Source organism: Scylla paramamosain, chromosome 27 (assembly GCF_035594125.1).
Source record: "Scylla paramamosain isolate STU-SP2022 chromosome 27, ASM3559412v1, whole genome shotgun sequence".
Classification (NCBI taxonomy): domain Eukaryota; kingdom Metazoa; phylum Arthropoda; class Malacostraca; order Decapoda; family Portunidae; genus Scylla; species Scylla paramamosain.
The window spans coordinates 17,767,171-17,839,259 of record NC_087177.1 but is presented as its reverse complement, the minus strand read 5'-3'; positions in this window follow the sequence as shown (position 1 = coordinate 17,839,259).

The window sequence follows — 72,089 nt, the reverse complement described above, 5'->3', positions numbered from 1 at the left end:
TCGTTTTGGTGCCTAACATGCTGAAAACACTCAAAAAAGAGATTTCTGGTAAGGTCGTTTAATTTCCTCATATAGGAGTCTCTGGATGCACTTTAGGGTTTGGTACATAACAGTCCGAAAAAAAAGCTAAAATTAACTTTTTTGATAATTTTCTTTTATCATATAATAGCTCTGAATTTTCCCAGAATTTTGGCATCTCGGTACCTATGAAGATGAATAACAAAAAAACAAATCCTATTTTTTTTTTTCTTACTTTTTTTCTAAATAAAGAGTGTTATTTGTGAGTTTTAGGTTTTTGGTACTTAAGGAACTTAAAAAGACCTATAATACACATTTCTCGTAGTGTCCATTCGTTTCGCAAACATAAGGTTCTTTGCATGTATTTAAGCGTTTTTATAGAAAACATGATCAAAAACACTCAAAATATATGTTTTTGGTAATTTTATTCTGTTTCTCCATAAAAGGTGTTTTGCATGCGTTTTAGCGTTTTGGTATGTAATGAGCTCAAAAACACTTAAAGGCAAGTTCTTGGTAAAAGTTGTTTTTATTCCAATGTAATGTGATTGCCCTGCTTTTTAGTGCTTTATTGCCTAACACGCTCAAAAACACTCAAAAGACATTTTTCTGGTAATATCATTTTTTTCCCCACATAGAGCTAGTTTTGCATGGAATTTGGGGTTTTGGTAACTAAGAATGTGAAAAAAAACTCAAAACACAGGCATTTAATAAGGTTGTTCTATTTCTTAATTAAAAGTGTTATTCATGAGTTTCAGCGTTTTCGTATGTAAGAAACTTTTCTAATACACACATTTGGTAAGGTATTTCTTTTTCAAAATTAAAAGTGTTATTCATGAGTTTCAGCTTTTTGGTATGTAAGAAACTTCTTTATGTGCACGAGTTTTTGAGTTTTTTACCTTGTGGTTCTTGTCAAACTATAAAACACTCATACATGTTTCCTGTAATGTTCTTTTCTTTGCCAATAAAAAGTGCTTTCCATCCATTTTTGCATTTTTTGTAGGTAAGAAGCTCAAAAACACATCAAAGTATATCTTTTTGGTAATGTTATTCTATTTCTTCATATTGGTTGGTTTACATCCGTTTTAGCGTTTTTCTACATAAATCACTGAAAAGACACGTTTTCAGTAATATTGTTGAAATTGCTGAAAAACACTCAAAAGACAGGTTTCTGGTAAAGTCGTGTAATTTCCCCATATAGGTTGATTTGCATGCACTTCAAGGTTTGTACATAACTCCGGAAAAAAGCTAAAATTATTTTTTTATAATGAATTTTTTTTTTTTTTAAATTTCCATGAATTTTGCCAGAATTTTGGCATCTCGGTACCTATGAAGATGAATAAGAAATTTTTTTTTCTCTCTATAAAGAGTGTTATTTGTGGGTTTTAGCTTTCTGGTACTTAAGGAACTTAGAAACACTATTAATACACGATTTTCGTAATGTCCTTTTGTTATACAAATATAGGGTTCTTTACATGTATTTAAGCGTTTTTATAGGTTACATGATTAAAAACACTCAAAATACATGTTTTTGGTAATGTTATTCTGTTTCTCCATAAAGGGTGTTTTGCATGCGTTTTAGCGATTTGGTATGTAAGGAGTTAAAAAACACTTAAAGGCAAGTTCTTCGTAAAAGTTGGTTTTATTCCGATGTAATGTGATTGTTCTGCTTTTTAGTGCTTTGTTGCATATCACGCCCAAAAACACTAAAAAGACACTTTTTTGGTAATGTCATATTTTATCCCACATGATGGTAGTTTCGCATGTAATTTGGCATTTTCGTAACTAAGAATATGAAAAACACTAAAAATACACAATTTGTTAAGGTAGTTCTGTTTATCGATTAAAAGTGTTATTCATGCATTTCATCATTTTGGTATGTAAGAAATTTCTCTATATACACGAGTTTTTGCGTTTATTGCCTTGTTGTTCTTTTAAAACTATAAAACACTCATTATACACGTTTCTCGTAATGTCCTTTTGTTTCCTAGTATCAAGTGCTTTACATCCATTTTTGCATGTTTTTGTAGGTAACAAGCTCAAAAACACTCAAAATATATCTTTTTGGTAATGTTATTCTATTTCTTCATATAAGTTGGTTTGCTTCCGCTTTAGCGTTTTTCTACGTAAAACACTGAAAAGACACGTTTTCAGTAATTTTGTTTTGGATTCACATATTGACAGACTTCCATATTATTTATCGTTTTGGTGCCTAACATGCTAAAAAAACACTGAAAAGACAGATTTCTAGTAAAGTCGTTTAACTTCCATATATAGGTGGCTTTGCATGCACTTTAGGGTTTGGTACATAACAATCCGAAAAAAAAGCTATAATTAACTTTTTTGGTAATATTCTTTTTTCCACATAAATTCCCCGAATTTTGGCAGAATTTTGGCATATCGGTACCTATAAGAATGAATAACAAAAAAAAAATCCCTTTTTTTTTATTTTTTGTTTATTATTTTTTTCTAAATAAAGCGTGTTATTTGTGGGTTTTAGCTTTTAGGTACTGAAGGAACTTAAAAAAAAACACTCATAATACACGTTTCTCGTAATGTCCTTTTGTTTCCCAAACATAAGGTTCTTTGCATGTATTTAAGCGTTTTTTATAGATAACATGATCAAAAACACTCAAAATACATGTATTTGGTAATTTTATTCTGTTTTTCCATTAAATGTATTTTGCATGCGTTTTAGCGTTTTGGTATGTATGGAGCTCAAAAACACTTAAAGGAAAGTTCTTGGTAAAATTTGGTTTTATTCCCATGTAATGCGATTGCCCTTCCTTTTAGTGCGTAACACGCTCAAAATCACTCAAAAGACATGCAAGGCCTCGCATATGATGAAATTAAAGACATTACCAGAAATCTGTCTTCTGAGTGTTTTTCAGCATGTTAGGCACCAAAACGATAAATAATAAGGAACTCACTCTATGTGGGAATCCAAAAGAAAATTACTGAAAACATGTCTTCTCAGTGTTTTACGTAGAAAAACGCTAAACTAATGCAAACCAACCAATATCAAGAAGCAGAAAAACATTACCAAAAATGTATATTTTGAGTGTTTTTGAGCTTGTTACCTACAAAAAAAAAACGCAAAAATTGATACAAAGCACTCTATATTGGGAAACAAAGTGACATTGCGAGAAAAGTGTATAAAGAATGTTTTTTAGTAAAAAAAAAAACACAAGGCAAAAAACGCAAAAACTCGTGTATATGGAGAAGTTCCTAGGTACCAAAATCCTGAAACTCATTAATAACACTCTTAATTGAGAAACAGAACAACCTTACTAAATGCGTGTCAAAAACACTAAAAGGCAAGTTCTTCGTAAAAGTTGGTTTTATTCCCATGTAATGTGATTGCTCTGCTTTTTAGTGCTTTATTGCCTAACACGCTCAAAATTACTCAAAGACACTTTTCTGATAATGTAATTTTTTTTTTCCATATAAAGCTAGTTTCGCATGGAATTTGGAGTTTTGGTAACTAAGAATGTAAAAAACACTCAAAATACATCATTTTGGTATCTTAGAAACTTCTCCACACAGACGAGTTTTTGTGTTTTTTGCCTTCCGATTCTGGTGAAAATATAAAACACTCATTATACATGTTTCTCGTTATGTCTTTTTTTTTTTCCTAATATAGAGTGCTTTGCATCTATTTTTGCGTTTTTTTTTTTATGTAACAAGCTCAAAAACACACAAAAGATACTTTTCTGGTAATGTTATTCTATTTTTTCATATTGGTTGGTTTGCATCCGTTTTAGCATTTTCTACGTAAATCTTTTAAAAAACACGTTTTCAGTAATTTTGTTTTGAATTTCCATATAAAGTGACTTTCATATTATCTATCGTTTTGGTGCCTAACATGGGGAAAAACACTCAAAAGACAGGTTTCTTGTAAAGTCGTTAAATTTTCCCAAATTGGTGGCTTTGTATACACTTTATGGTTTGGTACATAACTCCGAAGAAAAGATTAAATTAACTTTTTTCGATAATGTTGTTTTTTCCACAGAATTTCCCTGAATTTTGGCAGAATTTTGCCATCTTGGTACCTATGAACATCAATAACATAAAAATAAAAATGCTATTTTTTATTTATTTATTTATTTATTTTTTTGTCTATAAAGAGTGTTATTTTTAGGTTTTAACGTTTTGGTACTTAAGGAACTTAAAAACATTCATAATACACATTTCTCGTAATGTCCTTTCGTTTCCCAAATATAGGGATCTTTGCGTGTATTTAAACGTTTTTATAGGTAACATGGTAAAAAACAGTCAAAAACACTTGTTTTTGGTAATGTTATTCTGCTTCTCCATAAAGGAGTGTTTTGCATGCGTTTTAGCGATTTGGTATGTAAGGAGCTGAAAAACACTTCAAGGCAAGTTCTTGGTAAAAACTGGTTTTATTCCAATGTAATGTGATTGCCCTGCTTTTTAGTGTTTTATTGCCTAACATGCTCAAATACACTCAAAAGACACTTCCGGTAATGTCATTTTTTTCCCACATAAAGCTAGTTTCGCATGCTATTTGGGGTTTTGCTAAGAATGTGAAAAAAAACACTCAAAATACACGCATTTGGTAATGTTGTTCTGTTTCTCAATTAAGATTGTTATTCATGAATTTCAGCATTTTGGTAACTAAGAAACTTCTTTATATACACGAGTTTTTGCGTTTTTTGCCTTGTGGTTCTTGTGACCCACAAGTTCTTTTGCCCGAAAATAATAAGACACTCATTATACACGTTTCTCGTAATGTCCTTTTCTTTCCCAATAGGGAGTGCTTTGCATCCATTTTCGCGTTTTTTGTAGGTAACAAGTTCAAAAACACTCAAAAATTTTTGGTAATGTTATTCTATTTCTTCATATTTGTTGGTTTGCTTCCTTTCTAGCGTTTTTTTCTACCTAAAACACCGAAAAGACACGTTTACAGTAATTTTTTTTCGATTCCCAAAGAATATTGCCAGAATTTTGGCATCTTAGTACCTATGAATATGAATAACAAAAAAAAAAATTATTTTATTTTATCTTTTTTCTCTCTCTCTCTCTCTCTCTCTCTCTCTCTCTCTCTCTCTCTCTCTCTCTCTCTCTCTCTCTCTCTCTCTCTCTCTCTCTCTCTCTCTCTCTCTCTCTCTCTCTCTCTCTCTCTCTCTCTCTCTCTCTCTCTCTCTCTATGAAGAGTGTTATTTGTGGGTTTTAGCTTTTTTGGTACTTGAGGAACTTAAAAACACTCATAATACACGTTTCTCGTAATGTCCTTTCCTTTCCCAAACATGAGGTTCTTTGAATGTATTTAAGCGTTTTTATATATAACATGATCAAAAACACTCAAAATATATGTTTTTGGTAATGTTACTCTGTTTCTCCATAAAGGGTGTTTTGCATGCGTTTTAGCGTTATGGTATGTAAGGAGTTAAAAAAAAACACTTAAAGGCAAGTTCTTCGTAAAAGTTGAAATTATTCCCATGTAATGTGATCGTTCTCCTTTTTAGATGCTTTTTGTTGCATATCATGCTCAAAAACAATCAAAAGACACTTATCTGGTAATATTTTTTTTTCCCCACATTAAGCTAGTTTCGCATGTAATTTGGGATTTTCGTAACTAAGAATGTGAAAAAACACTCAAAATACACACATTTGGTAAGGTAGTTCTGTTTCTCAATTAAAAGTGTTATTCATGCTTTTCAGCATTTTGGTATGTAAGAAACTTCTCTATATACACGAGTTTTTGCGTTTTTTGTCTTGTGGTTCTTGTAAAACCATAAAACAATCATTATACACGTTTCTCTAAATGTCATTTCGCTTCCCAATATAGAGTGTTTTTACATCAATTTTTGCGTTTTTTGTAGATAAAAAGCTCAAAACCACTTTTTGGTAATGTTATTCTATTTCTTCATATTCGTTGCTTTGCATCCGTTTTAGCGTTTTTTCTACGTAAAACACAGAAATGACACGTTTTCAGTAATTTTGTTTTGGATTCACATATTGATTGACTTCCATATTATTTATCGGTTTGGTGCCTAACATGCTGAAAAACACTGAAAAGACATGTTTCTGGTAAAGTCGTTTAATTTAATCATATAGGTGGCTTTATGCGTGCGTAATGTAAAACACATAATGTCAACTTCTTGGTCAAAGTTGGTTTTTTTCCCATGTAATGTGATTGCCCTGCTTTTTAGTGCTTTACTGCCTAACACGCTCAAAAAACACTCAAAAGACACTTCTGGTAATGTCATTTTTTTCCCACATAAAGCTAGTTTCGCATGCTATTTGGGATTTTGCTAAGAATGTGAAAAACACTGAAAATACACGCTTTTGGTAAGGTTGTTCTGTTTTTCAATTAAGATTATTATTGATGAGTTTCAGCATTTTGGTATCTAAGAAACTTCTTTATATACACGAGTTTTTGCGTTTTTTGCCTTGTGGTTCTTATGAACCACAAGTTCTTTTGCTCGAAAATAATAAGACACTCATTATACACGTTTGCTCGAAAATAATAAGACACTAATTATACACTCCCAATAGGGAGTGGTTTGCATCCATTTTCACCTTTTTTGTAGGTAACAAGATCAAAAACACTCAAAATATACTTTTTTGGTAATGTTATTCTATTTTTTTTTTTTTTTCATATTGGTTGGTTTGCATCCGTTTTAGCGTTTTTCTAGGTAAAACACCGAAAAGACACGTTTTCAGTATTTTTGTTTTGGATTCCCATATAGAGTGACTTCCATGTTATTTATCATTTTGGTGCCTAACATGCTGAAAAACACTCATAAGACAGTTTTCTGGCAAAGACGTTTGATTTCCCCATATAGGTGGTTTTGCATGCACTTTAGGGTTTGCTACATAACAGTCGAAAAAAAAGCTAAAATTAACTTTTTTGATAATATTCTTATTTCACAAAATTTCATGAATTTTGCCCGAATTTTGGCATCTCGGTACCTGTGAAGATGAATAAGAAAGAAAAAAAATATCGTTTTTTTTTATTTATTTATTTTTTTCTCAATAGAGATTTTTTTGTGGCTTTTAGCTATTTGGTACTTAATGAATTTAAAAACACTCATAATACACGTTTCTCGTAATGTCCTTTTGTTTCCCACAAATAGGGTTCTTAGCATGTATTTAAGCGTTTTATTGGTAACATGATCAAAGACACTCAAAATACATGTTTTTGGTAATGTTATTCTGTTTCTCCATAAACTATGTTTTGCATGCATTTTAGCGTTTTGTTGTATAAGGAGCTCAAAAACACAAAGGCAAGTTCTTGATAAACATTTTTTTTACCACATAAAGCTGGTTTTCCAGTCAATTTGGGTTTTGGGTAACTAAGAATGTGAAAAGCACTCAAAATACACGCATTTAGTAAGGTTGTTCTGTTTCTCAATTAAGAGTGTTATTCATGAGTTTCAGCATTTTGGTATCGAGGAAACTTCTCCACATACACGAGTTTTTTGCGTTTTTGGCCTTGTGGTTCTTTTGAACTATAAAACACTCATTATACACTTTTCTCGCAATGTGCTTTTTTTTCCCCAAATATAGAGTGCTTTGCATCAATTTTCGCGTTTTTTTTTTTTTTTTGAAGGTAACAAGCTCAAGAACACGGAAAATGTACCTTTTTGGTAATGTTTTTCTATTTCTTGATATTGCTTGGTTTGCATCCGTTTTAGCGTTTTTCTGTGTAAAATACTGAGAAGACACGTTTTAAGTAATTTTGTTTTGGATTCCCATATTGAGTGAATTAATTATTATTTATCGTTTTGGTGCCTAACATGCTGAAAAACACTCAAAAGACAGATTTCTGGTAAAGTCATTCAATATCCTCATATAAGAGGCTTTGCATGCTCTTTAGGGACATAACAGTCCGAAAAAAAAGCTAAAATCAACTTTTTTTATAATATTCTTTTATCATATAATTGCCCTAAATTTTCCCAGAATTTTGTCATCTCGGTACCTATGAAGATGAATGACAAAAAAAAAAAAAAAAATTTTTCTATATTTTATTTTTTTATTTATTTATTTATATTTATTTTTTTTATAAATAAAGAGTGTTATTTTTGGGTTTTATCTTTTTGGTACTTAAGGAACTTAAAAACACTCATAATACACGTTTCTCGTAATGTCCCTTCGTTTCCCAAACATAAGGTTCTTTCTATGTATTTAAGCATTTTTACAGATAACATGATCAAAAACACTCAAAAACACATAAAGGCAAGTTCTTGGTAAAAATTGGTTTTATTCGAATTTAATGTGATTCCCCTGCTTTTTAGTGCTTTATATCCTATCACGCTCAAAAAAACACTCAAAAGACACTTTTCTGGTAATGTCTTTTTTTCCCACATAAATCTGGTTTCGTATGCAATTTAGGGTTTTGGTAACTAAGAATGTGAAAAGCTCTCAGAATAAACGCATTTAGTAAGGTTGTTCTGTTTCTCAATTAAGAGTGTTATTATACCTTTTTGGTATATAGTTTCAGCATTTTCCTATCTGAGAAACTTATCCATATATACGAGTTTTTCGTTTTTTGCCTTATGGTTCTTGTGAAACCATAAAACACTCATTATACAAGTTTCTCGTAATGTCCTTTTGTTTCCCAATATAGAGTGCTTTGCATCCATTTTCGCGTTTTTTGTGGTTAACAGCCTCAAAAACACCCTCAAAATATACCTTTTTGGTAATGGTATTCTATCTCTTCATATTGGTTGGTTTGCATCCGTTTTAGCGTTTTTCTACGTAAAATACTGAGAAGACACGTTTTAAGTATTTTTGTTTTGGATTCCAATATTGAGTTCATTATTATTTATCGTTTTGGTGCCTAACATGCTGAAAAACACTCAAAAGACAGATTTCTGGTAAAGTCATTCAATTTCCTCATATAGGAGGCTTTGCATGCTCTTTAGGGTTTGGTATATAACAGTCCGAAATAAATCAAAAAATCAACTTTTTTGATAATATTCTTTTATCATGTAATTGCCCTAAATTTTCACAGAATTTTGTCATCTCGGTACCTATGAAGATGAATTATAAAAAAAATAAATTTTTCTATTTTTTATTTTTTTTATTTTTTTTTTCTAAATAAAGAGTGTTATTTGTGGGTTTTTTTTCTTTTTGGTACTTGAGGAACTTAAAAACACTCATAATACACGTTTCTCATAATGTCCTTTCGTTTCCCAAACATAAGGTTCTTTCTATGTATTTAAGCATTTTTATAGATAACATGATCAAAAACACTCAAAATACATGTTTTTGGTAATGTTATTCTGTTTCTCCATAAAGTGTGTTTTGCAGACGTTTTATCATTTTGGTATATAAGGAGCTCAAAAACACTTAAAGGCAAGTTCTTGGTAAAAATTGGTTTTATTCGAATTTAATGTGATTCCCCTGCTTTTTAGTGCTTTATATCCTATCACGCTCAAAAACACTCAAAAGACACTTTTCTAGTAATGTCATTTTTTCCCACATAAATCTGGTTTCGAATGCAATTTGGGGTTTTGGTAACTAAGAATGTGAAAAGCTCTCAGAATACACGCATTTAGTAAGGTTGTTCTGTTTCTTAATTAAGAGTGTTATTCATGAGTTTCAGTATTTTGGTATCTAAGAAACTTATCTATATATACGAATTTTTGCGTTTTTTGCCTTGTGGTTCTTGTGAAACCATAAAACTCTCATTATACACGTTTCTCGTAATGTTCTTTTGTTTCCCAATATAGAGTGCTTTGCATCCATTTTCGAGTTTTTTGTGGTTAACAGGCTCAAAAACACTCAAAATATACCTTTTTGGTAATGTTATTCTATTTCTTCATATTGGTTGGTTTGCATCCGTTTTAGCGTTTTTCTACGTAAAACACGGAAAAGACACCTTTTCAGTAATTTTTGGTTTGCATTCCCATATTGAGTGACTTCCATATTATTTATCCTTTTGATGCCTAACATGCTAAAAAAGAAAACACTCAAAAGAGAGGTTTGTGGTAAAGTCGTGTAATTTCCCCATATAGGTGGCTTTGGATGCACTTTAGGGTTTGGTACACAACAGTCCGAAAAAAAAGCTAAAATTAACTTTTTTGATAATGTTCTTTTTTCACATAATTTCCCTGAATTTTGCCAGACTTTCGGCATCTCAGTAATTATGAATATAAATAACAAAAAAAAAAATTGCTATTTTTTTATTTATTTTTTTTTCTCTATAAAGAGTGTTATTTGTGGCTTTTACCTTTTTGGTACTGGAGAAACTTAAAAACACTCATAATACACGTTTTTCGTAAAGTTTTTTTTCGTTTCCCAAACATGTATTTAAGTGTTTTTATAGGTAACATGATCAAAAACACTCAAAATATATGTTTTTGGTAATGTTATTCTGTTTCTATATAAAGGGTGGTTTGCATGCGTTTTAGCGTTTTTGTATGTAAGGAGCTCAAAAAAAAATTGTAAAAATTGGTTTTATCCCTATGTAATGTGATTGTACTGCTTTTTAGTGCTTTATTTCCTAACACGCTGAAAAACACTCAAAAAAACTTTTTTATGTTAATGTCATTTTTTTTCCCACATTTTTATCCCACAATATTTCGCATGCAATTTGGGGTTTTGGTAACTAAGAATGTGAAAAACACCGAAAATATACTCATTTGGTAAGCTTTTTCTTTTTTTTTTTTATTCATCGTAAAATTTGGTTTTATTTTAATGTAATGTGATTGTTCTGCTTTTTAGTGCTTTGTTGCATATAACGCTCAAAAACACTCAAAAAAAAACATTTCTGGTAATGTAATTTATTTCCCACATAAAGCTAGTTTCGCATGTAATTTCGGATTTTCGTAACTAAGAATGTGAAGAACACTCAAAATACACACATTTTGTTAGGTAATTCTGTTTCTCAATTAAAAGTGTTATTCATGAGTTTCATCATTTTGTTATCTAAGAAACTTCTTTAGGTACACGAGTTTTTGCGTTTTTTGCCTTTTGGTTCTTGTGGAACTATAAAACACTCATTATACACGTTTCTCAGAATGTCCTTTTGTTTTGCAATACTTTGCATCCATTATTGCATTTTTTTTTTAGGTAACAAGCTCAAAAACATTCAAAATATACATTTTTGGTAGTTATTTTTTTTTTTCATATTGGTTGGTTTGCATCCTTTTTAGCGTTTTCTACGTAAAACACTGAAAAGACACGTTTTCAGTAATTTTGTTTTGCATTCCCATATTGAGTGACTTCTATGTTATTATCGTTTTGGTGGCTAACATACTGAAATATACTCAAAAGTAAGGTTTCTCGTAAAGTCGTTTAATTTCTTCATGTAGGTGACATTGCATTCACTTTAGAGTTTGGTACATAACATTCCGAAAAAAAGCTATTATTAACTTTTGTGATAATATTCTTTTATCACATAATTGCCAAGAATTTTCTCAGAATTTTGGCATCTCGGTACCTATGAAGATGAATAACAAAACAAAAAAAAATTGCTGTTTTTTTTTATATATTAATTTATTTTTTTCTTTATACAGAGTGTTATTTGTGGGTTTTAGTTTTTTGGTTCTTAAGGAACTTAAAAACACTCATAAAACACGTTTCTCGTAATGTCCTTTCCTTTCCCAAACATAGGGTTCTTTGCATGTATTTTCGCGTTTTTATAGGTAGAATGATCGAAAACACTCAAAATACGAGTACATGTTTTTGGTAATATTATTTTAATTCTCCATAAAGTGTGTTTTGCATTCGTTTTAGCGTTTTGGTATGTAAGGAGCTCAAAAAAACTTAAAGGCAAGTTCTTGATAAAAGTTACTTTCATTCCCATGTAATGTTATTGCCCTGCTTTTTAGTGCTTTATTGCCTAACACGCTCAGAAACACCCAAAGTCACTTTTATGGTAATGTCATTTCTTACCAACATAAAGCTAGTTTTGCATGCAATTTGGGGTTTTGGTAACTAAGAAAAACACTCAAAATACACGCATTTCGTAAGGTTGTTATGTTTCTCATTTAAGAGTGTTATTCATGAGTACCAGCGTTTTGGTAACTAAGAAACTTCTCCATATACACGAGTTTTTGCGTTTTTTGCCTTTTGGTTCTTGTGAAACTATAAAACACTCATTATTCACGTTTCTCGTAATGTCCTTTTGTTTCCCAGTATAGAGTGCTTTGCATCATTTTCGCGTTTTTTGTAGGTAACAAGATTAAAAACACTCAAAATTTACCTTTTTGGTAATATTCTATTTCTTCATATTTGTTGGTTTACATCCGTTTTAGCGTTTTTCTACCTAAAACACAGAAAATACACGTTTTTAGTATTTTGTTTTATATACTCGTATCTCATATAGAGTGACTTCCATATTATTGATCGTTTTGATGCCTAACAAGCTGAAAATCACTCAAAAGACAGGTTTCTGGTAAAGTCGTTTAATTTCCTCCTATAGGTGGCTTTGCATGCACTTTAGGGTTTGGTAAATAACAGTCAGAAAAAAAAGGCTAAAATTAACTTTTATCACATAATTGACCTGAATTTGGCAGAATTTTGGCATCTCGGTACCAATGAAGATGAATAAAAAAAATTTAAAAATTCCTATTTTTCTATTTATTTATTTTGTTTTTATTTTTTATTATTTTTTTCTAAATAAAGAGTGTTACTTGTGGGTTTTAGCTTTTTGGTTCTTAAGGAACTTAAAAACACTCATAATACACGTTTCTCGTAATATCCTTTCCTTTCCCAAACATAAGGTTCTTTGCATGTATTTAAGCGTTTTTATAGATAACATGATTAAAAACACTCAAAATACCTGTTATTGGTAATGTTATTTTGTTTCTATATAAAGTTATAAAGTATGTTTTGGATGCGTTTTAGCGCATATAAGGAGCTGAAAAACACTTAAAGGCAAGTTCTTGGTTTTATTCCATGTAATGTGACTGCCCTCCTTTTTAGTGCTTTAACACTCTCAAAAACACTCAAAAGACACTTCTGGTAATGTCATTTTTTTCCCACATATAGCTATATTCGCATGGAATTTCGTTTTTTTTTTTAACTAAGAATGTGAAAAAACACTCAAAATACACGCATTTAGTAAGGTTGTTCTGTTTTTCAATTAAGAGTGTTATTCATGAGTTTCAGCATTTCGTTATCTAAGGAAATTCTCCATATATATGAGTTTTTGTGTTTTTTACCTTGTGGATCTTGTGAAACTATAAAACACTCATTATACACGTTTCCCGTAATGTCCTTTTGTATCCCAATACAGAGTGCTTTGCATGCATTTTCGCGTTTTTTGTAGGTAACAAGTTCAAAAACACTTAAAATATACCTTTTTGGTGATGTTTTTCTATTTCTTCGTATTGGTTGGTTTGCATCCGTTTTAGCGTTTTTCTACGTAAAACACTGAGAAGATATGTTTTCAGTAATTTTGTTTTGGATTCCCATATTGAGTGACTTCAATGGTATTTATCGTTTTGGTGCCTAACATGCTAAAAAACACTCAAAAGACTGGTTTCTTGTAAAGTCGTTTAATTTCCATATATAGGTGGCTTTGCATACACTTTAGGGTTTGGTACATAACAGTCCGAAAAAAAGCTAAAATTAACTTTTTTGATAATGTTCTTTTTTCCACATAATTTCCCTGCATTTTGCCAGAATTTTGGCATCTTGGTACCTATGAAGATGAATAAAAAAAAAAAAAAAAAAATTGGTATTTTTTTATTATTTTTTTTTTCTCTATAAGGAGTGTTATTTGTGGGTTTTAGCTTTTTGGTACTTAAGGAACTTAAAAACACTCATAATACACGTTTCTCATAATGTCCTTTCGTTTCCCAAATATAGGGTTCTTTACATGTATTTAAGCGTTTTTATAGGTAACATGATCAAAAACACTCAAAATACATGTTTTTGGTAATGTTTTTCTGTTTCTCCATAAAGGGTGTTTTGCATGCGTTTTAGCGTTTCAATATGTAAGGAGCTCAAAAACACTTAAAGGCAAGTTCTTGGTAAAATTTGGTTTTATTCCCATTTAATGTGATTGCCCTGTTTTTAGTGCTTTATTGCCTAACACGCTCAAAAACACTCAAAAGACACTCTTCTGTTAATGTCATTTTTTTTTTCCACATAAAGCTAGTTTCGCATGCAATTTGGGGTTTTGGTAACTAAGAATGTGAAAAACACTGAAAATACACGCATTTGGTAAGGTTGTTCTGTATCTCAATTAAGAGTGTTATTCATGAGTTTCAGCGTTTTGGTACCTAAGAATCTCAAAAACACTCATAATGCACGTTTCTCGTAATGTCGCTCTTTTTTTTCATATAGGGTGCTTTGCATGCATTTTGGCATTTTTTTTTTCACGTAATAGCTGAAAAACACTGAAAATACACGCTTTTGGTAATAAGAACATAAGAACATAAGAAATAAGTAAATCTGCAGGAAGGCATCAGGCCTTCTGGTAGTTTTTGTGGTAGAAGTGGTAGTACTTCTATGAAATATGCCTACCTATTTCCACCTATCATCCCCATCCATAAATGTGTAATTTTCTCTTACTGTTCCCAAATGCTTCAGCACTAACAGCTTGATTATTATGTCAGTTCTAATCATCTACTACTCTATTTGAGAACCAATTCCTTCCTGTCTCCTTTTTGAACATCAAGTTTTCAGGCTTAAACCCGTTTTTCTTGTTCTCTCATATTTACAGATTCTAAGAATTTTCCTTATGTTCCTTTTATTATAACCCATATACCACTAAAAGACTTCTATTAGATACACTCTTAACCTACGTCTCTTTAATGAATGTAAATTTAACAGCTTGAATATCGCTTCGTAAGGAATACTCCTCATCCCCTGTATCCTTTTAGTCATTTTCCTTTGTACTGATTCTAATAGACCTTTATCCTTCCTGAGATGTGGTGACCAGAATTGGACACCGTAGTCTAGATGAAGTCTGACCAGCGCCAAATGTAACTTTAATATTACTTCGGGAGTTCTACTATTAGCACTCCTGTAAATGAATCATAATACACTATTTGCTTTGTTTCTGGCCTCTTTCCATTGCTTTCTTAGACGGAGTTCAGATATAACCTTAAATCTCAAATCTTTTACTTACCCTGAACCTACCAGAACTTGGTTGTTCATTGTGTAACTACTGTGTGGGTTTCTTCTACTTACACTAAGTGCTTTGCTCTTGTTGACATTAAACTGCATTTGCCATCTGTCCGTCCATTCGTTCAACCTATTCAAATCTGCCTGCAAGGCGATGGTATGCGATTCTGACCTAATTAATCTACATATTCTCGTGTCATCCGCAAATTTACTAACAACACTACTAATTCCACTATCCAAGCCATTGACATATATTACAAACAACATCGGCCCTAATACTAATAATCCCTTTGTCACCCCACTAATTACTTGACCCCACTCCGATTAAAAGCCGTTTATTACAACACTCTGTCGCCTGACGCTTAGCCATGACCTTATCCAATCTAAACACCTCATCTCTCTCGTGCGCCCTAACATTTCTCAGTAGCCTTTGATGGGGTACCTTGTCAAACGCTTTACTAAAGTCCTGATATAGGATGCCATAACTATCACCATTATCTGCCGCCTTGTAAACCTTACTGTTTAAACTTACCAAGTTTCTCAGGTAAGACTCCCCATTACAGAAGCCGTGCTGTAACTGAGTTATCAAGTTATGTTTGTCTAAATGCTCCTAAATGTTCTTCGCTATAATTGACTCCATTATTTTACATTCAACAGAAGTTAAGCTGACAGGTTTTATCTCCTTTCTTAAAGGTAGGTACTATATTCGCCTGCCTCCAAATTACCGATACCTCACATGACTAAAGTGATTTCCTTAGGACAGAAACTAACAGATTACTTATAACCTTTTTCCTTTCCTTACATACTGTGGAATATATTTCATCTGGTCCTGGTGACTTGAACTTTTCAACTTATCTATCTCCTGTTCCACTATCTCTTTTAGTTATGGTAATATCTGTCAGCTTCTCATCCTCTTCTACTTTAAATATCTTGTCACTATTCGGCAAATCCTGCATGTTTTCCTGGGGAAAGACAAAAAATACTCTCTCACAATTTTACTAATCTCCTCTCAACAACTAAGCAGGTCCTATTCTGCTGTCTTTAAGGAACTATTGTTTCTCTTCGTCTTATATGCCTGATAAAATCCCTTGAGGTCCATCTTCGCTTGGCTGGCTACCTTTAATTCAAAACTATTTTTAGCTTTCCTTGTTAAACTCCTGACTTTTCTAATTCATTATATTATGGCCTTAAAACCACTTCCCCTGTCTTTAATCTCATATATACTTCTCTTTCGCCCTATGTAGTGTTTTAACCTCAGTCATCCATTTAGGATCATTCTTCTGCGATCTTTTTCTTCTGTAAGGGATGTTCCCTAACTGTCCTGAATGTAATTTTTTCAATGAAATATTTATTTCGCTTCTCCATACAGGGTGATTTGCATGGGTTTTAGCGTTTCTGTACATAAGAACCTATAAAACACGTTTTTAGTAATGTTGTTTTGTACTCCTTTATAGAGTGCTTTCCATGCTTTTTAGCGTTCTGGTGTCTAACACGTTGAAAAACACTCAAAAGGCACGTTGATGATAATTTCGTTTCGTTTCCCGATGAAGGGGGCTTCAAGTGCATTTTGTCTTTTGGTACTTAACAATATGAAAAAGAGTTTAAGTAAAAGTTTTCGGTAGAGTTGTTTTTCCATATAAAGTGCTAATCATGTGTTTTTGAGTCTTGGTACTTAAAAAAAGCTCAAAATCTCTCATAATACACTTTTCTCGTAATGTCCTTTGTTTTCTCCATGTAGGATGGCATTTTTGTACTTAACAAGCACAAAAACAATCAAAATACAAGTTTTTGGTAATGTTATTCTGTTTCTCCATAAAGGTTGTTTTGCATGCGTTTCAGCGTATTTGGACGTAAGAAGGTCAAAAACACTCTAAAGATACTTTCTTGGTAATGTTATTTTATATTGCCAAATAGGGTGCTTTCAATGCTTTTTAGCATTTTGATTCCTAACACTCAAGTAAACACTCAAAAGACACGTTTCCTGTAATATAGTTTTGCATCTTCATATAGGGTTCTGCATGCATTATGATGTGTTGCTACATAATGTGAAAAACGCTCAAAATAAAGGTTTTAGCTAATGTTGTTCCTTTTCTCTATATAGGGTGCTATTCATGCGTTTTAGCGTTTTGGTATTTAGGAAGCTCAAAAACACTAACAAAACTTGTTTCTCCTAATTTCTTTCTATTTCCCCATGCTTCGTATGGTTTTTTACGTTTTGGTATATAACAAGGTAAAAAAAACAACACTAAAAACACATTTTTGGTGATGTTCTGTTTTTCCATTAAGAGATATAGAATATATTCAATTTTTATTCAGACGGTTTAGTGTTTGGTACCTAAGAGACTCAAAACACTGATAATGCACGTTTCTCGTAATGTCCTATCGTTTCCACATACAGGGTGCTTTACATGCATTTTTAAGTTGATGTACGTAACACACTGAAAAAGACTCAAAATACACGTTTTTGGTAAGGTTTTTCTATTTGCTAGGGTTATTCGGGTTTGTTGTACGTGTTTTAGCGTTTTGGAACGTAAAAAGTTTGAAACACTTAAAAGACATGCTTTTAGTAATGTTATTTTGCATTTCTATATAAAGTGATTTCCATGCTATTTAGCGTTTTCGTGCCTAACACGCTGAAAAACACATAAAAAACACATTTCTTACATTGTTGTTTAATTTTCTCGTATAGCGAGCAAGCATTATGGTGTTTTGCTGCCTGACAATGTGAAAAAAAACATTCAAATTACACGATTTTGATAATGTTTTTCTCTTTCTCCTTACAGTGTGCTTCTCTCTGAAAAAAAAAAAAAAACTCATAATACACGTTTTTTGTCATGTCCTTCCATTTCCTCATATAGGCTCTTTTTGGTGCTTTGGTACCTAACAGGGTGTTTGCATGTATTATGACATTTTAGTTCGTAAGAACCTAAAAAAACACTCTAAAGAGACGTTTTAGTAGTTTTGTATTCCCCTATAGGGTGATTTCGTTGCTTCTTACTGATTTGGTGCCTAACACGCTCAAAAAATAACAAAAGACAAGTTGATTGACAAGTGATTTCGTTTCATTTCTTCGTATAGGTTGCTTTACATGCATGTTGGCATTTTGGTAATTATCAATATAAAAAAATACACGTTTTTGGTAAGTTTGTTCTTTTTCTTCAGAGCACTATTGAAGCTTTTTACTGATTTGGTACTTAAGAGAGTAATAAAAAAAAAAAATAAAAAAAACACATAACAAACGTTTCTCGTAATGTCCTTTCATTTCCATATGCAGGGTGTTTTGTTTGATGATAGGCGATTTTGTACATAATTAGCTCAAAGACATTCAAAATACACGTTTTTGGTAAATGTATTCTGTTTCTCCATATAGGGTATTTTCATGCGTTTTTAATGTCGTTTCATATATCTATCTATGGGTCTTTGCATGCATTTTGGCTTTTTGGTAACTAACAATGTCATAACACTCAAAATGCACGTTTTTTTTTTTTGGCAATATTGTTCTTTTTCTCCATATAGAGCGTTATTCATGCGTTTTACCCTTTTGATACTAAGAAGGTTAAAAACAATCATAATGCACGTTTCTCGTAATGTCTTTAGATTTTTCCCATATAGGGTATTTTCGATTCATTTAGGCGTTTTTTTACGTAACAATCTTATAAAACTTTCAAAATACTTGTTTTTGGTAATGTTATTCTGTTTCTCCATAAAGGATGTTTTTTTTTTCGTTTTGGTATGTAGGACACTCAAAAGAAACGTTTTCTTAATGTTGTTTTGTATTCCCATATCAGGTGATTTGTATGCTTTTTAGCATTTTTGTGCCTAACACGCTGAAGAACACATTTTAGATACGTTTCTGAAATCTCGTTTCCTTTCCCCAAATAGGGGCTTTACATGCATTATGGCGTTTTGATTCATAACAATGTGAAAACACTGAAAATTTACGTTTTTGGTAATGTTATTTCATATAGAGTGTTATTCATGCATTTTAGCGACTTTGTACCTAATAAGTTAAAAAAAAAAAAACACCAATAGTACACATTTTAGTAATGTCTTTTCATTTTCCCATTTAAGATACTATATATGCATTTTGGCGTTTTTCTACTTAACTAACTCAAAAACACTCGAAATATTTGTTTTTGATAATATTATTTCTCCATGTTTTTTTTTTTTTTTTTCATGCGATTTAGCGTTTCGGTAGGTAAGAAACTCAAAAACACTGAAAACAGACGTTTTTGGTTAAGTTGTTTTGTTTTTCTTTATAGGGTGCTTTCCATGCTTTTTAGCGTTTTGGTGCCTAGCACGCCAATAAACATTCAAAAGGCACTTTTCTGGAAATCGCGTTTCCTTTCCTCATATAGGGTACAAAAACATGTATTAGTAGTGTTTTCGAAAACGCCAAAGTGCATGCAAAGTAAGCTCTACTGGAGAAACAAACAAAAACGTGTCTTTTGAATGTTTTCAGCTGTTTACGTACCAAAACACTAAAATGCATGGAAAAGAAACTTCATGGAAAAACAAAATATTATTGCCAAAAACGTGTATTTTGAATGTTTTTAAGCTTATTACGTACCAATACGCAAAAATTCATCCATTTCATTTTATTTCGGTGCTTTTCAACGTTAGCACCGAAACTCTAAAGAGCATGGAAGACACTCTATATAGAAATCAAAACAACATTATCAAAATGGTGTCTTTTGAGTGTTTTTAAGCTTCTTACGTTCCAAAATGCTAAAACGATAAATATCCTTTATCGGGAGACATTACCAAAAACGTATGATTTAAGCGTTTTCCAGCTTTTTAAAAACCAAAACGCCTAAATATATGTACTAATCACGTGTTTCAGTATTTTATTACCTAAGAAGCTCAAAAACACTTGTAATATACGTTTTTGGTAATGTTTTTCTGTTTTTCATATATGGTATTCTGTATAGATTGTCGTACCTAACATGAGGAAAACTCCCATTTTTTTGGTTAATGCTTTTTTCTCCATATAGAGTGATATTCACGTGTTTTAGTTTTTTCGTACATAAGAAGTTAAAGAACACTCATAATAATATTTTTTTCTTAATAACTTTTAGTTTGTCAATGTCCGTTAATTTGTGTGCATTTTGGCGTTTTCGTACCCAAGCTCAAAAAAACTCAAAACACACATTTTTGGTAATGTTCTATTTCACCATAAAGGATGTTTTGCACTCTTTTTAGAAATTTGCTACGTAAGAAGCCCAAAAACATTCAAAAGACACGTTTTCGATGTTATATATATATATATATATATATATATATATATATATATATATATATATATATATATATATATATATATATATATATATATATATATATATATATATATATATATATATATATATATATATATATATATATTTTTTTTTTTTTTTTTTTTTTTTTTTGGGGGGGGGGGGTTGGTTTCTAATATGCTCAAAACACGGAAATGACACGTTTCCGGTAATATAATTTCTTTACATCAAATAGTGTGCTGTCTGCATTTTAGCGTTTTGGTAGCTAATGATCGGGAAAACTCAAAAAACGCGTTTATAGTAATGTCCTCTTTCTCCATAAAGGGTGTTTTTCATGCGTTTTAAAGTTTTAGTACGTAAGAAACTGAAAAACACTCAAAAGACAAGTTTTTGTTAATATTGATTGCTTTTCCTATACAAGTTGTCTTGCATGCACTTTGGTGTTTTTGTATCTAACAAGCTCAAAAACACTCAGCATACAAGTTTTTCGTAATGTTGGTCTGTTTCTTTATGTATGGTGTTCACTATGCTTTTAGGCGTTTTGGTACCTATCATGGGGAAAAAACTCATAAAGTACGCTTTTGGTAATGTTGTTTTGTTTCTCCAAATATAGTATTATTTACGTGTTTTAGACTTTTGGTATCTATGAAGCTGAAAAAGACATAATACACCTTTATGTTAATATCGTTTCATTTACCTATATAGGGTAATTTGCATACATTTTGGCGTTTTGTTACCTAACAAGCAAAAAAAATCTCAGAACATACGTTTTTGCTAATATTGTTTCGGACATATTTTATCGTTTTGGTACGTAAGAAGCTCAAAAACACTCGATTTTGTTAAGGTTATCTTGTTTTCCCATATAGGGTGTTTTCCTTGCTTTTTAAGCGTTTTGCTGCCTAATATGCTCAAAACACCTAAATGACAAGTTTCTGGTGATGTTTTGCTACTGGTTTCGTTAATGTTTTTTTTTTTTCTCTCATATAGAGTAATATTCACGTGTTTTAGTGTTTTGGTACATAAAAAAAAATAAAAACACTCATAATACCCGTTTCTGTTAATATCGTTTCCTTTCCTTAAATAGGGTCCTTTCCATGCAATATGGGATTTATGGGGCAATATGGGTACGTAACAAGTTAAAAGACTGAGATAAGAATTTTTTGCTAAAGTTTCCCATAAATGTTTCTTTGCTCACATTTTAGAGTTTTGTACTCTCAAAAACACTAAAAAGAAACGTTTTTGACAATGTTGTTTTCTTTTCTCATATAGAGCTATTTCCATGTTTTTTAGCTTTTTGTTGCCTAATTTGCTCGAAAATTCCCAAATGGCACGTTGCAGGTACTATCTTTTAGTTACTCCAGACAAGGTATTCTACATGCATTCTGTCGTTTTGGTACCTAACTTAAAAACACTTAAAACACACGTTTTTTTTAATGTTCTATTTCTCAGTAAAGTGCGTTTTCAATCCCTTTTAGAGTTTCGGTACGTACGAAGCTGAAAAACACTCAAAAGATATGTTTTTGGTAATATTTTATTTTTCCTTCTTCTATTGGGTGCTTTGCATGTACTTTGGCGTTTTGATAACTAACAAACTCAAAAATATTCATAATACATGTTTGTGATCATGTCGTTCTGTTACTTCATATAGGGTGCTTTATATGTATTTTGGCGTTTTGGTCCCTAACATGGGGAAAAGCACCCATAATACACGTTTTTCGTAATGATGTTCTGTTTCTTCATATAGAATGCTATTTACGTGTTTTAGCGTTTCGTTACATAAGAAGCTGAAAAAAAGCGTTAATATCTTTTCTTTTCCCCAAATCTGAAACTTTCCATGCATTTTGGCGATTAGTTATCTAACAAGCTCAAAAACACTCAAACAAAAGTTTTTGTTTAGTTACGTTTTGTATGTAATATATATATATATATATATATATATATATATATATATATATATATATATATATATATATATATATATATATATATATATATATATATATATATATATATATATATATATATATATATATATATATATATATATATATATATATATGTATATATATATTACATACAGGGTACTTTGCATGCACTTTGGTGATTTAGCACCTAAGAAGCTTAAAAACATATAAAAAACGTTTTTGGTAATGTTGTTCTGTTTCTAGATATAGTGTGTCATTGACGTTTTTTTTAGCGTTTTTTTTAACCTAAGAAGCTGAAAATACTTATAATACTCTTTAAATATCCTTTATTATCCAATACCCTGATATTTCCATTGAATTTCACGTTTTGGTTTGTAACAAGCTGGAAAACGCTCAAATCACACTTCTTTTTTTTTTTGTAATGTATCCCCATAAAACGTGTTTTCCACGTGGTTTAGCGCTTTGGTACATACGAAGCTCAAAACCACTCACAAAATATCTTTCTGGTAATGTCGCTTCGTGCTTTGCATGCATTTTGCAGTTTTGGTAGATAAGAAGCTCAAAAACACTCAATAAACACGTTTTATAATATGTTTTTTTGTTTCTCTATAAAGGAAGAAGCTGAAAAACACTAAAAATACATGCTTTTAGTTATATTGTTTGTTTTTCCAATATAGAGCGTTTTTGTACATAAGATTTAAAAAAAACACTCAAAAAGAGTTGTTTTTGGTAATCTCGTTAGGCTACTAAAATGGATTTCATTCATTTTGCAGTTTTGATAGCTAGGAAGCTCAACAACACTCAATATTGTCTTTTTTTTTGCATTTTTTTCTTTCTCCATGAAGGATTTTTTGTATGCACTTCTAGCGTTTTGGTACATAACAAGCTTAAAACACTTATAATACACGTTTTAGATAATGTTCTGATTTCTCTATGTAGGGTGTTTTATATGCATTTTGGCGTTTTGGCACTTAACATAGTTATAATGTTGTTTTGTTTCTCCATATAGATTCCTATTCATGTGTTTTAGCGGTTTGGTACACAAGAAGCTAAAAAAAACGCTCATAATACACGTTTCTGTTAATATTGTTTCCTTTAGACATATCAAATCATTCATTTTGGCGTTTTAATACCTAAACCTAAATATCTGGAAAACACACAAATCGTACGTTTTTGGTAATGTTCATTTTCTCTCTAAAGGGTATTTAACACGTGTTTTAGCGTTTTGGTACGTAAGAAGCTTAAAAAAAAAAATACACAGTTTTGATATTTTATAGTGAATGTTTTTCTTCCTTTTTACCGTTTGGTGCCTAATATACTCAAAAAACACCCTTTTGACACGTTTCTGGGAATGTCGTGTTCTAACCCTGGATAGGGTGATTTGTATATATTTTGGAGGGTTGTTACATAATAAGCTGGAACTACTGAAAATATGCTTTTGGTATTGTTGTTTGCTATTCACATATAGGGTAATTTGCTTGCATTTTGGCGTTTTAGTACCTAACAATCTTAATAACACTCATAATACACCATTTTAGTAATCTTTTTTTTTTTTTTTGTCATATAGGGTGCTTGTCTGCATTTGACGTTTTAGTACGTAACATGGCGAAAACACTCATAATACACGTTTTTGGTAATGTTGTTCTATTTTTCCATATAGAGAGCGATTCACGTAATTTAGTGTTTGGTATCAATAATGTTGAAAAATACTTATAACACACGCTTCTGTTAATATCATTTCGTTTCCCAGTAACGGATAATTTGGATGCATTTTGGCGTTTGTTACCTAAATAGCTCAAAAACACTCAAAACACACATTTTTCTTAATATAGTTTTGTTTCACCTTAAAGGGTGTTTTACATATGTTTCAGCGTTTTGGTACGTAAGAAGCTTAAGATTTCTTAATAACACGTTGTTGATAATGTTGCTTTGTTTCCTTCTGCTTTCTAGCGTTTTCGTGCCTAATATGCTCAAATCACACAAATTACACGTTTCTGGTGATGTCGATTCGCTACGCAAATAGGGTACTTTGCATGCATTTTCACGTTTTGGTACCCAACAAGTTGGAAAACAATTAAAAGACAAATTCTCGGTTATGTACTTGTTTCTCCATGAACAACGTTTTGTATATGTTACCGCGTTTTGGTACTAAGAAGTTGATAAACGTTCAAAAGACACGTTTTTGTTATTGTTATTTGTTTTTGCCTTATTGGGAGTTTGCATGCACTTTAGCGTTTTGGTAAAAACCCTTATAATACAGGTTTTTGTAATATCATTCTGTTTCTTCTTATATGGTGCTTTATATGCATTTTAGCATTTTGGTACCTAACATTGAGAAAAGCACTCATAATACAAGTTTTTGATGATGCTGTTCTGTTTCTCAATATAGTGATATTCACGTGTTTTTAGCGTTTTGGTACAGAAGAAGTTAAAAAACAATAATAACACACAGTTCTGTTAATATCGTTTCGTTTCCCCATATCGGGTGATTATCATGGACTTTGGTGTTTTGTTACCTTACAAGCTCAAAAACAATGAAGAAACACATTTTTTGGTAATGTTGTTCTGTTTCTCTATAAACAGTGTTACACTGTTTTAGACTTTTGGTACGGAAAAAGCTCAAAAACACTCAAAAGACGTGTTTTTGATAATGTTTTATTTTCCCATATAGAGTGTTTTCAATGTTTTTATAGGTTTTTTGTGGCTAATATGCTACAAAAAAAAAAAAAAACACAGAAATGACACATCTCTGGGAATGCCGTTTCGTTAACTCAAATAGGATTCTTTGCATGTGTTTTATTATTTTGGTACCCAGCATGCTGGAAAAAAAAAAAAAAAAACACGTTTTTGGCAACGTTGCTCTGTTTCTCCATAAAGAGCGTTTTGCATGTTTGAACTTTTTGGTATGTTACGAGCTTAAAAAAAAAAAAAACACATAACGCACGTTTTTGTATCCAAAATGCATATAAAGCAATCTGTATGAGTGCTTTGTATGCATCATTTTGGAGTTTTGGTACCTAAACACAAAGAAAAACACTCACAGTAGGTTTTTGGTAATGTTATTCTGTTTCTCCATATATGCAAATATTCGCGCGTTTTAGAGTTTGGTACATAAGAAGATAAACCCTCAAAATACACACGATGATAATGTTATTTTGTCTTCCCATGTAAAGTATTTTTCATGTGTTTTAGAGTTTTGGTGCTTAATATGCTCAAAACATCCAAATGGCACGTTTTCTGTTAATGTCGTTCTAGTTTCTAACCAGCTGGAAAATATTAAACACACACGTTTTCAGTAATGTTGTTAGGTTTCTCAATAAGAGGTGTTTTGCACGCATTGTTAAAAGACAAGTTTTTTTTTGCAATGTTGTTTGCTTTTCTCAAATAGAGTGCTTTGCATGCACATTATCGTTTTGGTAAATAAGAAGCTCAAAAAAACACTCTTAATAGATTTTTCTGTTAATATCGTTTTATTTCAAAATATCGGGTAATTTGCATGCATTTTGGCGTTTTGGTACCTTTCAAGCTCAAAAACACTCAAAACACCCGTTTTTGGTAATGTTCTGTTCCTCCATAAAGATTGTTTTGGAGCGTTTTAGCGATTTGGTACGTAATAAGCTCAAAAATACGCAAAAGACACGTTTTTGATAATGTTTTATTTTCCCATGTATAGTGTTTTTCATTCTTATCAGCGTTTTGATGTAAAAAAAAAAAAAACACCCAAATGACACGTTTCTGGTAAAATCGTTTTATCACCCCAAATAGGATATTTTGCATGCATTTTGTCGTCTTTGTACCTAACAAACAAGATGGAACCTAACAAGATGGAAAACGCTTAAAACACACAAGTTCGTAATGTTGTTCTACTTGCCCATGAATGGCGTTTTGCCTGCATTTTAACGTTTTAGTAAGTAAGCAGAAAAAAAAATCAAAAGAATGTTCTTTATTTTTCCCATACAGCGTGCTTTGCATGCACTTAAGCGTTTTGGCACCTAACAAGCACAAAAACACTCATTATATTTTTTTTTCTAAAAAGTAAATTTATTCTGTTTCTTCATATTGGCTACTTTGTATGTATTTTGGCGTTTTGATAATTTTCATAATACACGTGTTTGTTAATATTCTGTTTCCTCGATAGGGTGATTTGTATGCATTTTGGAGTTTTATTATCTAACGTTGCGAAAAAAAAAAAACTTGTAATACACGTTTTTCGTAACATTGTTCTGTTTCTTTATATAGAGTGTTATTCATATATTTTTGGGTTTTGGACAAAATCTCATTAGGCACTTCTCTGTTAATATCGTTTCGTTTCCTAATATCGGGTAATATGCATGCATTTTGGTGTTTTGCGATCTAAAAAAGCTGAAAAACATTCAATACAAATGTTGTTTCTCCATAAAAATTATTTTCCACGCGTTTGAGTGTTTTGTTTCGCAAGAAACTAAAAAAAAAAAAAATGTTTTTATTTTCAGCGATATGGTGCTTAATATCGTTCCGTTACTGCATCGAGGGTTCTTTGCATGTATTTTGGCATTTTGGTATTTATGAAGCTCAAAAACACTCAAAATACACGTTTTTGGCAATGTTGTCCTGTTTCTCCATTACACGTTATTTTGTATGTGTTTTAACGTGTTTGTACATAAGAAATAGAAAAAAAAAATTAAATTTTTTTTTTCCCATATAGGGTGCTTTGCTTGCACTTTCTCGTTTTAGTACCTAACAAGCTCCAAAATTTTCATAACACAAGATATTGGTAATGTTCTGTTTCTTCATTTAGGGTTCTTTGTATGCATTTTCTCGTTTTGATACCTGACATGGGGAATATTGTTAATATCGTTTCGTTTCCCTATATAAGGTATTTTGCATGAATTTTGGCGTTTTATTATCTAATAAGCTCAAGAAAAAAATCAAAACACACCTTTTTGCTAACGTTCTTCTGTTTCTTTAATAATGGATGGTTTCGACGCATTTTTTAGAGTTTCGGTACGTAATACGCTCAAAACACAAATTTTTTTTTTTCATGTTGTTTTGCTTTCCTATATAGTGTATTTTCCATTTTTTTTTTTTTTTCTAGCGTTAGGTGCCTACTATGCTTAAAAGTAATAAAACAACATGTTTCCTTGAATGTCTTTTCGTTGCCCGAAATAGGGTCCTTTACATATATTTTGAAAATTTTAAATATAACAAGCTGGAAAACATTCAAAGCACACGTTTTTGGTAATGTTTTTCTGTTTCTCAATAAAGGGCGTTTTGTATGCGTTTTAGCGTTTTGGTATGTGAGGAGCTTTAAAACACTTAAAGGCAAGTTCTCGGTAAAAGTTGGTTTTATTCCCATATAATGTGATTGCCCAGCTTTTTAGTGCTTTATTTATTTATCACGATCAAAAACACTCAAAAGACACTTTTCTGATAATGTAATTTTTTCCCCACATAAAGCTATTTTCGCATGCAATTTGGGGTTTTTGGTAACTAAGAATATGAAAAGCACTCAAAATACACGCATTTGGTAAGGTTGTTCTGTTTCTCAATCAAGAGTGTTATTCATGAGTTTCACCATTTTGGTATCTAAGAAACTTCTCCATATACACGAGTTTTTGCGTGTTTTGCCTTGTGGTTCTTGTGAAACTATAAAACACTCATTATACACGTTTCTCGTAATGTCTTTTTGTTTCCCAATATAGAATGCTTTCCATCCATTTTCGCGTTTTTTGTAGGTAACAAGCTCAAAAACACTCAAAGTATACCTTTTTGGTATTGTTATTCTATTTCTTCATATTGGTTGGTTTGCATCCGTTTTAGCGTTTTTCTACGTAAAACACTGAAAAGACACGTTTTCAGTAATTTTGTTTTGTATTCCCATATTGATTGATTTCCATATTATTTATCGTTTTGTTGCTTAACATGCTGAAAAACACTCAAAAGACAGGTTACTGGTAAAGTCGTTTAATTTTCCCATGTAGGTGGCTTTGCATGCACTTTAGGGTTTGGTACATAACAGTCCGACAAAAAGCTAAAATTAACTTTTTGGATAATGTTCTTTTATCACATAATTGCCCTGAATTTTGCCAGAATTTTGGCATTTCGGTACCTGTGAAGATGAATAACAAAAAAAAAATCCTATATTTTTTATTTATTTATTTATTTTTTCTAAATTTTTCTAAATAAAGAGTGTTATTTGTGAGTTTTAGCTTTTTGGTATATAAGGAACTTAAAAACACTCATAATACAAGTGTCTTGTAATGTGCTTTTCTTTCCCAAACATACTCGTAAGGTTCTTTGCAGGAATTTAAGCGTTTTTATAGATAACATGATCAAAAACACTCAAAATATATGTTTTTGTAATGTTATTCTGTTTATCCATAAAGGGTGTTTTGCATGCGTTTTAGTGTTTTGGTATGTAAGGAGATCAAAAACACTTAAAGTCAAGTTTTTGGTAAAAGTTGGTTTTATTCCCATGTAATGGTAATTATTTTTAGAGCTTTATTGCCTAACACGCTCAAAACACTCAAAAGACACTTTTCTGGTAATGTCATTTTTTTCCCCAAATGAAGATAGTTTCGCATGCAATTTTGGGTTTTGGTAACTAAGAATGTGAAAAACACTCAAAATACATGCATATAGTAAGGTTGTTCTGTTTCTCAATTAAGAGTGGTATTCATGAGTTTCAGCACTTTGGTATCTAAGAAACTTCTCCATACACACGAGTTTTTTGCGTTTTTTGCCTTATGGTTCTTGTGAAACTATAAAACACTCATTAGACACGTTTCTCGTAATATCCTTTTGTTGCCAAATATAGAGTGCTTAGCATCCATTTTCGTGTTTTTTGTAGGTAACAAGCTCAAAAACACTCAAAATATACCTCTTTGGTAATGTTTTTCTATTTCTTGACATTGTTTGGTTTGCATCCGTTTTAGCGTTTTTCTACGTAAAACACTGAAAAGACACGTTTTCAGTAATTTTCTTTTACATTCCAATATAGAGAGACTTCCATATTATTTATCGTTTTGGTGCCTAACATGCTGAAAAACACTCAAAAGACAGTTATCTTGGAAAGTCGTTTAAATTCCTCATATAGATGGCTTTGCATGCACTTTAGGTTAGGTTAGGTTAGGTTAGGTTAGGTTAGGTTAATTTTTTGAACATCAAGTTTGAGGCTTGAACACGTGTTTCTTGTTCTATCATGATTACAGATTCTAAGAATTTTCCTTATGTTCCCCTTGTTATAACCCATGAACCACTTAAAGACTTCTATCAGCTCCAACTCTTAACCTACGTCTCTCTAAAGAATGTAAATTTAACAGCTTGAACCTCGCTTCGTAAGGAATACTCCTCATCCCCTGTATCCTTTTAGTCATTCTCCTTTGTACTGATTTTAATAGACCTTTATCCTTCCTGTGATGTGGTGACCAGAATTGGAGAGCGTAGTCTAGATGAAGTCTGACTAGCGCCAAATGTAACTTTAATATTACTTCGGGTGTTCTACTTTTAACATTCCAGAAAATGAATCATAATACACTATTTGCTTTGTTTCTGGCCTCTTTGCATTGCTTTCTTAGACGGAGTTCAGCGCTAACTTTAAATCTCAAATCTTTTTCTTACCCTGAACCTACCAGAACTTGGTTGTTCCTTGTGTAACTACTGTGTGGGTTTCTTCTACTTACGCTGATTTACATTTGTTGATATTAAAATGCATTTGCCATCTGTCTGTCCATTCGTTCATCCTATCCAAATCTGCCTGCAAGGCGATGGTATGCGATTCTGACCTAATTAATCTACATATTCTCGTGTCATATGCAAATTTACTAACAACACTACTAATTCCACTATCCAAGTCATTGACATATAATACAAACAACATCGGCCCTAATACTAATAATCCCTATATCACCCCAATATTTACTTGACCCCACTCGGATTTAGAGCCGTTTATTACAACACTCTGTCGCCTGCCGCTTAGCCATGACCTTATCCAATCTAAACACCTCATCTCTCTCGTGCGCCCTAACCTTTCTGAGCAGCCTCTCATGGGGTACCTTGTCAAACGCTTTACTAAAGTCCTGATATAGGATGCCATAACTATCGCCATTATCTTCCGCCTTGTAAACCTTACTGTATAAACTTAACAAGTTTGTCAGGTAAGACTCCCCCTTCGTGAAGCCATGCTGTAACTGATTTATCAAGTTATGTTTGTCTAAATGCTCTTAAATGTTCTTCGCTATTATTGACTCCATTATTTTACATTCAACAGAAGTTAATCTGACAGGTCTATAATTAGACGTTAATTTTTTTTCTCTCCTTTCTTAAAGGTAGGTACTATATTTGCCTGCCTCCACATTACCAATACCTCACATGACTAACGTGATTTCCTAAGGACAGAAACTAACAATTTACTTATAACCTTTTTCCATTCCTTAAATACTTTGGAATATATTTAATCTGGTCCTGGTGACTTGAACTTTTCAGCTTATCTATCTCCTGTTCCACTATCTCTTTAGTTATGGTAATATCTGTCAGCTTCTACTCTAAATATCTTGTCACTATTCGGCAAATCCTGCATGTTTTCCTGGGCAAAGACAGTTAAAAAATTCTCGTTCACAATTTTACTAATCTCCTCCCAACAACTAAGCAGGTCTCATTTTGTTGTCTTTAAGGAACTATTGTTTCTCTATTCTTCGTCTTATATGCCTGATAAAATCCCTTGGGGTCCATCTTCGCTTGGCTGGCTACCTTTAATTCATAACTATTTTTAGCTTTCCTTGTTAAACTCCTGACTTTTCTAACTCATTATATTATGGCCTTAAAACCACTTCCCCTGTCTTTAATCTCATATATACTTCTCTTTCGCCCTATGTAATGTTTTAACCTCAGTCATCCATTTAGGATCATTCTTCTGCGATCTTATTCTTCTGTAAGGGATATTCCCTAACTGTCTTGAATGTAATTTATCAACGAAATATTTATTTTGCTTCTCTATAAAGGGTGTTTTGCTTGAGTTTTAGCGTTCCTGTACATAAGAACCTTTAAAACACGTTTTTAGTAATGTTATTTTGTATTCCTTTATGGAGCGCTTTCCATGTTTTTCAGCGTTTTGGTGTCTAACACGTTGAAAAACACTCAAAAGACACTTTGATGATAATGTCGTTTCGTTTCCCGATAAAGGGGGCTTCCAATGCATTTTGTCTTTTGGTACTTAACAATATGAAAAAAAAGTTTAAGTAAAAGTTTTCGGTAGAGTTAATTTTCCATATAAAGTTCTTATCATGTGTTTTTGAGTCTTGGTACCTAAAAAGCTCAAAATCTCTCATAATACACTTTTCTCGTAATGTCCTTTTTTTTCTCCATGCAGGATTCTTTGCGTGTAATTTGGCACTTTTATACTTAACAAGCACAAAAACAATCAAAATACAAATTTTTGGTAATGTTAATTTGTTTCTCCGCAAAGGTTGTTTTGCATGCGTTTCAGCGATTTCGGATGTAAGAAGGTGAAAAACACTGTAAACCTACTTTCTTGGTAATGTTATTTTATATTGCCAAATAGGGTGCTTTGAATGCTTTTTAGCATTTTGATTCCTAACACTCAAGTAAACACTCAAAAGACACGTTTCCTGTAATATCGTTTTGCTTCTTCATATAGGGATCTGCATGCATTATGATGTTTTGCTACATAATGTGAAAAACGCTCGAAATAAAGATTTTAGGTAATGTTGTTCTTTTTCTCTATATAGGGTGCTATTCATCCTTTTTAGCGTTTTGGTACTTAGGAAGCTTATTTAGGAAGCTCAAAAACACAAATAAAACTTGTTTCTCCAAATGTCTTTCCATTTCCCCATATAGGATGCTTCGTATGTATTTTGACGTTTTGGTACATAAAAAAGGAACAAAAAAACATCAAAAACACGTTTTTGGTGATGTTCTGTTTCTCTGTTAAGAGATATAGAATATATTTAATTTTCATTCAGGCGGTTTAGTGTTTGGTACCTAAGAGACTCAAAACTCTGATAATGCACGTTTCTCGTAATGTCCTATCGTTTCCTCATACAGGGTGCTTTACATGCATTTTTAAGATGATGTACGTAACAGACTCAAAAAGACTCAAAATACACGTTTTTGGTAAGGTTTTTTTTCTATTTGGTAAGATTATTCGTGTTTGTTGCACGTTTTTTAGCGTCGTGGAACGTAAAAAGTTTAAAACACTTAAAAGACATGCTTATTATTTTGCATTTCTATATAAGGTGCTTTTCATGCTATTTAGCGTTTTTGTGCCTAACACGCTGAAAAATACATAAAAACAGATTTCTTACATTGTTGTTTAATTTACTCGTATAGCGAGCAAGCATTATGGTGTTTTTCTACCTGACAATGTGAAAAAAAAAACATTCAAATTACACGATTTTGCTAATAATTTTTCTTTCTCTATTTTTGCGTTTTGGTACCTGAGAAGCTAAAAAAAAAAAAAAAACTCATAATACACGTTTTTTGTCATGTCCTTTCGTTCCCTCATATAGGCTGTTTTTGGTGCTTTGGTACCTAACAGGGTGTTTGCATGTATTTTGACATTTTAGTTCATAAAAACCTAAAAAAAACACTCTAAAGACACGTTTTAGTAAAGTTGTTTTGTATTCCCCTATGGGGTGATTTCGTTGCTTCTTACTGATTTGGTGCCTAACACGCTTCATATAGGTTGCTTTACATGCATGTTGGCGTTTTGGTAATTATCAATGTAAAAAAATACCCGTATTTGGTAAGTTTGTTCTTTTTCTTCAGAGCACTATTGAAGTACTGATTTGGTACTTAAGAAAGTAATAAAAAAAAAAAAAATACACATAACAAACATTTCTCTTAATGTCCTATTTATTTCCATATGCAGGGTGATATGTTTGATGACAGGCGATTTTGTACATAATAAGCTCAAAAAAAAAAAAAAACACAAAATACACGTTTTTTATTCATATATTCTGTTTCTCTATATATGGTATTTTCATACGTTTTTAAAGTAGTTTCATATATCTATATATGGGTCTTTGCATGAATTTTGGCTTTTTGGTAACAATGTCATAACACTCAAAATGAACGTTTTTTTTTTTTTTTGGCACTATTGTTCTGTGTCTCCGTATAGAGTGTTTTTCATGCGTTTTACCCTTTTGATACTAAGAAAATCAAAAACACTCATAATACACGTTTCTCGTAATGTCTTAATTTTTCCCTTATAGGGTATTTCCGATTCATTTAGGCGTTTTTTTACGTAACAATCTTACAAAAGACTCAAAATACTTGTTTTGTATGTGTTTTAACGTTTTCGTATGTAAGGAGCTTAAAAACACTTAAAGTCAAGTTATTGGTAAAAATTGGTTTTATTCCCATGTAATGTGATTGCCCTGCTTTTTAGTGCTGCATTGCCTAACACGCTCAAAAAAACTCAAAAGACAATTTTCTGGTAATAATTTTTTTCACACATAATTTCGCATGCAATTTGGGGTTTTGGTAAGTAAGAATGTTAAAAAGATTCAAAATACACCCATTTGGTAAGGTTGTTCTGTTTCTATATTAAGAGTGTTATTCATGAATTTCAGCATTTTGGTATCTAAGAAACATCTCCATATACACGAGTTTTTGTGTTTTTTGCCTTGTGGTTCTTGTGAAACTATAAAACACTCATTATACACGTTTCTCGTAATGTCCTTTTCTTTCCCAATATAGAGTGCTTTGCAACTATTTTCGCGTTTTCTGTAGGTAACAAGCTCAAAAACACTCAAAATATAACTTTTTAGTAATATTATTCTATTTCTTCATATTGGTTGGTTTCCCTCCGTTTTAATGTTATTTTTTTTCTAAGTAAAACACTAAAAAGACACGTTTTCAGTAATTTTGTTTTGGATTCCCATATGGAGTGACTTCCATATTATTTATCGTTTTGGTGCCTAACTTGCTGAAAAACACTCAAAATACAGGTATCTGGTAAAGTCGTTTAATTCCCTCATGTAGGTGGCTTTGCATACACTTTAGGCTTAGGGTTTGGTACATAACAGTCCGAAAAAAAAAAAAAAGCTAAAATTAACTTTTTTCATAATATTATTTTTTCACATAATTTCCCTGAATTTTGCCAGAATTTTGGCATCTCGGTACCTGTAAAGATAAATAACAAAAAAAAAAAATCCTGGTTTTTATTTATTTATTTATTTTCTCTATAAAGAGTGTTATTTGTGGGTTTTAACTCTTTTCGTACTTATGGAACTTAAAAACACTCATAATACACGTTTCTCGTAATGTTCTTTCGTTTCCTAAACATAGGGTTCTTTGCATGAATTTAAGCGTTTTTATACGTAACAGATCAAAAACACTGAAAATTCATGTTTTTCGTAATGTTATTTTGTTTCTCCATAAAGGGTGTTTTGCATGCATTTTAGCGTTTTGGTATGTAAGGAGCTGAAAAACACTTAAAGACAGGTTCTTGGTAAATGTTGGTTTTATTCCCATGTAATGTCATTGCCCTGCTTTTTTGTGCTTTATTGCCTAAGACGCTCGAAAACACTCAAAAGACACTTTTTTTCTGGTAATGTCATTTATTTCCCACATAAAGCTAGTTTCGCATGTAATTTCGGGTTTTGGTTACTAAGAATGTGAAAAACACTCAAAATACACGCATTTGGTGTTATTTGGAGTGTTATTCATGAATTTCAGCATTTTGGTATCTAAGAAACGACTCCATATACACGAGTTTTTGCTTGTTTTGCCTTGTGGTTCTTGTGAAACTATAAAACACTCATTATAAACGTTTCTCGTAATGTCCTTTTATTTCCCAATATAGAGAGATTTGCATCCATTTTCGCTCAAAAACACAAAAAATACCTTTTTGGTAATATTATTCTATTTCATGATATTGGGTGATTTGCATTCGTTTTAGCGTTTTTCTACGTAAAACACTGAAAAGACACGTTTTCAGTAATTTTGTTTTGGATTTCCATATTATTTATTGTTTTGGTGCCTAACATACTGAAAAACAGGCAAAAGACAGGTTTCAGGTAAAATCGTTTAATTATTCCATATAGGTGGCTCTACATGCACTAAAATTAACTATAAAATTAACTTTTTGATATTCTTTTTTCACATAATTTCCCTGAATTTTGTCAGAATTTTGGCATCTCGGTACCTATGAAGATCAATAACGGAAAAAAAATGATATTTCTTCTTTTATTTATTCATTTTTTTTTCTCTATAAAGAGTGTTAATTGTAAGTTTAAGCTTTTTGGTACTTAAGGAACGTAAAAACACTCATAATACTCGTTTCTCGTAATGTCCTTTTGTTTCCTATAGATAAAATTCTTTGCATGTATTTAAGCGTTTTTATAGGTAACATGATCAAAAACACTCAAAATATACTTTTTTGGTAATGTTATTCTTTTTTTTTCATATTGGTTGGTTTCCATCCGTCTTAGCGTTTTTCTATGTAAAACACAGAAAAGACAAGTTTTCAGTAATTTTGTTTTGGATTCCCATATGGAGTGCCTTCCATGTTATTTTTCGTTTTGGCGCCTAATATGCTGAAAAACACTCAAAAGACAGGTTTCTTGTAAAGTTGTTTAATTTCCCCATATAGGTCGCTTTGCATACACTTTAGGGTTTGGTACATAACAGTCAGAAAAAAAAGCTAAAATTAACCTTTTTCATAATATTTTTTTTTCACGTAATTTTCCTGAATTTTGCCAGAATTTTGACATCTCGGTACCAATGAATATCAATAAAAAAAAAACTATTTTTTTATTTATTTATTTATTTTTTTTTTCTGTATAAAGAGTGTTATTTGTGGGTTTTAGCTTTTTGGTACTTAAGGAACTTATAAACACTCATAACACACATTCCTCGTAATGTCCTTTCATTCCCAAACATAGGGTTCTTTGCATGTATTTAAGCGTTTTTATTGTTAACAAGCTCAAAAACACTCAAAATACATGTTTTTGATAATGTTATTCTGTTTTTCCATAAAGGGTGTTTTGCATGGGTTGTAGCGTTTTGGTATGTAAGGTGCTTAAAAAAATTTAAGGCAAGTTCTTGGTAAAAGTTGATTATATTCCCATGTAATGTGATTGCCTTGGTTTTTAGTGCTTTATTGCCTAACACGCTGAAAAACACTAAAAAGACACTTTTCTAGTAATTTTTTTTTTTCCACAGTTTCGCATGTAATTTGGGGTTGGACCACTAAGAATGTGAAAAAAAAACACTCAAAATACACTGATTTCCTAAGATTTTTATGTTTCTCAATTAAGAGTGTTATTCATGAGTTTCAGCATTTTGGTATCTTAAAAACTTCTCCATATATACGAGTTTTTGCGTTTTTTGCCTTATGGTTCTTGAAAACTATGAAAACATTCATTATACAATTTTCTTATAATATCCTTTTACTTTCCCAATATAGACTGCTTTGCGTTCATTTTTGCGTTTTTTGTAGGTAACAAGCTCAAAAACACTCAACTTTTTTGTAATGTTATTCTATTTCTTCATATTGGTTGGTTTGCATCGTTTTAGCGTTCTACGCTAAAACTGAAAAGACACGTTTTCAGTAATATTGTTGAAATTGCTAAAAACACCCAAAGACAGGTTTCTTGTAAAGTCGTGTAATTTCCCCATATAGGTGGCTTTCCATGCACTTCCGGGTTTCGTACATAACTCCGGAAAGAAGCTAAAATTATTTTTTTTTATGTTTTTTTTTCACATAATTTCCCTGAATTTTCTCAGAATTTTGGCATCTCGGTACCTATGAAAATGAATAACAAAAAAAAAATCTATTTTTTTAATTATTTTTTTCTCTATAATAAGGGTTATTTGTGGGTTTTACATTTTTGGTACTTAAGGAACTTAAAAATACTCATAATACACGATTTTCATAATGTCCTTTCGTGTAACAAACATAGCGTTCTTTGCATGTATTTAAGCGATTTTATAGGTAACATGATCAAAAACACTCAAAATACATGTTTTTGGTAATGTTATTCTGTTTCTCCATAAATGTTGTTTTGCATGCGTTTAGCGTTTTGGTATGTAAGGAGTTAAAAAACACTTAAAGGCAAGTTCTTCGTAAAATTTGGTTTTATTCCAATGTAATGTGATTGTTCTGCTTTGCATGTAACGCTCAAAACACTCAAAAGACACTTTTCTGGTAATATCATTTTTTCCCACATAAAGCTAGTTTCGCATGTAATTTGGGATTTTCGTAACTGAGAATGTGAAAAACACTCAAAATACACACATTTGGTAAGGTAGTTCTGTTTTTCAATTAAAAGTGTTATTCATGAGTTTTAGCATTTTGGTATGTAAGTAACTTCTCTATATACACGAGTTTTTGCGTGTTTTGCCTTGTGGTTCTTGTGAAACTATAAAACACTCATTATACACGTTTCTCGTAATGTCCTTTTGCTTCCCAATATAGAGTGCTTTCCATCCATTTGCGCGTTTTTTTGTAGATAAAAAGCTCAAAAACACTTTTTGGTAATGTTATTCTATTTCTTCATATTTGTTAGTTTGCATTCGTTTTAGCGTTTTCCTACGTAAAACACTGAAAAGACAAGTTTTCAGTAATTTTGTTTTGGATTCACATATTGACTGACTTCCATATTATTTACCGTTTTAGTGCCTAACATGCTGAAAAACACTGAAAAGGCAGATTTCTGGTAAAGTCGTTTAACTTTCTTATATAGGTGGCATGCACTTTAGAGTTTGGTACATAAAAATCCGAAAAAGAGCTATAATTAACTTTTTTAATAATGTTCTTTTTTCCACATAAATTCCCTGAATTTTGGCAGAATTTTGGCATCTTGGTACCTATGAAAATCAATATAAAAAAAAACATTTTTTTTCTCTATAAAAAGTGTTATTTGTGGGTTTTAACGTTTTGGTACTTAAGGAACTTAAAAACGGTCCTAATACACGTTTCTCGTAATGTCCTTTCGTTTCCCAAACATAGGGTTCTTTGCATGTATTTAAGGGTTTTTATAGGTAACATGATCAAAAACACTTAAAACACATGTTTTTAGTATTGTTATTCTGCTTCTCCATAAAGGAATTTTTTGCATGCGTTTTAGCGTTTTGGTTTGTAAGGAGGTCAAAAACACTTCAAGGCAAGTTCTTGGTAAAAGTTGGTTTTATTCCCATGTAATGTGATTGCCCTGTTTTTTTTTTTGTGATTTATTGCCTAACACGCTCAAAAACACTCAAAAGACACTTCTGGTAATATCATTTTTTTTCCAACATAGTTTCGCTGGCTATTTCGGGTTTTGCTAACTAAGAATGTGAAAAACACTCAAAATAAATGTATTGGTAAGGTTGTTCTGTTTCTCAATTAATATTGTTATTCATGAGTTTCAGCATTTTGGTATCTAAGAAACTTCTTTATATACACAGTTTATATATACAGTTTTTGCTTTTTTTGCCTTGTGGTTCTTGTGAACCACAAGTTCTTTTGTTCAAAAATAATAAGACACTCATTATGCACGTTTCTCGTAATGTCCTTTTGTTTCCCAATAGGGAGTGCTTTGCATCCATTTTCGCGTTTTTTGTAGGTAACAAGCTCAAAAACACTCAAAATGTACCTTTTTGGTAATGTTATTTCATTTCTTCATATTGGTTGGTTTGCATCCATTTTAGCGTTTTTCTACGTAAAACTACGAAAAGACACGTTTTCAGTAATTTTGTTTTAGATTCCCATATAGAGTGACTTGCATGTTATTTACCGTTATGGTGCCTAACAAGCAGAAAAAAACACTCATAAAACAGTTTTCTGGTAAAAGACGTTTAATTTCCGCATATAGGTGGCTTTGCATGCACTTTAGGGTTTGATATATAACAGTACGAAAAAAAAAGCTAAAATTAACTTTTTTGATAATTGACTCATAATTTCCGGAATTTTGCCCTAATTTTGGCATCTCGGTACCTGTGAAGATGAAAAAAAGAAAAAAAAATGTATTTCTTTATTTATTTATTTATTTTTTCTCAATAAAGAGTATTATTTGTGGCTTTTAGCTTTTTGGTAAATAATGATCTTAAAAAAACTCATAATACACGTTTCTCGTAATGTCCTTTCGTTTCCCAAAAGTAGGTTTCTTTGCATGTATTTAAGCGTTTTTATTGGTAACATGATCAAAAACACTCAAAATATATGTTGGTAATGTTATTTTCTTTTTCCATAAAGTGTGTTTTGCATGCGTTTTAGCGTTTTGGTACATAAGGAGCTCAAAACACTTAAAGGCATGTTCTTAAAAACACTCAAAATATATCTTTTTGGTAATGTTATTCTATTTCTTCATATTGGTTGGTTTGCATCCGTTTTAGCGTTTCTCTTCGTAAATCTCTGAAAAGACTCGTTTTCAGTAATATTGTTGAAATTGCTTCTGGTACAGGTTTCTGGTAAAATCGTGTAATTTTCCCATATAGGTGGCTTTGCATGCACTTCAGGGTTTGGTACATAACTCCGGAAAAAAGCTAAAATTATTTTTTTTGTTAATTTTTTTTCTTTACCTAATTTCCCTGAATTTTCCTAGAATTTATCATCTCGGTACCTATGAAGATGAATAACAAAAAAATAAAAAAAATTTTATTCATTTATTTATTTATTTTATTTTTTTCTCTCTATAAAGAGTGTGTGTGTTTTAGCTTTTTGGTACTTAAGGAACCTAAAAACTCTCCAATACATAATTTTCGTAATATCCTTTCGTTTCACAAACATAGGGTTCTTTGCATGTATTTAAGCGTTTTAATAGGTAACATCATCAAAAACACTTAAAATTCATGTTTTTAGTAATGTTATTTTTTTTCCATAAAGGTGTTTTGCATGCGTTTTAGCGTTTTCTTATGTAAGTAGATAAAAACACTTAAAGGCATGTTTTTGGTAAAAGTTGGTTTTATTCCCATGTAATGTGATTGTTCTGCTTTTTAGTGCTTTGTTTTATATCACGCTCTAAAACACTCAAAAGACACTTTTCTGGTAATGTCATTTTTTCCCACATAAAACTAGTTTCGCTTGTAATGTCGGATTTTCGTAACTAAGAATGTGAAAAACACTCAAAATACTCACATTTGTTAAGATAGTTCTGTTTCTCAATTAAAAGCCTTATTCATGAGTTTCAGCATTTTGGAATGTAAAAAACTTCTTTATATACACGAATTTTTGCGTTTTTTGCCTTGTGATTCTTGTGAAACTATAAAACACTCATTATACTCGTTTCTCGTAATGTCCATTTGCTTTCCAATATAGAGTGCTTTCCATCCATTTTCGCGTTTTTTGTAGGTAACAATTTCAAAAACACTCAAAATATACCTTTTTTGGTAATGTTATTTCTTTTTCTTCATTTTGGTTGGTTTGCATCCGTTTTAGCGTTTTCTACGTAAAATACCGAAAAGACACGTTTTCAGTAATTTTGTTTTGGATTCCCATATATATTGACTTCCTTGGGTTTTATCGTGTTGGCTCCTAACATGCTGAAAAACACTCATAAGACCGTTTTCTGGCAAAGACGTTTAATTTCCCCATATAGGTGGCTTTGCATGCACTTTAGGCGTTTGGTACATAACAGTCCGAAAAAAAAAGCTAAATTTAACTTTTTTGACAATGTTCTTATTTCAAATAATTTCCTGAATTTTGCCCGAATTTTGGCATCTCGGTTCCTGTGAAGATGAATAAGAAAAAAAAATTGTATTTTTTAAATTTATTTATTGTTTCTTAATAAAGAATTCTTAATAAAGAAAGTGTTAATTGTGGCTTTTAGTTTTTTTTTAATTAATGAACTTAAAAACACTAATAATACATGTTTCTCGTAATCTCCTTTCATTTCCCAAAAATAATGTTTTTTGCATGTAAATAAGCGTTTTTATTGGTAACATGATCAAAAACACTCAAAATACATGTTTTTGGTATTTGGTATTGGTATGTTATTCTGTTTCACCATAAAGTGTATTTTGCATGCATTTTAGTGTTTTGGTATATAAGGAGCTCAAAAACACTTAAAGGCAAGTTCTTGTTAAAAATTGGTTTTATTCCAATGTAATGTGATTGCCCTGCTTTTTAGTGATTTATTGCCTAACACGCTCAAAAACACTCAAAAGACATTTTTCTGGTAATGTCATTTTTTTCCCACATGAAGCTGATTTTGCATACAATTTGGAGTTTTGGTAACTAAGAATGTGAAAAGCACTCAAAATACACGCATTTAGTAAGATTGTTCTGTTTCTCAATTAAGAGTGCTGTTCATGAGCTTCAGCATTTTTGTATCTAGGAAACTTCTTCATATACACTAGTTATTGCATTTTTTGCCTTGTAGTCTTTTCAACTATAAAACTCTCATTATACACTCTCCTTGCAATGTCCTTTTCTTTCCCATTATAGAGTGCTTTGCATCAATTTTCGTGTTTTTGTATAGGTAACGAGCTAAAAAACACTCAAAATATACCTTTTTGGTAATGTTTTTCTATTTCTTTATATCGGTTACTTTGCATCCGTTTTAGCGTTTTTCTACGTAAAACACTGAGAAGACAAGTTTTCAGTAATTTTGTTTTGAATTCCTATATACAGTGAGTTCCTTATTATTTATCGTTTTGGTGCCTAACATGCTAAACAACACCCAAAAGACAGATTTCTGATAAGGTCGTTTAATTTCCTCATTTAGGAGGCTTTGGATGCACTTTAGGGTTTGGTACATAACAGTCCGAAAAAAAAGCTAAAAATAACTTTTTTGATAATATTCTTTTATCATATAATTGCCCTGAATTTTCCCAGAATTTTGGTATCTCGTTACCTATGAAGATAAATAACAAAAAAAAAAAAATCCTATTTTTTTAATTTTTTTATTTATTTATTTATTTTTTCTCAATAGAGTGTTATTTGTGGGATTTAGCTTTTTGGTACTTAAGGAACTTAAAAATACTCATAATACACGTTTCTCGCACTGTCCTTTCGCTTCCCAAACATAAGGTTCTTTGTATGTATTTAAGCGTTTTTATAGATAACATGATCAAAAACACTCAAAATACAAGGTTTTGGTAATGTTATTCCGTTTCTCCATAAAGTGTGTTTTCCATGCGTTTTAGCAGTTTTCTATATAAGGAGTTCAAAAACACTTAAAGGCAAGTTTTTGGTATAAATTGGTGTTATTCCAATGTAATATGATTGCCCTGCTTTTTAGTGCTTTATTGCCTATCACGCTCAAAAATACTTAAAAGACACTTTTATGGTAATGTCATTTTTTCCTCACATAAAGGTGGTTTCGCATGCATTTTGGGGTTTTGGTAACTAAGAATGTGAAAAGCACTCAAAATACACTCATTTAGTAAGGTTGATCTGTTTCTCAATTAAGAGTATTATTCATGAGTTTCAGCATTTTGGTATCTAGGAAACAAAAGGACATTGCAAGAAAAGTGTATAATGAGTGTTTTATAGCTGAAAAGAACCACAAAGCAAAAAACGCAAAATCTCGTTTATATGGAAAGATTCGCCATATACACGAGATTTTGCGTTTTTTGCTTTGTGGTTCTTTTCAACTATAAAACACTCATTATAAACTTTTCTTGCAATGTCCTTTTGTTTCCCAATATAGAGTGCTTTGCATCAATTTTCGTGTTTTTTGTACGTAAAAAGCTCAAAAACAATCAAAATATACCTTTCTGGTAACGTTTTTCTATTTCATGATATTGATTACTTTCCATCCGTTTTAACGTTTTTCTACGTAAAACACTGAGAAGACACGTTTTCAGTAACTTTGTTTTGGTTTCCCATATGAGTTCCTTATTATTTATCGTTTTGGTGCCTAACATGCTAAAAAAAACGCTTAAAGCACAGATTTCTGGTAAGGTCGTTTAATTTCCCCATATTGGAGGCTTTGCATGCACTTTAGGGTTTGGTACATAACAGTCCGAAAAAAAAAAAGCTGAAATTAACTTTTTTGATAATATTCTTTTATCACATAATTGCCCTGAATTTTCCCAGAATTTTGGCATCTCAGTACCTATGAAGATGAATAACAAAAAAAAAAAAAACCTATATTTTCTTTTTTTATTTTTTTTTATTCTAAATAAAGACTGTTATTTGTGGGATTTAGCTTTTTGGTATTTAAGGAACTTAAAAAAAACACTCATAATACACGTTTCTCGTAATGTCCTTTTGTTTCCCAAACATAATGTTCTTTGCATGTACTTCAGCGTTTTTATAGATAACATGATCAAAAACACTCAAAATACATGTTTTTTGTAATGTTTTTCTGTTTCTTAATAAAGTTTGTTTTGCATGCGTTTTAGCGGTTTGGTATATAAGGGGTTAAAAAACACTTAAAGGCAAATTCTTCGTAAAAGTTGGTTTTATTCCCATGTAATGTGATCGTTCTGCTTGTTATTGCTTTGTTGCATATCATGCTGAAAAACACTCAAAAGACACTTTTCTGGTAATGTCATTTATTTTTTTCCCACATGAAGCTAGTTTCGCATGTAATTTGGCATTTTCGTAACTAAGAATGTGAAAAACCCTCAAAATACACAATTTGGTAAGGTAGTTCTGTTTATAGATTAAAAGTGTTATTCATGCATTTATTTATTTTGGTATGTAAGTAATTTCTCTATATAGACGAGTTTTTGCGTTTATTGCCTTGTGGTTCTTTTAAAACTACAAAACAATCATTATACACGTTTCTCGTAATGTCCTTTTGTTTCCTAATATAGAGTGCTTTACATCCATTTTTGCATTTTTTGTAGGTAACAAGGTCAACAACACCCAAAATATATCTTTTTGGTAATGTTATTCTATTTCTTCATATAGGATGGTTTTTATCCGCTTTAGCGTTTTTCTACGTAAAACACTGAAAAGACACGTTTTCAGTAATTTTCTTTTGGATTCACATATCGACTGACTTCCATATTATTTATCGTTTTGGTGCCTAACATGCTGAAAAATACTCAAAAGACAGGTTTCTGGTAAAGTCGTTTAACTTCCCTATATAGGTGGCTTTGCTTGCACTTTAGAGTTTGGTACATAACAATCCGAAAAAAAAGCTATAATTAACTTTTATGATAATGTTCTTTTTTCCACATAAATTCCCTGAATTTTGGCAGAATTTTGGCATCTCGGTACCTATGAAGGTGAAAAACAAAAAAAAAAAAATCCCATTTTTTAATTTTTTTATTTATTACTTTTTTTTTCTAAAGAGTGTTATTAGAGGGTTTTAGCTTTTTGGTACTGAAGGAACTTAAAAATCACTCATAATACACGTTTCTCGTAATGTTCTTTCGTTTTCCAAACATAAGGTTCTTTGCATGTATTTAAGCGTTTTTATAGAAAACATGATCAAGAACACTCAAAATACATGTATTTGGTATTGTTATTCTGTTTCTCAATAAAATGTATTTTGCATGCGTTTTAGCGTTTTGGTATGTAAGAAGTTCAAAAACACTTAAAGGCAAGTTCTTGGAAAAATTTGCTTTTATTTTCCATGTAATGTAATTGCCCTGGCTTTTAGTGCTTTATTGCGTAACACGCTCAAAAACACTGAAAAGACATGCAAAGCCTCCCATATGAGGAAATTAAAGACCTTCCTAGAAATCTGTCTTTCGAGTGTTTTCCAGCATGTTAGGCACCAAAACGATAAATAATAAGGAACTCACTCTATGTGGGAATCCAAGAGAAAATTACAAAAAACGTGTCTTCTCAGTGTTTTACATAGAAAAACGCTAAAACTGATACAAACCAATCAATATCAAGAAGCAGAAAAACATTACCAAAAATGTATATTTTGAGTGTTTTTGAACTTGTTATCTACAAAGAAAATTCGAAAATGGATACAAAGGGAAACAAAGGGACATTCCGAGAAAAGTGTATAATGAATGTTTTATAATTCAAAAAAAAAAACAAAAGGCAAAAAACGCAAAAACTCGTGTATGTGCTGAAACTCAAGAATAACACTCTTAATTGAGAAACAGAGCAACCTTACTAAATCCGTGTCAAAAACACTATAAGGCAAGTTCTTCGTAAAAGTTGGTTTTATTCCCATGTAATATGATTGCCCTGCTTTTTAGTGCTTTATTGCCTAACACGCTCAAAAACACTCAAAGACACTTTTCTAGTAATGTCATTTTTTTTCCCACATAAAGCTAGTTTCGCATGGAATTTGGGGTTTTGGTAACTAAGAATGTAAAAAAACACTCAAAATACACGCATTTAGTAAAGTTGTTCTGTTTCTTGATTAAGAGTGTTATTCACGATTTTTAGTATTTTGGTGTCTTAGAAACTTCTCCATACTGTCGAGTTTTGCGTTTTTTGCCTTGTGGTACTTTTGAACTATAAAACACTCATTATACACTTTTCTTGCAATGTTCTTTTGTTTCCCAATATAGAGTGCTTTACATCAATTTTCGCGTTTTTGTAGGTAACAAGCTCAAAAACTCTCAAAACAACTTTTTAGTAACATTTTTCTATTTCTTGATATTGGTTGTTTTGCATCCCTTTTAGCGTTTTTTCTACGTAAAACACTAAGAAGACACGTTTTCAGTAAATTTGTTTTGGATTGCCATATAGAGTGAGTTCCTTATTATTTATCGTTTTGGTGCCTAACATGCTAAGAAACACTCAAAACAGATTTCTGGTAAGGTTGTTTAATTTCCTCATATAGGAGGCTTTGCATGCACTTTAGGGTTTGGTACGTAAGAGTCCAAAAATAAAAGCTGAAATTAACTTTTTTTGATAATATTCTTTTATCATATGATTGCCCTGAATTTTTTTCAGAATTTTGGCATCTCGGTATCTATGAATATGAATAACAAAAAAAAAAAAATTCCTATTTTTTTATTTTATTATTTTTTATTTTCTAAATAAAGGTGTTATTTGTGGGTTTTAGCTTTTTAATAATTAAGGAACTTAAAAAATACTCATAATACACTTTTCTCGTAATGTCCTTTTGTGTCCCAAACATAATGTTCTTTGCATGTATTTAAGCGTTTTTATAGATAACATGATCAAAAACACTGAAAATACATGTTTTTGGTAATATTATTTTCTTTCTCAATAAAGTTTGCTTTGCATGCGTTTTAGCGTTTTGGTATATAAGGAGCTCAAAAACACTTAAAGGCAAGTTTTTGGTATAAATTGGTGTTATTCCAATGTAATATGATTGCACTGCTTTTTAGTGCTTTATTGCCTATCACACTCAAAAACACTTAAAAGACACTTTTCTGGTAATGCCATTTTTTTCTCACATAAAGGTTGTTTCGAATGCAATTTGGGGTTTTGGTAACTAAGAATGTGAAAAGCAATCAAAATACACCCATTTAGTAAGGTTGTTCTGTTTCTCAATTAAGAGTGTTATTCATGAGTTTCAGCATTTTGGTATCTAGGAACCTTCTCCATATACACGAGTTTTTGTGTTTTTGCCTTTTGGTTCTTTTGAGCTATAAAAAAAAAAAAACTCATTATACACTTTTCTTGCAAAGTCATTTTGTTTTCTAATATACAGTGCTTTGCATCAATTTTCGCGTTTTTTTGTAGGTAACAAGCTAAAAAACACTCAAAATATAGCTCTTTGGTAATGTTTTTCTATTTCTTGATATTGGTTGGTTTACATCCGCTTTTGCGTTTTTCTACGTGAAACACAGAAAAACACGTTTTCAGCAATTTTGTTTTATATTCTCATATAGAGTGAGTTCCTTATTATTTATCGTTTTGGTGCCTAACATGCTGAAAAACACTCAAAAAAGAGATTTCTGGTAAGGTCGTTTAATTTCCTCATATAGGAGTCTTTGGATGCACTTTAGGGTTTGGTACATAACAGTCCGAAAAAAAAGCTAAAATTAACTTTTTTGATAATTTTCTTTTATCATTTAAAAGCTCTGAATTTTCCCAGAATTTTGGCATCTCGGTACCTATGAAGATGAATAACAAAAAAAAAAAAAATCCTATTTTTTTTATTTTCTTACTTTTTTTTTCTAAATAAAGAGTGTTATTTGTGGGTTTTAGCTTTTTGGTACTTAAGGAACTTAAAAAGACCTATAATACACATTTCTCGTAGTGTCCATTCGTTTCGCAAACATAAGGTTCTTTACATGTATTTAAGCGTTTTTATAGAAAACATGATCAAAAACACTCAAAATATATGTTTTTGGTAATTTTATTCTGTTTCTCCATAAAAGGTGTTTTGCATGCGTTTTAGCGTTTTGGTATGTAATGAGCTCAAAAACACTTAAAGGCAAGTTCTTGGTAAAAGTTGTTATTATTCCCATGTAATGTGATTCCCCTGCTTTTAAGTGCTTTATTGCCTAACACGCTCAAAAACACTCAAAAGACACTTTTCTGGTAATATCATTTTTTTTCCCACATAGAGCTAGTTTTGCATGGAATTTGGGGTTTTGGTAAATAAGAATGTGAAAAAAAACTCAAAACACAGTCATTTAGTAAGGTAGTTCTATTTCTTAATTAAAAGTGTTATTCATGAGTTTCAGCATTTTCGTATGTAAGAAACTTTTCTAATACACACATTTGGTAAGGTATTTCTGTTTCAAAATTAAAAGTGTTATTCATGAGTTTCAGCTTTTTAGTATGTAAAAAAACTTCTTTATGTGCACGAGTTTTTGAGTTTTTTACCTTGTGGTTCTTGTAAAACTATAAAACACTCATACAGGTTTCCCGTAATGTCCTTTTCTTTGCCAATATAAAGTGCTTTCCATCCATTTTTGCATTTTTTGTAGGTAACAACCTCAAAAACACATCAAAGTATATCTTTTTGGTAATGTTATTCTATTTCTTCATATTGGTTGGTTTACATCCGTTTTAGCGTTTTTCTACGTAAATCACTGAAAAGACACGTTTTCAGTAATATTGTTGAAATTGCTGAAAAACACTCAAAATACAGGTTTCTGGTAGTCTTGTAATTTCCCCATATAGGTTGATTTGCATGCACTTCAAGGTTTGTACATAACCCCGGGAAAAATCTAAAATTATTTTTTTATAATGATTTTTTTTATAAAATTTCCATGAATTTTGCCAGAAATTTGGCATCTCGGTACCTATGAAGATGAATAAGAAAGTTTTTTTTTTTCTCTCTCTCTATAAAGAGTGTTATTTGTGGGTTTTAGCTTTTTGGTACTTAAGGAACTTAAAAACACTATTAATACACGATTTTCGTAATGTCCTTTTGTTATACAAATATAGGGTTCTTTACATGTAGTTAAGCGTTTTTATAGGTTACATAATTAAAAACACTCAAAATACATGTTTTTGGTAATGTCATTCTGTTTCTCCATAAAGGGTGTTTTGCATGCGTTTTAGCGATTTGGTATGTAAGGAGTTAAAAAACACTTAAAGGCAAGTTCTTCGTAAAAGTTGGTTTTATTCCCATGTAATGTGATTGTTCTGCTTTTTAGTGCTTTGTTGCATATCACGCCCAAAAACACTAAAAAGACACTTTTTTGGTAATGTCATTTTTTTTCCCACATGAAAGTAGTTTCGCATGTAATTTGGCATTTTTGTAACTAAGAATATGAAAAACACTAAAAATACACAATTTGTCAAGGTAGTTCTGTTTATCGATTAAAAGTGTTATTCATGCATTTCATCATTTTGGTATGTAAGAAATTTCTCTATATACACGAGTTTTTGCGTTTATTGCCTTGTGGTTCTTTTAAAACTATAAAACACTCATTATACAAGTTTCTCGTAATGTCCTTTTGTTTCCTAATATACAGTGCTTTACATCCATTTGTGCATGTTTTTGTAGGTAACAAGCTCAAAAACACTCAAAATATATCTTTTTCGTAATGTTATTCTATTTCTTCATATAGGTTGGTTTGCTTCCGCTTTAGCGTTTTTCTACGTAAAACACTGAAAAGACACGTTTTCAGTAATTTTATTTTGGATTCACATATTGACAGACTTCCATATTATTTATCGTTTTGGTGCCTAACATGCTGAAAAACACTGAAAAGACAGGTTTTTGTAAAGTCGTTTAACTTCCCTATATAGGTGGCTTTGCATGCACTTTAGGGTTTGGTACATAACAATCCGAAAAAAAAAGCTATAATTAACTTTTTTGGTAATGTTCTTTTTTCCACATAAATTCCCCGAGTTTTGGCAGAATTTTGGCATATCGGTATTTATAAGAATGAATAACAAAAAAAAAATCCCATTTTTTATTTTTTTGTTTTTTATTTTTTTTTCTAAATAAAGCGTTTTATTTGTGGGTTTTAGCTTTTAGATACTGAAGGAACTTAAAGAAAACACTCATAATACACGTTTCTCGTAATGTCCTTTTGTTTCCCAAACATAAGGTTCTTTGCATGTATTTAAGCTTTTTTATAGATAACATGATCAAAAACACTCAAAATACATGTATTTGGTAATTTTATTCTGTTTTTCCATTAAATGTATTTTGGATGCGTTTTAGCGTTTTGGTATGTAAGGAGCTCAAAAACACTTAAAGGCAAGTCTTGGTAAAATTTGGTTTTATTCCCATGTAATGTGATTGCCCTTCCTTTTAGTGCTTTATTGCGTAACACGCTCAAAATCACTCAAAAGACATGCAAGGCCTCGCATATGAGGAAATTAAAGACATTACCAGAAATCTGTCTTTTCAGTGTTTTTCAGCATGTTTGGCACCAAAACGATAAATAATAAGTAACTCACTCTATGTGGGAATCCAAAAGAAAATTACTGAAAACGTGTCTTCTCAGTGTTTTACGTAGAAAAACGCTAAACTGATGCAAACCAACCAATATCAAGAAGCAGAAAAACATTACCAAAAATGTATATTTTGAGTGTTTTTGAGCTTGTTACCTACAAAAAAAAAAAATGCAAAAATTGACACAAAACACTCTATATTGGGAAACAAAGGGACATTGCGAGAAAAGTGTATAAAGAATGTTTTTTTTAGTTCAAAAAAACCACAAGGCAAAACCCGCAAAAACTCGTGTATATAAAGAAGTTTCCTAGGTACCAAAATGCTGAAACTCATGAATAACACTCTTAATTGAGAAACAGAACAACCTTACTAAATGCGTGTCAAAAACACTAAAAGGCAAGTTCTTCGTAAAAGTTGGTTTTATTCCCATGTAATGTGATTGCTCTGCTTTTTAGTGCTTTATTGCCTAACATGCTCAAATACACTCAAAGACACTTTTCAGGTAATGTAATTTTTTTTCCCATATAAAGCTAGTTTCGCATGGAATTTGGAGTTTTGGTAACTAAGAATGTAAAAAACACTCAAAATACAGCATTTTGGTATCTTAGAAACTTGTCCACACAGACGAGTTTTTGCGTTTTTTGCCTTCTGATTCTGGTGAAAATATAAAACACTCATTATACATGTTTCTCGTTATGTCTTTTTTTTTTTTCCTAATATAGAGTGCTTTGCATCTATTTTTGCGTTTTTTTTATGTAACAAGCTCAAAAACACACAAAAGATACTTTTCTGGTAATGCTATTCTATTTTTTCATATTGGTTGGTTTGCATCCGTTTTAGCATTTTCTACGTAAATCTTTTAAAAGACACGTTTTCAGTAATTTTGTTTTTGATTTCCATATAAAGTGACTTTCATATTATCTATCGTTTTGGTGCCTAACATGCGGAAAAACACTCAAAAGACAGGTTTCTTGTAAAGTCGTTAAATTTTCCCAAATAGGTGGCTTTGTGTGGCTTTATGGTTTGGTACATAACTCCGAAAAAAAGATTAAATTAACTTTTTTCGATAAAGTTCTTTTTTCCACAGAATTTCCCTGAATTTTGGCAGAATTTTGGCATCTTGGTACCTATGAACATCAATAACATAAAAATAAAAATGCTATTTTTATTTATCTATTTATTTATTTATTTATTTTTTTTTTGTCTATAAAGAGTGTTATTTTTAGGTTTTAACGTTTTGGTACTTAAGGAACTTAAAAACATAATAATACATAATATTCATTCATAATATACATTCATAATACATAATATACATTCATAATACACATTTCTCGTAATGTCCTTTCGTTTCCCAAATATAGGGATCTTTGCATGTATTTAAACGTTTTTATAGGTAACATGGTAAAAAACAGTCAAAAACACTTGTTTTTGGTAATGTTATTCTGCTTCTCCATAAAGGAGTGTTTTGCATGCGTTTTAGCGATTTGGTATGTAAGGAGCTGAAAAACACCAAGGCAAGTTCTTGGTAAAAATTGGTTTTATTCCAATGTAATGTGATTGCCCTGCTTTTTACTGTTTTATTGCCTAACATGCTCAAATACACTCAAAAGACACTTCTGGTAATGTCATTTTTTTCCCACATAAAGCTAGTTTCGCATGCTATTTGGGGTTTTGCTAAGAATGTGAAAAAAACACTCAAAATACACGCATTTGGTAATGTTGTTCTGTTTCTCAATTAAGATTGTTATTCATGAATTTCAGCATTTTGGTAACTAAGAAACTTCTTTATATACACGAGTTTTTGCCCGAAAATAATAAGACAGTCATTATACACGTTTCTCGAAATGTCCTTTTCTTTCCCAATAGGGAGTGCTTTGCATCCATTTTCGCGTTTTTTGTAGGTAACAAGTTCAAAAACACTCAAAAATTTTTAGTAATGTTATTCTATTTCTTTATATTTGTTGGTTTGCTTCCTTTCTAGCGTTTTTTTCTACGTAAAACACCGAAAAGACACGTTTTCAGTAATTTTTTTTTTCGATTCCCAAAGAATATTGCCAGAATTTTGGCATCTTAGTACCTATGAATATGAATTACAAAAAAAAAATAAATTTTATTTTATTTTTTTCTCTCTCTCTCTATAAAGTGTGTTATTTGTGGGTTTTAGCTTTTTTGTTACTTGAGCAACTTAAAAACATTCATAATACACGTTTCTCGTAATGTCCTTTCGTTTCCCAAACATAAGGTTCTTTGAATGTATTTAAGCGTTTTTATAAATAACATGATCAAAAACACTCAAAATATATGTTTTTGGTAATGTTACTCTGTTTCTCCATAAAGGGTGTTTTGCATGCGTTTTAGCGTTTTGGTATATAAGGAGTTAAAAAAAAAACACTTAAAGGCAAGTTCTTCGTAAAAGTATGAATTATTCCCATGTAATGTGATCGTTCTGCTTTTTAGATGCTTTTTGTTGTATATCACGCTCAAAAAACAATTTAAAGACACTTTTCTGGTAATATCTTTTTTTTTTCCCACATTAAGCTAGTTTCGCATGTAATTTGGGATTTTCGTAACTAAGAATGTGAAAAACACTCAAAATACACACATTTGGTAAGGTAATTCTGTTTCTCAATTAAAAGTGTTATTCATGCATTTTAGCATTTTGGTATGTAAGAAACTTCTCTATATACACGAGTTCTTGCGTTTTTTGCCTTGTGGTTTGTGTGAAACTATAAAACAATCATTATACACGTTTCTCTAAATGTCATTTTGCTTCCCAATATAGAGTGCTTTTACATCCAATATTGCGTTTTTTGTAGGTAAAAAGCTCAAAAACACTTTTTGGTAATGTTATTCTATTTCATCATATTCGTTGCTTTGCATCCGTTTTAGCGTTTTTTCTACGTAAAACACAGAAAAGACACGTTTTCTTTAATTTTGTTTTGGATTCACATATTGACTGACTTCAATATTATTTATCGGTTTGGTGCCTAACATGCTGAAAAACACTGAAAAGACAGGTTTCTGGTAAAGTCGTTTAATTTCCTCATATACGTGGCTTTGCATGCACTTTAGGGTTTGGTAAATAACAATCCGAAAAAAAGCAATAATTAACTTTTTTGATAATGTTCTTTTTTCCACATATATTCCTTGAATTTTGCCAGAAATTTGGCATCTCGGAACTTATGAAAATCAATACAAAAAAAAAAATGCTATTTTTCTATTTATTTTTTTTCTCTTTAAAGAGTGTTATTTGTGGGTTTTAACGTTTTGGTACTTAAAGAACTTAAAAACAGTCATAATACACGTTTCTCGTAATGTCATCTCGTTTCCCAAAGATAGGGTTCTTTGCATGTATTTAAGCGTTTTTATAGGTAACATGATCAAAAACACTTAAAACACATGTTTTTTTGTAATGTTTTTCTGCTTCTCCATAAAGGATTGTTTTGCATGCGTTTTAGCGTTTTGGTATGTAAGGAGCTCAAAAACACATAATGGCAAGTTCTTCGTCAAAGTTGGTTTTATTCCCATGTAATGTGATTGCTCTGCTTTTTAGTGCTGTACTGCCTAACACGCTCAAAAACACTCAAAAGACACTTCTGGTAATGTCATTTTTTTCCCACATAAAGCTAGTTTCGCATGCTATTTGTGAGTTTGCTAAGAATGTGAAAACACTGAAAATACACGCTTTTGGTAAGGTTGTTCTGTTTTTCAATTAAGATTATTATTCATGAGTTTCAGCATTTTTGGCCTTGTGGTTCTTTTGAACTATAAAACGCTCATTATACACTTTTCTAGCAAAGTGCTTTTTTTTCCAATATAGAGTGCTTTGCATCAATTTTCGCGTTTTTTTGAAGGTAACAAGCTCAAAAACACTCAAAATATACCTTTTTGGTAATGTTTTTCTATTTCTTGATATTGCTTGGTTTGCATCCGTTTTAGCGTTTTTCTGCGTAAAATACTGAGAAGACACGTTTTAAGTAATTTTGTTTTGGATTCCCATATTGAGTGAATTCATTATTATTTATCGTTTTGGTGCCTAACATGCTGAAAAACACTCAAAAGACAGATTTCTGGTAAAGTCATTCAATATCCTCATATAGGAGGCTTTGCAAGCTCTTTAGGGTTTGGTATATAACAGTCCGAAAAAAAACACTCAAAAACACTTAAAGGCAAGTTCATGGTAAAAATTGGTTTTATTCGAATTTAATGTGATTCCCCTGCTTTTTAGTGCTTTATATCCTATCACGCTCAAAAACACTCAAAAGACACTTTTCTGGTAATGTCATTTTTTCCCACATAAATCTGGTTTCGCATGCAATTTGGGGTTTTGGTAACTAAGAATGTGAAAAGCTCTCAGAATACACGCATTTAGTAAGGTTGTTCTGTTTCTTAATTAAGAGTGTTATTCATGAGTTTCAGTATTTTTTTATCTAAGAAACTTATCTATATATACGAATTTTTGCGTTTTTTGCCTTGTGGTTCTTGTGAAACCATAAAACTCTCATTATACACGTTTCTCGTAATGTCCTTTTGTTTCCCAATATAGAGTGCTTTGCATCCATTTTCGCCTTTTTTGTGGTTAACAGGCTCAAAAACACTCAAAATATACCTTTTTGGTAATGTTATTCTATTTCTTCATATTGGTTGGTTTGCATCCGTTTTAGCGTTTTTCTACGTAAAACACGGAAAAGACACGTTTTCAGTAATTTTTGTTTTGCATTCCCATATTGAGTGACTTCCATATTATTTATCCTTTTGATGCCTAACATGCTAAAAAAGAAAACACTCAAAAGAGAGGTTTGTGGTAAAGTCGTGTAATTTCCCCATATAGGTGGCTTTGGATGCACTTTAGGGTTTGGTACATAACAGTCCGAAAAAAAAAAAGCTAAAATTAACTTTTTTGGTAATGTTCTTTTTTCACATAATTTCCCTGAATTTTGCCAGACTTTCGGCATCTCAGTACCTATGAATATGAATAACAAAAAAAAAAAATGCTATTTTTTTATTTTATTTTTTTTTTCTCTAAAAAGAGTGTTATTTGTAGCTTTTAGCTTTTTGGTACTTGAGAAACTTAAAAACACTCATAATACACGTTTCTCGTAATGTTTTTTTTCGTTTCCCAAACATGTATTTAAGTGTTTTTATAGGTAACATGATCAAAAACACTCAAAATACGTGTTTTTGGTAATGTTATTCTGTTTCTATATAAAGGGTGGTTTGCATGCGTTTTAGCGTTTTTGTATGTAAGGAGCTCAAAAATCTTAAAGGGAAGTTCTTTGTAAAAATTGGTTTTATCCCTATGTAATGTGATTGTCCTGCTTTTTAGTGCCTTATTTCCTAACACGCTGAAAAACACTCAAAAAAAAACTTTTTTATGTTAATGTCATTTTTTTTCCCACATTTTTATCCTACAATATTTCGCATGCAATTTGGGGTTTTGGTAACTAAGAATGTGAAAAACACCCAAAATACACTCATTTGGTAAGCTTTTTCTTTTTTTTTATTCTTCGTAAAATATGGTTTTATTCTAATGTAATGTGATTGTTCTGCTTTTTAGTGCTTTGTTGCATATAACGCAAAAAAAAAAAACCACTCAAAAGACACTTCTTCTGGTAATGTCATTTATTTCCCACATAAAGCTAGTTTCGCATGTAATTTCGGATTTTCGTAACTAAGAATGTGAAAAACACTCAAAATACACATATTTTGTAAGGTAATTCTGTTTCTCAATTAAAAGTGTTATTCATGAGTTTCATCATTTTGTTATCTAAGAAACTTCTTTAGGTACACGAGTTTTTGCGTTTTTTGCCTTTTGGTTCTTGTGGAACTATAAAACACTCATTATACACGTTTCTCAGAATGTCCTTTTGTTTTGCAATACTTTGCATCTATTTTTGCATTTTCTTTTAGGTAACAAGCTCAAAAACATTCAAAATATACATTTTTGGTAATGTTATTCTATTTTTTTTTCATATTGGTTGGTTTGCATCCTTTTTAGCGTTTTTCTACGTAAAACACTGAAAATACACGTTTTCAGTAATTTTGTTTTGCATTCCCATATTGAGTGACTTCTATGTTATTATCGTTTTGGTGCCTAACTTACTGAAAAACACTCAGAAGTAAGGATTCTCGTAAAGTCGTTTAATTTCTTCATGTAGGTGGCTTTGCCTTCACTTTAGAGTTTGGTACATAACATTCCGAAAAAAAAGCTAATATTAACTTTTGTGATAATATTCTTTTATCACATAATTGCCTAGAATTTTCCCACAGTTTTGGCATCTCGATACCTATGAAGATGAATAACAAAAGAAAAAAAATTGCCGTTTTTTTTATATATTTATTTATTTTTTTTCTTTATAAAGAGTGTTATTTGTGGGTTTTAGTCTTCTGGTTCTTAAGGAACTTAAAAACACTCATAATACACGTTTCTCGTAATGTCCTTTCCTTTCCCAAACATAGAGTTCTTTGCATGTATTTTCGCGTTTTTATAGGTAGCATGATCAAAAACACTCAAAATACATGTTTTTGGTAATATAATTCTAATTCTCCATAAAGGATGTTTTGCATTCGTTTTAGCGTTTTGGTATGTAAGGAGCTCAAAAAAACTTAAAGGCAAGTTCTTGGTAAAAGTTGGTTTCATTCCCATGTAATGTTAATGCCCTGCTTTTTAGTGCTTTATTGCCTAACACGCTCAGAAACACCCAAAGTCACTTTTATGGTAATGTCATTTCTTACCAACATAAAGCTAGTTTTGCATGCAATTTGGGGTTTTCGTAACTAAGAATGTGAAAAACACTCAAAATACACGCATTTCGTAAGGTTGTTATGTTTCTCATTTAAGAGTGTTATTCATGAGTACCAGCGTTTTGGTAACTAAGAAACTTCTCCATATATACGTGTTTTTGCGTTTTTTGCCTTTTGGTTCTTGTGAAACTATAAAACACTCATTATTCATGTTTCTCGTAATGTCCTTTTGTTTCCCAATATAGAGTGCTTTGCATCCTTTTTCGGGTTTTTTGTAGGTAACAAGATTAAAAACACTCAAAATATAACTTTTTGGTAATATTCTATTTCTTCATATTTGTTGGTTTGCATCCGTTTTAGCGTTTTTCTACCTAAAACACAGAAAATACAAGTATTCAGTATTTTGTTTTGGATTCTCATATAGAGTGACTTCCATATTATTGATCGTTTTGATTCCTAACAAGCTGAAAATCACTCAAAAGACAGGTTTCTGGTAAAGTCGTTTAATTTCCTCAAATAGGTGGCTTTGCATTCACTTTAGGGTTTGGTAAATAACTGTCAGAAAAAAAGGCTAAAATTAACTTTTATCACATAATTGACCTGAATTTTGCCAGAATTTTGGCATCTCGGTACCAATGAAGATGAATAAAAAAATTTAAAAATTCCTATTTTTCTATTTATTTATTTTTTTTTTATTTTTTTTTTCTAAATATAGAGTGTTATTTGTGGGTTTTAGCTTTTTGGTTCTAAAGGAACTTAAAAACACTCATAATACACGTTTCTCGTAATATCCTTTCCTTTCCCAAACATAAGGTTCTTTGCATGTATTTAAGCGTTTTTATTGATAATATGATTAAAAACACTCAAAATACCTGTTGATGGTAATGTTATTTTGTTTCTATATAAAGTGTGTTTTGCATGCGTTTTAGCGCATATAAGGAGCTGAAAAACACTTAAAGGCAAGTTCTTGGTAAACGTTGGTTTTATTCCATGTAATGTGACTGCCCTGCTTTTTAGTGCTTTAACACTCTCAAAAACACTGAAAAGACACTTTTCTGGTAATGTCATTTTTTTCCCACATAAAGCTATATTCGCATGGAATTTCGTTTTTTTTTTAACTAAGAAAGTGAAAAAACACTCAAAATACACGCATTTAGTAAGGTTGTTCTGTTTTTCAATTAAGAGTGTTATTCATGAGTTTCAGCATTTTGTTATCTAAGAAAATTCTCCATATATATGAGTTTTTGTGTTTTTTGCCTTGTGGATCTTGTGAAACTATAAAACACTCATTATACACGTTTCTCGTAATGTCCTTTTGTATCCCAATACAGAGTGTTTTGCATGCATTTTCGCGTTTTTTGTAGGTAACAAGTTCAAAAACACTCAAAATATACCTTTTTGGTGATGTTTTTCTATTTCTTCGTATTGGTTGGTTTGCATCCGTTTTAGAGTTTTTCTACGTAAAACACTGAGAAGATTTGTTTTCAGTAATTTTGTTTTAGATTCCCATATTGAGTAACTTCAATGGTATTTATCGTTTTGGTGCCTAACATGCTAAAAAACACTCAAAAGACAGGTTTCTTGTAAAGTCGTTTAATTTACATATACTCGTACAGCTGGCTTTGCATACACTTTAGGGTTTGGTACATAACAGTCCGAAAAAAAGCTAAAATTTACTTTTTTAATAATTTTGGCATCTTGGTACTTATGAAGATCAATAACAAAAAAAAAACAAAAATATTTGGTATTTTTTTATTTATTTATTTTGTATCTCTATAAAGAGTGCTATTTGTAGGTTTTAGCTTTTTGGTACTTAAGGAACTTAAAAACACTCATAATACACGTTTCTCATAATGTCCTTTCGTTTCCCAAATATAGGGTTCTTTGCATGTATTTAAGCGTTTTTATAGGTAACATGATCAAAAACACTCAAAATACATGTTTTTGGTACTGTTTGTCTGTTTCTCCATAAAGGGTGTTTTGCATGCGTTTTAGCGTTTCAATATGTAAGGAGCTCAAAAACACTTAAAGGCAAGTTCTTAGTAAAAATTTGGTTTTATTCCCATGTAATGTGATTGCCCTGTTTTTTTTTAGTGCTTTATTGCCTAACACGCTCAAAAACACTCAAAAGACACTCTTCTGTTAATGTCTTTTTTTTTTTTTCCACATAAAGCTAGTTTCGCATGCACTTTGGGGTTTTGGTAACTAAGAATGTGAAAAACACTCAAAATACACGCATTTGGTAAGGTTGTTCTGTATCTCAATTAAGAGTGTTATTCATGAGTTTCAGCGTTTTGGTACCTAAGAATCTCAAAAACACTCATAATGCACGTTTCTCGTAATGTCGCTCTTTTTCTTCTTATAGGGTGCTTTGCATGCATTTTGGCATTTTTTTTTCACGTAATAGCTGAAAAACACTGAAAATACACGCTTTTGGTAATAAGAACATAAGAACATAAGAAATAAGTAAATCTGCAAGAAGGCATCAGGCCTATAAGTGGCAGTACTTCTATGAAATATGCCTACCTATTTCCACCTATCATCCCCATCCATAAATGTGTAATTTTCTCTTACTGTTCCCAAATGCCTCAGCACTAACAGCTTGATTACTACGTCAATTCCAGTCATCTACTACTCTATTTGAGAACCAATTCCTTCCTGTCTCCTTTTTGAACATCAAGTTTTCAGGCTTAAACCCGTTTTTCTTGTTCTCTCATATTTACAGATTCTAAGAATTTTCCTTATGTTCCCTTTATTATAACCCATATACCGCTAAAAGACTTCTATTAGATCCACTCTTAACCTACGTCTCTTTAAAGAATGTAAATTTAACAGCTTGAATATCGCTTCGTAAGGAATACTCCTCATCCCCTGTATCCTTTTAGTCATTTTCCTTTGTACTGATTCTAATAGACCTTTATCCTTCCTGTGATGTGGTGACCAGAATTGGACACCATAGTCTAGATGAAGTCTGACCATCGCCAAATGTAACTTTAATATTACTTCGGGAGTTCTACTTTTAGCACTCCTGAAAATGAATCATAATACACTATTTTCTTTGTTTCTGGCCTCTTTCCATTGCTTTCTTAGACGGAGTTCAGATATAACCTTAAATCTCAAATCTTTTACTTACCCTGAACCTACCAGAACTTGGTTGTTCATTGTGTAACTACTGTGTGGGTTTCTTCTACTTACACTAAGTGCTTTGCTCTTGTTGACATTAAACTGCATTTGCCATCTGTCCGTCCATTCGTTCAACCTATTTAAATCTGCCTGCAAGGCGATGGTTTACGATTCTGACCTAATTAATCTACATATTCTCGTGTCATCCGCAAATTTACTAACAACACTACTAATTCCACTATCCAAGCCATTGACATATATTACAAACAACATCGGCCCTAATACTAATAATCCCTTTGTCACCCCACTAATTACTTGACCCCACTCCGATTTATAGACGTTTATTACAACACTCTGTCGCCTGACGCTTAGCCATGACCTTATCCAATCTAAACACCTCATCTCTCTCGTGCGCCCTAACATTTCTCAGTAACCTTTGATGGGGTACCTTGTCAAACGCTTTACTAAAGTCCTGATATAGGATGCCATAACTATCACCATTATCTGCCGCCTTGTAAACCTTACTGTTTAAACTTACCAAGTTTCTCAGGTAAGACTCCCCATTACAGAAGCCGTGCTGTAACTGAGTTATCAAGTTATGTTTGTCTAAATGCTCCTAAATGTTCTTCGCTATAATTGAATCCATTATTTTACATTCAACAGAAGTTAAGCTGACAGGTTTTATCTCCTTTCTTAAAGGTAGGTACTATATTCGCCTGCCTCCAAATTACCGATACCTCACATGACTAAAGTGATTTCCTAAGAACAGAAACTAACTGATTACTTATAACCTTTTTCCTTTCCTTACATACTGTGGAATATATTTCATCTGGTCCTGGTGACTTGAACTTTTCAACTTGTCTATCTCCTGTTCCACTATCTCTTTTAGTTATGGTAATATCTGTCAGCTACTCATCCTCTTCTACTCTAAATATCTTCTCACTATTCGGCAAATCCTGCATGTTTTCCTGGGCAAAGACAAAAAAATTAATACTCTCTCACAATTTTACTAATCTCCTCTCAACAACTAAGCAGGTCCCATTCTGCTGTCTTTAAGGAACTATTGTTTCTCTATTCTTCGTCTTATATGCCTGATAAATTCCCATGAGGTCCATCTTCGCTTGGCTGGCTACCTTTAATTCATAACTATTTTTAGCTTTCCTTGTTAAACTCCTGACTTTTCTAATTCATTATATTATGGCCTCAAAACCACTTCCCCTGTCTTTAATCTCATATATACTTCTCTTTCGCCCTATGTAGTGTTTTAACCTCAGTCATCCATTTAGGATCATTCTTCTGCGATCTTTTTCTTCTGTAAGGGATGTTCCCTAACTGTCCTGAATGTAATTTTTCCAATGAAATATTTATTTCGCTTCTCCATAAAGGGTGTTTTGTATGGGTTTTAGCGTTTCTGTACATAAGAACCTATAAAACACGTTTTTAGTAATGTTGTTTTGTATTCCTTTATAGAGTGCTTTCCATGCTTTTTAGCGTTCTGGTGTCTAACACGTTGAAAAACACTCAAAAGGCACGTTGATGATAATGTCGTTTCGTTTCCCGATAAAGGGGGCTTCCAGTGCATTTGTCTTTTGGTACTTAACAATATGAAAAAGAGTTTAAGTAAAAGTTTTCAGAAGAGTTGTTTTTCCATATAAAGTGCTAATCATGTGTTTTTGAGTCTTGGTACTTAAAAAGCTCAAAATCTCTCATAATACACTTTTCTCGTAATGTCCTTTGTTTTCTCCATGTAGGATGGCATTTTTGTACTTAACAAACACAAAAACAATCAAAATACAAGTTTTTGGTAATGTTATTCTGTTTCTCCATAAAGGTTGTTTTGCATGCGTTTCAGCGTTTTTGGACGTAAGAAGGTCAAAAACACTCTAAAGATACTTTCTTGGTAATGTTATTTTATATTGCCAAATAGGGTGCTTTCAATGCTTTTTAGCATTTTGATTCCCAACACTCAAGTAAACACTCAAAAGACACGTTTCCTGTAATATAGTTTTGCTTCTTCATATAGGGATCTGCATGCATTATGATGTTTTGCTACATAATGTGAAAAACGCTCAAAATAAAGGTTTTAGCTAATGTTGTTCCTTTTCTCTATATAGGGTGCTATTCATGCGTTTTAGCGTTTTGGTATTTAGGAAGCTCAAAAACACTAACAAAACTTGTTTCTGCTAATTTATTTCTATTTCCCCATATAGGATGCTTCGTATGTTTTTTGACGTTTTGGTATATAACAAGGTAAAAAAAAAAAACACTAAAAACACATTTTTGGTGATGTTCTGTTTCTCCATTAAGAGATATAGAATATATTCAATTTTCATTCAGACGGTTTAGTGTTTCGTACCTAAGAGACTCAAAACACTGATAATGCACGTTTCTCGTAATGTCCTATCGTTTCCACATACAGGGTGCTTTACATGCATTTTTAAGTTGATGTACGTAACACACTGAAAAAGACTCAAAATACACGTTTTTGGTAAGGTTTTTCTATTTGGTAGGGTTATTCGGGTTTGTTGCACGTGTTTTAGCGTTTTGGAACGCAAAAAGTTTAAAACACTTAAAAGACATGCTTTTAGCAATGTTATTTTGCATTTCTATATAAAGTGATTTCCATGCTATTTAGCGTTTTCGTGCGTAACACGCTGAAAAACACATAAAAACACATTTCTTACATTGTTGTTTAATTTTCTCGTATAGCGAGCAAGCATTATGGTGTTTTGCTACCTGACAATGTGAAAAAAAAAAACATTCAAATTACACGATTTTGGTAATGTTTTTTCTCTTTCTCCTTACAGTGTGCTTCTCTCTGACAAAAAAAAAAAAAACTCATAATACACGTTTTTTGTCATGTCCTTTCATTTCCTCATATAGGTTCTTTTTGGTGCTTTAGTACCTAACAGGGTGTTTGCATGCATTTTGACATTTTAGTTCGTAAGAACCTAAAAAAACACTCTAAAGAGACGTTTTAGTAGTTTTGTATTCCCCTATAGGGTGATTTCGTTGCTTCTTACTGATTTGGTGCCTAACACGCTCAAAAAATAACAAAAGACAAGTTTCTAGTGATTTCGTTTCATTTCTTCATATAGGTTGCTTTACATGCATGTTGGCATTTTGGTAATTATCAATGTAAAAAATACACGTTTTTGGTAAGTTTGTTCTTTTTCTTCAGAGCACTATTGAAGCTTTTTACTGATTTGGTACTTAAGAGAGTAATAAAAAAAAAAAAACACACATAACAAACGTTTCTCGTAATGTCCTTTCATTTCCATATGCAGGGTGTTTTGTTTGATGATAGGCGATTTTGTACATAATAAGCTCAAAGACACTCAAAATACACGTTTTTGGTAAATGTATTCTGTTTCTCCATATAGGGTATTTTCATGCGTTTTTAATGTCGTTTCATATATCTATATATGGGTCTTTGCATGCATTTTGGCTTTTTGGTAACTAACAATGTCATAACACTCAAAATGCACGTTTTTTTTTTTTTTTTGGCAATATCGTTCTTTTTCTCCATATAGAGCGTTATTCATGCGTTTTACCCTTTTGATACTAAGAAGGTCAAAAACAATCATAATACACGTTTCTCGTAATGTCTTTTGATTTTTCCCATATAGGGTATTTTCGATTCATTTAGGCGTTTTTTTACGTAACAATCTTATAAAACATTCAAAATACTTGTTTTTGGTAATGTTATTCTGTTTCACCATAAAGGCTGTTTTCTATGTTTTTTTTTATCGTTTTGGTATGTAGGACACTCAAAAGAAACGTTTCCTTAATGTTGTTTTGTATTCCCATATCAGGTGATTTGTATGCTTTTTAGCATTTTTGTGCCTAACACGCTGAAGAACACATTTTAGACACGTTTCTGAAATCTCGTTTCCTTTCCTCAAATAGGGGGCTTTACATGCATTATGGCGTTTTCATTCATAACAATGTGAAAACACTGAAAATATACGTTTTTGGTAATGTTATTTCATATAGAGTGTTTTTCATGCATTTTACCGACTTCGTACCTAATAAGTTCAAAAAAAAAAACACCAATAGTACACATTTTAGTAATGTCTTTTCATTTTCCCATTTAAGATACTATATATGCATTTTGGCGTTTTTCTACTTAACTAACTCAAAAACACTCGAAATATTTGTTTTTGATAATATTATTTCTCCATGTTTTTTTTTTTTTTCATGCGATTTAGCGTTTCGGTAGGTAAGAAACTCAAAAACACTGAAAACAGACGTTTTTGGTTAAGTTGTTTTGTTTTTCTTTATAGGGTGCTTTCCATGCTTTTTAGCGTTTTGGTGCCTAGCACACCAATAAACATTCAAAAAGGCACTTTTCTGGAAATCGCGTTTCCTTTCCTCATTTAGGGTACAAAAACATGTATTACTAGTGTTTTCGAAAACGCCAAAGTGCATGCAAAGTAAGCTCTACTGGAGAAACAAACAAAAACGTGTCTTTTGAGTGTTTTCAGCTTTTTACGTACCAAAACACTATAATGCATAGAAAAGAAACTTCATGGAGAAACAGAATAATATTGCCAAAAACGTGTATTTTGAATGTTTTTTCAGCTTAATACGTACCAATACGCAAAAAAATTAATCCATTTCACCCTCTATAGGGTAAATAGACGACATTCCCAGAAAAAAAATGTTATTTCGGGGCTTTTCAGCGTTAGGCACCAAAACTCTAATGAGCATGGAAGACACTCTATATAAAAATAAAAACAACATTATCAAAATGGTGTCTTTTGAGTGTTTTTGAGCTTCTTACGTTCCAAAATGCTAAAACGCGTGCACAATAGCCTTTATCGGGAGACATTACCAAAAACGTATGATTTAAGCGTTTTCCAGCTTTTTAGAAACCAAAACGCCTAAATGGATGTGCTAATCACGTGTTTCAGTATTTTATTACCTAAGAAGCTCAAAAAGTCTCTTTTAGAGACTTTGGTGAAACTTTTGCTGTTGCCTTGGTCATATCAAAAGCCTTTGATAGAGTCTGGCACAAAGCTTTGATTTCAAAACTACCCTCCTACGGTTTCTATCCTTCTCTCTGTAACTTCATCTCAAGTTTCCTTTCTGACCGTTCTATTGCTGCTGTGGTAGACGGTCACTGTTCTTCTCCTAAATCTATTAACAGTGGTGTTCCTCAGGGTTCTGTCCTGTCACCCACTCTCTTCTTATTATTCATTAATGATCTTCTAAACCAAACTTCTTGTCCTATCCACTCCTATGCTGATGATACCACCCTACACTTTTCCACGTCTTTTCATAGACGTCCAACCCTTCAGGAGGTAAACATATCACGCAGGGAAGCCACAGAACGCCTGACTTCTGATCTTTCTAAAATTTCAGATTGGGGCAGAGCAAACTTGGTATTGTTCAATGCCTCAAAAACTCAATTCCTCCATCTATCAACTCGACACAATCTTCCAGACAACTATCCCCTCTTCTTCAATGACACTCAACTGTCCCCCTCTTCTACACTGAACATCCTCGGTCTGTCCTTTACTTATAATCTGAACTGGAAACTTCACATCTCATCTCTAGCTAAAACAGCTTCTATGAAGTTAGATAATCTGAAACGTGTCCGCCAGTTTTTCTCACCCCCCCAGCTGCTAACTCTGTACAAGGGCCTTATCCGTCCATTTATGGAGTATGCTTCACATGTCTGGGGGGGTTCCACTCATAATGCTGTTCTAGACAGGGTGGAATCAAAAGCTTTTTGTCTCATCAACTCCTCTCCTCTAACTGTCTGTCTTCAGCCCCTCTCTCACCGCCGCAATGTTGCATATCTAGCTGTCTTCTACCGCTATTTTCATGCCAACTGCTCTTCTGATCTTGCTAACTGCATGCTTCCCCTCCTTCCGCGGCCTCGCTGCACAAGACTTTCTTCTTTCTCTCACCCCTATTCTGTCCACCTCTCTAATGCAAGAGTTAACCAGTATTCTCAATCATTCATCCCTTTCTCTGGTAAACTCTGAAACTCCTTGCCTGCTTCTGTATTTCCACCTTCCTATGACTTGAATTCCTTCAAGAGGGAGGTTTCAAGACACTTATCCACCAATTTTTGACCACTGCTTTGACTCTTTTAAGGGACTGGCATTTCAGTGGGCATTTTTTTTATTAGATTTTTGTTGCCCTTGGCCAGTATCCTTCCTACATAAAAAAAAAAAAAAATATATGTTTTTGGTAATTTGTTCTGTTTTTTTATATATGGTATTCTGTATAAATTGTCGTACCTAACCTGAGGAAAAAACCCATTTGTTTGGTTAATGCTTTTTTTCTCCATATAGAGTGATATTCATGTGTTTTAGTGTTTTCGTACATAAGATGTTGAAAAACACTCATAATAATATTTTTTCTAAATAACTTCGTTTCTCAATGTCCGTTAATTTGTGTGCATTTTGGCGTTTTCATACCGAACAAGCTCAAAAACACTCAAAACACACATTTTTGGTAATGTTCTATTTCACCATAAAGGATGTTTTGCACGCTTTTTAGAAATTCGGTACGTAAGAAGCTCAAAAACATTCAAAAGACACGTTTTCGATGTTATATTTTTTTCTCCTATATAGAGTGTTTTCCATGTTTTTTTTTTTTGTGGGGTTGGTTTCTAATATGGTCAAAACACTCAAATGACACGTTTCCGGTAATATAATTTATTTACATCAAATAGTGTGCTGTCTGCATTTTTGGCGTTTTGGGAAAACTCTCAAAACACGCGTTTATAGTAATGTTGTCCTCTTTCTCCATAAAGGGTGTTTTTCATGCGTTTTAGAGTTTTAGTACGTAAGAAACTGAAAAACACTCAAAAGACAAGTTTTTGTTAATATTGATTGCTTTTCCTATACAGGTTGTCTTGCATGCACTTTGGTGTTTTTGTATCTAACAAGTTCAAAAACACTCAGCATACAAGTTTTTCGTAATGTTGGTCTGTTTTTTTTTTTTTTTTTATGTATGGTGTTCACTATGCTTTTAGGTGTTTTGGTACCTCTCATGGGAAAAAAAAAAACTCATAAAGTACGCTTTTGGTAATGTTGTTTTGTTTCTGCAAATACGAGTATAGTATTATTCACGTGTTTTAGACTTTTTGGTATCTATGAAGCTGAAAAGACATAATACACATTTATGTTAATATCGTTTCTTTTACCTATATAGGGTAATTTGCATACATTTTGGAGTTTTGTTACCTAACAAGCTAAAAAAAAATCTCAGAACATACGTTTTTGCTAATATTGTTTTGGACGCCTTTTATCGTTTTGGTACGTAAGAAGCTCAAAAACACTCGATTTTGTTAATTTTATCTTGTTTTCCCTTATAGGGTGTTTTCCTTGCTTTTTTAGCGTTTTGCTGCCTAATACGCTCAAAACACCTAAATGACAAGTTTCTGGTGGTTTTGCTACTGGTTTTATTAATGTTTTTTTTTTTTCTCTCTCTCTCTCTCATATAGGAGTAATATTCACGTGTTTTAGCGTTTTGGTACATAAAAAAATAAAAATAAAAACACTCATAATATACGTTTCTGTTAATATCGTTTCGTTTCCTTAAATAGGGTTCTTTGCATGCAATATGGGGTCTAGTACCTAACAAGTTAAAAGACACTGAAATAAGAATTTTTTGCTAAAGTTTCCCATAAATGTTTCTTTGCTCACATTTTAGTGTTTTGTACGCTCAAAAACACTAAAAAGAAACGTTTTTGACAATGTTGTTTTCTTTTCTCATATAGAGCTATTTCCATGCTTTTTAGCTTTTTGTTGCCTAATTTGCTCGAAAATTCCCAAATGGCACGTTGCAGGTACTATCTTTTAGTTACTCCAGACAAGGTATTCTACATGCATTCTGTCGTTTTGGTACCTAACTAACTTAAAAACACTTAAAACACACGTTTTTGTTAATGTTCTATTTCTCAGTAAAGTGCGTTTTGCATCACTTTTAGAGTTTCGGTGCGTACGAAGCTGAAAAACACTCAAAAGATATGTTTTTGGTAATGTTTTTTTTTTCTCTCTCTCTCTCTCTTCTTCTATAGGATGCTTTGCATGTACTTTGGCGTTTTGATAACTAACAAACTCAAAAATATTCATAATACATGTTTGTGATCATGTCGTTCTGTTTCTTCACATAGGGTGCTTTATATGTATTTTGGCGTTTTGGTCCCTAACATGGGGAAAAGCACCCATAATACACGTTTTTCGTAATGATGTTCTGTTTCTTCATATTGAATGCTATTTACGTGTTTTAGCGTTATGTTACATAAGAAGCCGAAAAACAGCGTTAATATCTTTTCTTTTCCCCAAATCTGAAACTTTGCATGCATTTTGGCGATTAGTTATCTAACAAGCTCAAAAACACCCAAACACACATTTTTTTACTAATATTGTTCTGTTTTTTTACATAAATTGTTATTGTTTTGGTACGTAAGAAGCTCAAGAGCACACAAAGGGCACGCTTTTCCATGTTTTTTTTTTTTTTTTTAGCGTTTTGGTGCCTAATACCCTAAAAAAAAAAAACACCTAAATGACACGTTTTTGGAAATGTCGTTTCGTTACTTCATATAGGGCGCTCTGCATACATTTTGGCGTTTTACTACTTATTACGCTGATAATACACATTGTTGGTATTTTTTTTTCTCCACAAACAGTGTTTTCCATGCGTTTTACCGTTTTAGTACGTAAGCTGAAAAACACTCGACACATTTTTTTTAATATATATATATATATATATATATATATATATATATATATATATATATATATATATATATATATATATATATATATATATATATATATATATATATATATATATATATATATATATATATATATATATATTTTCTTTTTTTTATGTAGGAAGGATACTGGCCAAGGGCAACACAAATCTAATAAAAAAAAAAGCCCACTGAAATGCCAGTCCCTTAAAAGGGTCAAAGCAGTGGTCAAAAATTGGTGGATAAGTGTCTTGAAACCTCCCTCTTGAAGGAATTCAAGTCATAGGAAGGTGGAAATACAGAAGCAGGCAAGGAGTTCCAGAGTTTACCAGAGAAAGGGATGAATGATTGAGAATACTGGTTAACTCTTGCGTTAGAGAGGTGGACAGAATAGGAGTGAGAGAAAGAAGAAAGTCTTGTGCAGCGAGGCCGCGGGAGGAGGGGAGGCATGCAGTTAACAAGATCAGAAGAGCAGTTGGCATGAAAATAGCGGTAGAAGACAGCTAGATATGCAACATTGCGGCGGTGAGAGAGGGGCTGAAGACAGTCAGTTAGAGGAGAGGAGTTGATGAGACGTAAAGCTTTTCATTCCACCCTGTCTAGAACAGCAGTATGAGTGGAACCCCCCCAGACATGTGAAGCATACTCCATACATGGACAGATAAGGCCCTTGTACAGAGTTAGCAGCTGGGGGGGGTGAGAAAAACTGGCGGAGACGTCTCAGAACACCTAACTTCATAGAAGCTGTTTTAGCTAGAGATGATATGTGAAGTTTCCAGTTCAGATTATAAGTAAAGGACAGACCGAGGATGTTCAGTGTAGAAGAGGGGGACAGTTGAGTGTCATTGAAGAAGAGGGGATAGTTGTCTGGAAGATTGTGTCGAGTTGATAGATGGAGGAATTGAGTTTTTGAGGCATTGAACAATACCAAGTTTGCTCTGCCCCAATCAGAAATTTTAGAAAGATCAGAAGTCAGGCGTTCTGTGGCTTCCCTGCGTGATATGTTTACCTCCTGAAGGGTTGGACGTCTATGAAAAGACGTGGAAAAGTGTAGGGTGGTATCATCAGCATAGGAGTGGATAGGACAAGAAGTTTGGTTTAGAAGATCATTAATGAATAATAAGAAGAGAGTGGGTGACAGGACAGAACCCTGAGGAACACCACTGTTAATAGATTTACATAAGAACATAAGAACATAAGAAATAAGGGAAGCTGCAAGAAGCGACCAGGCTTACACGTGGCAGTCCCTGTATGAAACACACCTACCTATTTCCATCTGCTATCCCCATCCATGAACTTGTCTAATCTTCTCTTAAAGCTCTCTAGTGTCCTAGCACTAACTACATGATTACTGAGTCCGTTCCACTCATCTACCACTCTATTTGAGAACCAATTTTTTCCTATCTCCTTCCTAAACCTAAATTTTTCAAGCTTGAACCCGTTATTTCTTGTTCTACCCTGGTTGCTGATCCTAAGAATTTTGCTTACATCTCCCTTGTTATAACCCTTATACCACTTAAAGACTTCTATCAGGTCCCCTCTTAACCTACGTCTCTCTAGAGAATGTAAATTTAACCGCTTCAACCTCGCTTCGTAAGGAATACTCCTCATCCCCTGTATCCTTTTAGTCATTCTCCTCTGTACTGATTCTAATAGACCTATATCTTTCCTGTAATGTGGGGACCAGAACTGCACAGCGTAGTCTAGATGAGGTCTGACCAGCGCCAAGTATAACTTTAATATTACTTCCGGCCTTCTACTTTTAACACTCCTAAAAATGAATCCTAGTACCCTATTTGCCTTGTTTCTGGCTTCTATGCATTGTTTCCCTAGACGGAGTTCAGAGCTAACTATAACTCCTAAATCTTTCTCGTACCCTGTACCTACCAGAGTTTGGGTGTTTAATGTGTACCTATTGTGTGGGTTTCCTCTACCTACGCTAAGCACTTTGCATTTATTGATATTAAATTGCATTTGCCATCTATCCGTCCATTCATTCATTCTATCTAAGTCTGTCTGCAAGGCGATGGCATCCGCTTCTGACCTAATTAATCTACCTATCTTTGTGTCATCCGCAAATTTACTAACATCGCTACTAATTCCACTATCCAAGTCATTGATATATATTAGAAATAATAATGGCCCTAATACTGATCCCTGTGGCACCCCACTAATGACATGACCCCACTCGGATTTCGAGCCGTTTATTAGCACTCTCTGTCGCCTGTTACCAAGCCATGACCCTATCCAACCTAACACCTTCCCATCTATCCCGTGCGCCCTAACCTTTCTCAGGAGCCTTTGATGGGGCACCTTGTCGAATGCTTTACTAAAGTCCAGATATAAGATATCATAACTATCACCATTATCTACTGCCTCGTACACCTTACTGTAAAAACTTAACAAGTTTGTCAGGCAAGACTTCCCCTTCGTGAAGCCATGATGTGACTGATTTATCAAGTTATGTTTGTCTAAATGTTCCCTAATGTTCCTGGCTATTATTGACTCTAACATTTTACCTACAACTGAAGTTAAGCTGACAGGTCTATAATTAGACGCTAAAGTTTTATCCCCTTTCTTAAAGATGGGTACTACATTAGCCTGCCTCCACATGTCTGGTACCTCACCCGACTCCAGTGATTTCCTAAAGACAGAAACTAACGGCTCACTAATAATCTTTTTACATTCCTTCAGTACTCTGGGATATATTTCATCAGGTCCTGGTGACTTGAACTTTTTTAGCCTATCTATCTCCTGCTCCACTATCTCCCTAGTTATGGAAATATCCGTCAGCTTCTCATTCTCATCTGCTCTAAACACCTGTTCACTATCTGGCATATCCTGCATGTTTTCCTGAGTGAAGACAGTTAAAAAATAATCATTCAGAAGTTTACTAATCTCCTCCCCAGAACTAACCAGCTCCCCATCTGCTGCCTTTAATGGACCTACAGTATCCTTATTTTTCGTCCTGTATACCTGATAAAATCCCTTGGGGTCCGTCTTCGCCTGGCTGGCTACCTTTAATTCATAATTGTCCTTAGCTTTCCTCGTTAACTTCCTGACTGTTCTAACTAATTCATTATACTGTGTCCTTAAAACTTCCTCACCTGCCTTTAATCTCTTATATATACTTCTCTTACGCCCTATATAATGCTTTAACCTAGCAGTCATCCATTTAGGGTCATTTTTTTGTGATCTTATTGTTTTATACGGGATATTTGCTAATTGACCTGTATGAACTTTATCTACGAAATATTTATACAATTCATCTACATTTACTTCACCTAAACCCCTCATCTCGTTCCCTACCATCCTCTCCCCTCCCTCATCAACTCGCCTCGACCTTACCTCTCTCATTTCAGCATGACCTGACATTCCAACATACTCACACCTATCTCCCCCCTTCCTCTTTCCTCCTCCCTTCTGGAGCCTCACCTCACCTCCCTCATCCTGCCTTATCTCTCTGAACTCCGTCCCTGACCTGACCTCACCCTGCATCCTTTGCCAGTCCACTCCTTGGAGGTACCTTTTTAATTCTTCAAAATCTGCTCTCCTAAAGTCAGGTATTTTACTAGTGTTTTTATTTCTAACAGTTTCTTCCCATTCTAGATTGTACCTA